The sequence below is a fragment of the Staurois parvus genome, unplaced genomic scaffold (assembly GCF_062004578.1).
Source record: "Staurois parvus isolate SC_StPar_1 unplaced genomic scaffold, SC_StPar_1.0 ptg001462l, whole genome shotgun sequence".
In the NCBI taxonomy this organism is placed as follows: domain Eukaryota; kingdom Metazoa; phylum Chordata; class Amphibia; order Anura; family Ranidae; genus Staurois; species Staurois parvus.
Genome location: NW_028319258.1, coordinates 821,000 through 892,681, shown reverse-complemented (window position 1 = coordinate 892,681; position 71,682 = coordinate 821,000). Strand labels below are relative to the sequence as shown.

The window sequence follows — 71,682 nt, the reverse complement described above, 5'->3', positions numbered from 1 at the left end:
GAGTAGTCAGGTCACGAGCCGGGTACAGCAACTAACGGGCAGGTAGGTACAGGGGGTCAGGAAGAGAATGGTCGGGTCCACAAGCCAGGGATCAAACAGGAGAAGTCAGCAGAGGTCAGGATCAAGCAGGGTCGGCAACAAGTCAGTCAGGCGGGACCAGGAACAGGCACAGGAATGCAGGTAACAAGATACAGGGGCCCATGGAAAAACACACACCAAGGCACAGACTGCAGGTCTGGCCATCCCTTAAATACACCTGCAATCAGCCTCAGGTGTTTGGCTGACTGCAGGGTTGAGTCTCTGATTGCTGAGAGCACCCGCTGGCCAGCCCTGGTACTGCAACCCACAAGGCAGGTGAGTCCCACCATTATTGGCAAGTCCATTCCTGACACCACATCTGCTGTATGAGTACGCTGACTTTCCATGCGCTCTCATTTATAGTCATTCGCCGATGACGCATATTTGTGCGCGATTGTCGTAAAGTGTATATATATGCGTGAAAGCGGTCCATCCTCGTGCATGTACATGGTTGTCGAGATGGCGGATGAGATGTTGAACCAGGATGTGAATGATGCATATGAGGATACAGCTTTCATAGTTTTCCTGCAACTGTTGTGTAATACAGCTGCAAGTTGAACCTCCTGCTCTGGATCCTGCTGCAAATTAGGAACCTGCTCCGATTCCTGCTCCTTTGATGCGCTTACGTCAGCCATGGCTCTTTGTCGAACGCACAAATCTTGAAAATTTGCGGGACTCCGATATCCGGCGTCGGTTTTGTTTAGGACGAGATGCAATTATGCACCTCTATCAGCTCATAGAGGAAACGATTGTGCCCACCACACGGTGCAGTCATGCTCTACCTGGGATGGTCAAGTTGCTGACGACCCTCTATATTTTGGGTCACAGGAGCTTCCAAACCACCTCTGGACTTATTGTTGGGATAAGTCAACCAACTGTGTCCAGGGTTTTTATGCAGGTCATAGATACCATTCTTGACCTGGTGCCCCAATTTATTCACTGGCCACAAAATGAAGATTTGGAATGGCATGAAGGTGGGTTTTTACCTGCGTGCCCAAATGCCACAAATCCTAGGGGCAATCGATTGCACCCATGTAGCAATCCGTGCCCCCAAGAGAGATAAAGTGGACTTTCGGAACTGCTAGCAGTACCACTCACTCAACATCCGGGTTGTCTGTGATGCCAGACAGCGTATCATGAGTGTCCACTCAGGTTTTCCAGGGTCGCGCCATGATGCCTTTATACAGTTGCAAGAAAAAGTATGTGAACCCCTTGGGATTACGTGGAGTTTTGCATGAATTGGGCATAAAATGTGCTCTGAACATCATCTAAATCACAACAATAGAAGAACACAGTCTGCTGAACATAATCCCACACAAACATTAGATGTTGCCATGGTTTAATTGCACATAACATGTAAATATTCACAGTGCAGGGAGGAAAAAGTATGTGAGGCCCTAGCTTAATGACTTCTCCCAGAGCTAATTGGAGCCAGGAGTGAGCCAACCTTGACTCCAATCAGTGTGATGATATTGGATGTGTTGCTGACAGCTGTCCTGCCCTTAAAAAACACACACCTGTTTTGGGTTTACTGGTTTCAAGAAGCACTGTCTGATGTGAACCATGCCTCGCAGAAAAGAGCTCTCAGAAGACCTACGATCAAGAATTGTAGACTTGCATGAAGCTGGAAAGGGTTACAAAAGTATCTCCAAAAGCTTTGATGTTCATGTGTCCACGGTAAGACAGACTGTCTACAAATGGAGAAAGTTTAGCACTGTTGCTACTCTCCCTAGGCGTGGTCGTCCTGTAAAAATGACTGCATGAGCACAGCGCAGAATGCTGCATGAGGTAAAGAAGAATCCCAGAGTGTCAGCTAAAGACCTACAGAAATCTCTGGCACATGCTAACATTTTTGTTGACACATCTACATTAAGGAAAACATTAAAGAAGAATGGAGTACATGGGAGGACACCACGGAGGAAGCCATTGCTGTCCAAAAAGAAGATTGCAGCACGTTTGAAGTTTGCAAAAGAGCACCTGGATGTTCCACAGCACTACTGGCAAAATATACTGTGGACAGATGAAACCAAGATTGAGTTGTTTGGGAAGAACACACAACACTATGTGTGGAGAAAAAAAGGCACAGCACACCAACATCAAAACCTCATCCCCACTGTAAAACATGGCGGAGGGAGCATCATGGTTTGGGGCTGCTTTCCTGCCTCAGGGCCTGGACGGATTGTTGTCATTGATGGGAAAATGAATTCCAGAGTTTATCAAGACATTTTGCAGGAAAACGTACAACCATCTGTCCGCCAACTGAAGCTCCGCAGAGGATGGGTGATGCAACAGGACAATAACCCAAAGCATACAAGTAATTCAACAAAACAATGGCTGCAACAGCACAGAATATGCCTTCTGGAGTGGCCCAGTCAGAGTCCTGACCTCAACCCCATTGAAATGCTGTGGCATGACCTTAAGAGAGCGATTCACACCAGACATCCCAAGAATATTGCTACACTGAAACAGTTTTGTGAAGAGGAGTGGTCCAAAATGACTCCAGATCATTGTGCAGGTCTGATCTGCAACTACAGGAAACGTTTGGTTGAGGTTATTGCTGCCAAAGGAGGCTCAACCAGTTATTAAGTCCAAAGGTTCACATACTTATTCCTCCCTGCACTGTGAATGTTTACATGTTATGTGCAATTAAACCATGGCAACATCTAATGTTTGTGTAGTATTATGTTCAGCAGACTGTGTTCTTCTATTGTTGTGACTTAGATGATGTTCAGAGCACATTTTATGCCCAATTCATGCAAAACTCCACGTAATCCCAAGGGGTTCACATACTTTTTCTTGCAACTGTACTCCAGCAGTCGGATGTGTACCAAGTTCCAGAGTGGGCAAATGCCAGACGGCTGGCTTCTTGGTAAAGTATTGTGTGTGTTTGTGGCTTCACATGAATTATAATATTGCATGCATGTTACCATAGATGACATAGGGCCAGGCCCTGCGGTTATGAGGCCACTGTGCTTGTCAATCACAGCAATAACATGATCATAAAGCTAACCTTTGCACTCATACATCCAGCCCTTTCTCTGCCCACACTGAGGACTGTGCTGGGAACACCCTCTCAGCCAAGCAAAAGGTTCACCTTACGCCACATAGATGTGGACTCTAGCCCTAATCAAAAACAAGAGGATGTATATATGAACCAATCAGCAGATAATGTGGAAAAGAGATACAGTTGCAAGAAAAAGTATGTGAACCCCTTGGGATTACGTGGAGTTTTGCATGAATTGGGCATGAAATGTGCTCTGAACGTCATCTAAGTCACAACAATAAAAGAACACAGTCTGCTGAACATAATACTACACAAACATTAGATGTTGCCATGGTTTAATTGCACATAACATGTAAACATTCACAGTGCAGGGAGGAAAAAGTATGTGAACCTTTGGACTTAATAACTGGTTGACCCTCCTTTGACAGCAATAACCTCAACCAAACGTTTCCTGTAGTTGCAGATCAGACCTGCACAACGATCTGGAGTCATTTTGGACCACTCCTCTTCACAAAACTGTTTCAGTGTAGCAATATTCTTGGGATGTCTGGTGTGAATCGCTCTCTTAAGGTCATGCCACAGCATTTCAATGGGGTTGAGGTCAGGACTCTGACTGGGCCACTCCAGAAGGCGTATTCTGTGCTGTTGCAGCCATTGTTTTGTTGAATTACTTGTATGCTTTGGGTCATTGTCCTGTTGCATCACTCATCCTCTGCGGAGCTTCAGTTGGCGGACAGATGGTCGTACGTTTTCCTGCAAAATGTCTTGATAAACTCTGGAATTCATTTTCCCATCAATGACAACAATCCATCCAGGCCCTGAGGCAGCAAAGCAGCCCCAAACCATGATGCTCCCTCCGCCATGTTTCACAGTGGGGATGAGGTTTTGATGTTGGTGTACTGTGCCTTTTTTTCTCCACACATAGTGTTGTGTGTTCTTCCCAAACAACTCAATCTTGGTTTCATCTGTCCACAGTATATTCTGCCAGTAGTGCTGTGGAACATCCAGGTGCTCTTTTGCAAACTTCAAACGTGCTGCAATCTTCTTTTTGGACAGCAATGGCTTCCTCCGTGGTGTCCTCCCATGTACTCCATTCTTGTTTCATGTTTTCCTTATTGTAGATGTGTCAACAAAAATGGTAGCATGTGCCAGAGATTTCTGTAGGTCTTTAGCTGACACTCTGGGATTCTTCTTTACCTCATGCAGCATTCTGCGCTGTGCTCTTGCAGTCATTTTTACAGGACGACCACGCCTAGGGAGAGTAGCAACAGTGCTAAACTTTCTCCATTTGTAGACAGTCTATCTTACCGTGGACACATGAACATCAAGGCTTTTGGAGATACTTTTGTAACCCTTTCCAGCTTCATGCAAGTCAACAATTCTTGATCGTAGGTCTTCTGAGAGCTCTTTTCTGCGAGGCATGGTTCACATCAGACAGTGCTTCTTGAAACCAGTAAACCCAAAACAGGTGTGTGTTTTTTAAGGGCAGGACAGCTGTCAGCAACACATCCAATATCATCACACTGATTGGAGTCAAGGTTGGCTCACTCCTGGCTCCAATTAGCTCTGGGAGAAGTCATTAAGCTAGGGCCTCACATACTTTTTCCTCCCTGCACTGTGAATGTTGCAATTAAACCATGGCAACATCTAATGTTTGTGTAGTATTATGTTCAGCAGACTGTGTTCTTCTATTGTTGTGACTTAGATGACGTTCAGAGCACATTTTATGCCCAATTCATGCAAAACTCCACGTAATCCCAAGGGGTTCACATACTTTTTCTTGCAACTGTAAGTAAGGTCCATGTATTCCAACACTGACTTCATGCCCTAAAGTGCTTTGACATTCACATTGTACAAAACCTGGTCACTGTAAAATGGAGAAAGGCTATCAATTGTGTCTAGGTAGAAAGCAACCTTAGAAATAGTGGACGGTTTGAACTTCTATATGATGTATAACCATACTAATGCAATGACTTGACCACATTTGTTCTTTTTTTCACAGGGGATGCCGGATATCCGCAGCTGACATGGCTGATGGTTTCAGTCAGGTACCCCCAGAGCCTGGCCGAAACAAATTATAACAAGGCTCATTCTAAAAGCTGAGCTATTGTGGAGCAGACAATAGGACTTCTTAAGTCACATTTTTTGTGATTGGCCAGGGCTGGGGGTGAGTTACTATACTCTCCTCAGAAGTCCTCCAGGATCATCCTTGCCTGTTGCCTCCTACACACCATCTGCCAGGTGAGGAATGATTCCTGGGAGATGACTGAGGAGAGGGAGCCTGAAGTCCGTCAGCTGTGGATCTCCCAAAGGCAGAATACCGAGGATGGGATGGCCACCTGATCTGACCTTATCACCCGTTACTTCACATGTACGTATTCTACCATAGGTAGAAATTAAATTTGTTGCAGTTTACATCAATTGGGTCCTTGTTTTGGCCTTTACCAATCGTTATCTTAAATAAAGTTATATCTTTTCGATCCATAGAATTGGCTAGTATATCTAAGGTGGGACAATATTAATGTTAGTAACAGACTACAATATTACCAAGAATAATCCCCACAAGGATCCCCAAATCCAGGTCTTATTTATTGAACAAGAAAGTAACAGAGTTTGACAGAGCATATAGAAATCTTAGAGCAAAGATTAGACCTAATGTAAGTTCGCCCTCCAAGTTAGAGGATTTCCATTTGATTTGTTAAACAATCAAACTCAGCAGATACCAAAACTGTAGCTTCTGACTTGTCAAATACAGACACTCAATGGTCCCTCCATCCAGCAGGGTCCTCACCATGACTGGTTTTAGCAGCCATCTTCTCTCCCTGGCGCCAGCATCTTCAGTGTGTGCCCCTGGCTGTGACAGCTTGTGGCTTCCCAGCCAGGTGACCGCTACACATTCTTGAGTAGCACTGTGCTTTGGGAATGGTCCCGTAGTCTTCAGGGACCGTTCACATGTGCAAGAAGACTACGGTGAGGGGGAGGGCAATTTCCAATTGCCAACAACAATCACAGCGCAAGTGGGAGCAGGTACCTGTTACATTCAGAGACTTGATCCACTAAGGTGACAAATCCTTAACCAGGCGCGGGGGACATGTATTAAAATTGAAATTTCCCTTTTGGGTGGAGCTCAGCTTGAAGTATCTGTTTTGTCTCTGGCTCGAAAATGGTAAGAGGGGCCAAATCTGCCAATGAGATTTATAGTACTCTAAATCCAACACCCATTCAATGCTCGTGAACCGGCCCATATTGTTCTCTGGCCAAAGAGTTTCAATTTGGAAATTAGAAGGGGGCATCACTTTCAAACCCCAGGAAGTACTGTGCTACCTTGAACCCTCCAGGAAGTAGGTCATTGGCTCCACCAGGGGGGTCCACTCTATTGGCAGGAATCTTCATGTCGCAGGGCAGCATCACAGCCCACATGGGCCACCCTTTTGCTGGCAGGAAATCAGCCATTTTGCACATTCACACCACCCGGAGGTTTGGGCTTCTGCTCTTTGACCTCTATAAATCAAAGGGGTGACCTATGCAAGAACATCCTTTGTGAGATGACTTACTTGACCCCTTGTAGCAAACACCCTGCTGTATCAACTGATTTGCTTGTTGCCTTGCAACAGCAAAAAATGGCAAGTTTGCGGACTCTCCCTCACATGGACACAGATGTTACCCACATGCCCTCCTGAGGATTTCACCCCTTCCTGACCAGGCCATTTATAGCATTAAAGCCATGCGTTACTTTAACTGACAATTGTGTGGTCATGCAACGCTGCCCCCAAATGAAATGTACATCCTTTGTATCCCAGAATTTGAGCTTTCTTTTGGAGTTATTTGGTCACCTCTGTGTTTTTTAATTACTTGCTCTAGATCACCCAAGCCACTTTTGTGACCCAAGCAATATTTCTCCCTTTTTGCGATTAAACATATCCATTTCTGTAGTGCAAAATGTATTCTGCTCCATATCTTTGCTCCCAAAAATCCCAATATATATCCTGTTTTAATTGGGTTATTTGTATTAGTAATGGTGGGGAACAGCAATGTTTAGCGTGACTGTGGCGGACATTCTTGCCACTGGGGGGAATTAACTTGGTGTCCCTGACAGCGATCACTGCTCCCCAAAAAGCACTGGCACTGTACTAATGGCACTGGGCAGGAAGGGGTTAACATGTGGGGCGAGGCAAGGGTTACCTGTGTGCTGTTTTACTCTGTGCTGTGTCTGTGTGCTTCACTGTAAGGACACTGCTTGGGATGGCTGTGCTGGGCACATCCATCCAAAGCAGTGTGCACAAGCTGATAGGGAGGAGAACTGTCTTGTTTACATGCAGTTATCCTCCCTATCAGAGATGCTGAATCAGCGGGCGAAGGCGAGTCATCGGCAGCAAGGATCCAGGGATTGACAGCCAAGGAAAAAAAGGCAACGTGGCTAAGGTGGGCACACCCATGATGCCCTGTAGCAGGATATTGGGTAGAGGGTGGGTGCCAAGCATTGGTTGCCATTTTAACCAATGTGTAGTCAACATGAAAACAAGTTGTCCTGGCCACCTAAACATTACATGAATAAATGCTGTGGCTTTGGGCAAGAGAGTAAAGAAGTAGAACAGCTGGCCAGTTTGGCCCATTGTCTGTGCCACCTGTAGATTTCTGAAGAAAAAAACCTCTGCTATGTATCTGAATGTTTTTATTTTTCTTTCAGCTGATTAACTGCTGGAGGAGAAGGCACATGGAGACCCTTGGAAGCCTGTTGGGATTGGCTGTCTGGCATCACAGGTGGGTGTAGAAAAGTGATCTTAACAATTGTTCCAAAATACAATAATAAACATGTAAGACTTACCTGCCCTGCACAGTAGTTTGCCACAGAGCAGCCCAGATCATTCATGTAGTTGCTCCGCCGCCAGCATTCCTTGGCCCCTCTCTCCTGTCCAGTGCCCCCAGAACAAGCACCTTGCTCTGGTGTGAGCCCAAGAAGACTCCTTCATGAGCCACAGAGCCCAGAGAGCCAAGATTTTCAAGCTCATCATGAAATCAGGATGGGGCTCCACTTCAAGTAAGCATTAGTGTGCCTGGGGGAGGGGGGACCTTGTGCCTTTCCAAGCACAGTAATTGCTCCAAGAATGTTTACTTCAACTCCTTTAATGGTAAAAAAATGAAAAAGACACTCTAGATCAGCGTTTTTCAACCACTGTGCCGCGGCACACTAGTGTGCCGTGAGATATTGTCTGGTGTGCCGTGGGAAAAATTGCCTCGGCTCACAAATAGACCAATCATTAGAACAGCAATGGGCAAACTACGGCCCGCGGGCCGTATACGGCCCGGCGGACCTTTTAATCCGGCCCGTGGAGCGTGATACTGTCAGGATGATCTGTCCCCCTCGACGTATCTGCGCATGTGCCGGAGATTGCCGATCGGCTGCTAATGCCTGAATCTGGCACATGCGCAGATACGTCGAGGGGGACAGATCCTCATAGGAGACAGATTTTCATGCTACACCGGAACGGCGAGAGGAACGCGCGGAGCAAAGGTAAGTGAATTGACACAGGGGGGCTTGGGGACTTAATATGGGGGATGAATTAATATGGGGGATGAATTACTATGGGGGATGAATTACTATATGGGGGATGAATTACTATGGGGGATGAATTACTATGGGGGGATGAATTACTATGGGGGATGAATTACTACATGGGGGATGAATTACTATATGGGGGATGAATTACTATGGGGGATTAATTACTATATGGGGGATGAATTACTATGGGGGGATGAATTACTATATGGGGGATGAATTACTATAGGGGGGATGAATTACTATTTGGGGGATGAATTACTATGGGGGATTAATTACTATATGGGGGATGAATTACTATAGGGGGGATGAATTACTATATGGGGGGTGAATTGCTATGGGGGATGAATTACTATGGGGGATGAATTACTATATGGGGGATGAATTACTATGGGGGATGAATTACTATATGGGGGATTAATTACTATGGGGGATGAATTACTATATGGGGGATGAATTACTATGGGGGATGAATTACTATATGGGGGATTAATTATTCGATTCCTGCCAGAATATCAGCTTTGTGTTCAGCCAAACAGGCCCAGGTTTCGCACTGAGTAAGTAAACAGAAATATGAACAATTATAAAATACTTTATTATTTCATAATAAAGTAATTATAAAATAATTTCTTTGTGTTTGATTCCTATTCAAGAGAATTACTTTATATATAGTCAATATAGGCACAGAGGTAAATTTTTTTAACATTTTCTAATGGTGGTGTGCCTCGTGATTTTTTTCATGAAAAAAGTGTGCCTTTGCACAAAAAAGGTTGAAAAACACTGCTCTAGATAACCTGCACTGAGAAGTGATTGTCAGGATGAAATGTTAATGATTCTTTGCTGTCATTTTACAGGAGTGGTACTGCTTGCGGGTCAAGTTTGGAGAAATCCACCTTCATGTCCTCCACTCTCCTTCATTTGTGGCCAGTGGAGATTTTGTGGCACCAGGCAAGAACTGGCATCAAGGACCTGCATAGAGAACCTGGCATGCCAGAGGTGGTTTGGAAGCAGCACAGCAACTTGACCACCCCTTTCCTCTATGCTGCTTTTGGGGGTACACAATGAGTTATCGTTCCTGAACGAACTTTCACCGGATATCAGAGTCCTCATATTTTCCAGATATGTTTGAGCCGTGTGCTGGCAAACAGTGGAAGCAATTTGTGTTTTGGCCAAAAATTGGGAGCTGGCAGCCATATCTTATCTTACCATCAGGCCATGTATTTGCCTTTTTTTGTTTTTTTTCTAATAAAGACTAATTTTTGGTTCCTTAAAACAGTGTCATATCCTCTTGATTCTATTTCTGAGACTTAAGATGGCAAGATAATATGCAATGTGATGAAAAGTAAGTGCAATTTCCTCCACATGTAGCTAAAGTCTGTAATAGGAGGACCTACCAGAACAATGCATTCATTTAGAGTGGGCCAGGTCCATATAGTACATAATGGAGGTTTGCTATGAAGGAACATTCTCGTTTCGATACCTGAGCTCATGTGGTTTGGGTCCAAATATTTATGCCCATTGCAACGTATTGACTAATGCAGCTCAACATAGATCAGGCAGGCCTAGATACATTAAGGTACATAGCAGAGGTTCAAGATATTCCATAGAAGAAGTTGTTGTTCTTCCGAACTATACAGGTGGCACAGACACAAGCATACACCCAGGGCCACTGTTAGATATCACGGGGCCCCGTACAGCATACCTGACACGCTACACACCACCAGCGAAAATATCCAAATTATATTTATAATAAAAATACAATAAAACATTATTAATGGACACAATCCCAACCATATTCCTGTTAAATCTAAATGATAAAACTGTACTGAGTTAATAAATAAATCTGTGTGTGTAATTGAGGTCTTGGGGATCATTCCATGGGTGCTGTAGCCTGTAGAGTGGGAATCAGTGGTTTGTTTTTGTGGCTGTCGCTGTTCACAGGCAACCTGTGTTACACTATGAAAATGCTGCAGGTCCTAATTGGACAAGCATATGGGTGCAGGTGTACAGCCCTGAACACAGACAGTGAGCATTCAGGGCCACTTCCCCACGCCTGCACACCTGTCAGACGACAACCTTTATTATTATTATTATTATACAGGATTTTTATAGTGCCAATAGTTTGCTCAGCGATTTACAATATAACGGGAGACAATACAGCAACAATACAGTTCCATACAAGAGGGAAAGGAGGGCCCTGTTTCTTGGAGCTTACAATCTAGGAGGGAGGGGCTAGTGGTACAAAAGGTAATAACTGTGGGGGATGGACTGATTGGAAGAGTAGAAGATTCCATTATTAGCTGAGGGAGCTGAGGGCAGGATAGGCTTCCTTGAAGAGATAGGTTTTCTGAGATCGCCTAAAAGTGAACCTGTGTTCATACAGCTGCTGTGTCCCCATAGTGTAACAGGTGGCTCCAGCCACATGAACAACCCACTCATTCATGCTGTACAGGCCAGAGGACCCGTGTGAATGGGGCATTTTTTACTTTTTTTTTCCTCAGCTCATTAATTTCAATGGGCTGCCTAATGTGTGGGAACATGCAAAATACTGCAGGCATATTATTTTCAAAGTGTGTTGCACCTAACCGCACAGTAGTGTGGTGCCATGCGTTTTGGTGGCTGTGAATGCGTCTGTGTTTACTAGACATGTGTAGGTGCAATTAAGTTTTCATCATGGTACCTGCGCAAATCTGCAGAGGGCATTGCGTTTCTTTGCTGTGCTGGAAAATGTGTGTTCTTGCATGATTTTCTGCACCACCAATGGTGTGAACAAGTCCTAAGGGCCAGTTCACACTATAGAAACAGTCTAGATGTGTTCCTGATGCGTTTTTGCATGCACTTTTTGCATACATGTTTAGTGTGTTCCAGTACATTTTGGATGCGTTTTGGACACGTTCCAGTGCATTTTTATATCCATTCCAGTTAGTTTTTTCTACTTTTTATTCAATTTAATTAGGGACATGTGCGTTTTAGTGTGCTCAAGGGCGTTTTACCGCGTTCCAGTACAGTTCTATGCAGAAACAATGCAGCGTGGTAAACTTTTTTGACAGCACCTGCAACGCACTGGAAATGCAAGCGCTGATGTGGATTATGACATTGAGAACCATATAACCTTCTTTCTGTGCGTTTGTGATGCCGAAAAAAGCAACTGAAACACATGTAGTGTGAACTGGCCCTAAAGGTTATTATAGGTCAGGGAACGGGACTGACCAGGAATTGTGAATTCAATCAGACTAGTGGTGAGATACAAACAGGAATCATATAATAATGTGAGATCTGAGCTGGAGGTGATAGGAAATGAGACACATTAACAAGATCAGCAAATAAATAGGTAAATAGAGTGGGGCGGGGATCTACAGACTTGCAGATGGAACAGGTGATGAGGTGTGGGGGAGGGGAACAGGTGATGAAAGGGGGGGGTGGGTGGAGAGGGTCAAGTTGTATAAGCAGAGAGGTTTAAAAGAAGAGAAACAAACTTGTAATGAAATATAAACAGCATGAAACTTGCAAATTTCAAACTTGTCAGAAGAACAGGACGCAGGTAAGATTCACTCCCTTTCCACTTTCTAGTCAGTAGTGAAAATCTTAATTGATTGATCAATATTCCTGGCACAACCCACAAAACTGTTCTCCATATTTTGTACATTCACAAATGTCAAAGAGCTTACAATCTAAGGGCAGAAACTCAGATATATACTAGGCCCAATTAACCTAGCAACATGTCTTTGAAGTGTTGGCAGAAACACACCCGTGTAGAGAAAGCATGCAGATGGGTGCAGTCATCACTGGGGTTAGAACCCATAACCCAAGTGATGTAAGTTCTGAACACTAACCACCAAGCCACTGTAGGAGACAGAGTTTGAACTGCAATGTAGAATAGTTACATGATTAAAGAGAAGGAAGATATATAATTATATTGAGAACTTAGAACTAGACATTCCCAATTATTTGAGATATAAGTGTGAAAATGTTTGACATCTTAAAATAGAATGTATGACATTCATTAGGAAATGCATTAGTTGTCTGATCATTTTTGGAGAAACAGCAATCAAAAAAAAAAATAATAATATAGGTGTACTTTTTATTTTAAATAAGTATTCTCATATGCAAACAGATAAGTGGCAACAGGACAAAGCCCGCGGTTGTGTGCCACCTAGCGAACATATCCGGCATTGCATCTAGAAATGTTCCTGACGTGATTCCGGATTTACGAACAGGAAAGAGTCTACAAAGTAAACTCCTTTCAATGAGCTTGCTAGACGCCTTTCTGAAGACTGACAGGTCTTGATTGAATTGAGTCTGCCTGAATGTTCAGCGTCTGCTGGTAAACTCAATTCTTAGTAAATCAGGGCCCAAGTGTCTATCTGCATAAATCCAAAAAGCAAACAAAATGGCATTTATCAATGTATAACCTAGGAAAAGTAAGGTGCACATGGACAGGGCAGTTCAGAGAACAATGTAACATAAAAAATCCCCCCAGCACATTTACCAGTCTAGTCAGAACAAAACAAGTCTAAGCTGTTTCAGCAATTCACTTGGAATACTCCGGCTTTGTATGGGGGTATCTAAAGCTTGAACATTGGGTCCACCACCAACTTTGGGTTTGAACATATAGAGGTAAACACTTGAAGTCCAAAAGGAAAAAAAACATTTATTCCAGCCATTATACAAGAAAACATTATAGGTGACTAAATATTTTTTTTGTAGGAGAATTCACTATTTTAACAAGTCTTCTGCTGAATAAAAATATTTTTTTTTAATAAAAATCCATCCTTGCTTTTTTTCAAAGATTACATATAAATCAGTGTAGAGAGTATAGATCAAAAACAATACATCATGGTATACATTATATTAATTCATAAGCATTTTTCAAATATACAATGCCTTATAGTTTAATACATTACTCAAGATGACATCAACTATGATTCTTCTCACCAAGACAAAACCTATTTAATGTCATTGATTGTGTAAATATGGGGCTCGTATGGCACCAATTTTGGTTGGAGTTAAACTTTTTCTATGGCCAATCTAAGTGCACAAGATCTTCTCCTGAAGGTTCATGCATCTCTGGATTACCAGAAATGAATACTCTGATCATCAGTAGTTGCCAGTTGAGATGGGTAATATGTTGCTGCCTCTACTAGTAAAACGCTGTCTCTGCCAGCACAGGAAAGTGCAAAAATTGGAGCCAGTTAGGCTACATAGTGTGTATATACAGTGTATATATATATATATTTCTAGGGGGAATGGTGGCAGGTAGGGGGGCTTATATAGAAATATATAAGATGGGACTGAGCAATATAAAACTCTGGCATTTCACCTTGGGTGCTAATGGGCCTTGGCCGGGCACTCTGTGCTATCAGTATTATCCACCTTCATATCTCTAACTTTATATACAGTAGATTAAGTGAGATGATTGTGCTAAAAAAAATAGTAATAATTCCTCAATAAATGTTTGATGATAGTAGCATTCCTTTAAATTGACCTGTGAGAAGAGAAATAGAGAATCTGCATATGCTGGCTATTATTTACAAGTGCAGGTTCCAGGGTTATCATTTTGATCCTCCCTTTGTTACCAAGAAATATATTGGTCTGACACTAACATCCAGCTTGGCAAAAAGTCGAAAACGGCCACCCTGCTTGTTCCAGGGCAAGCAGATGACACCTATGGAGGCTTTACCAGAAATGGCTGCTCATATATCCCTGTGCTCACCTGTACACTCTAAGGCTGGACAATAAAAGTGGTTGTAAAGGCTGAAGATTCTATGCATGAAGGTAAAAAACCTTCTGTGCGCTGCTCCCTGCACAGCCCAACTAATACTCACCTGAACCCCCTCTCAATCCAGGAGCCTCGGTTGTCCTGGGTTTCTCTCTCCTCATTAGCTGAGACAGCAGTGAGAGCCATTGGCTACCGCTACTGTCAATAACAGCCAGTAAGCCAATGAGGAGAAAGCCGAGCAGCAGCACTATGTTTCTTATGGATGCATAGAGCGGGGCTCAGGAGCAAGCACGCACCAGTGCCCCCATAGCAAATGGTTTGCTATTGAGGGCACTGGTTAAGGGGGAAGAGCCAGGAGCTCCAGTGGGGTATTGGAGAAGAGGATCGGGGATGCTCTGTGCAAAACCATTGCACAGGGTAGGTAACTTTGACATTTTTTTTAACTATCCAAACCTTTAATATCACTTTATTGATTAGTCTGTACTGTATTTGATTATATAATGATCTATTCTTGGCTCACTGGGTTTTCTTCAGGTTCATGAGGGCTTGTTTCTTTGTCAGTTTGTACCAGTGTTCTGGAAGTTTGGCTGGGTTAGCATTATACAGTTGCGCAAAAGATTTATTGAACTCCTTCAGAACAATCTTCCAGTAGTCGGAGCCATCGGCAGCTGTATCGGGGGAGATCGCCCAGTCTGGGTAATATCTTCGGTAATCTTTGTAAGGGTGGGGTTCCCCTTCTGCATTCCTAAAAGTCTTATTAGAAATGACATTGGAAGAGCATATGGAATGGTCAAGAGCATTTGTTTCTTCATTGACATGTTTGGCTAACCCTCTCGGTCTATGGACAGATGCAAAATGTTCCTTATGATCCCCTCCTCCAGCTTCACAGGGGGCTTTACAGAAAGGACACTGCTTGCCACACCCCATCACCTTACTAAACAATTCATCCTGAGGTTTCAGTGTCAACTGGGAAAATGTTGTTTCTATGTTTCGTGAGCTTATGTCTCGCATAACCAGTTTTTCTACGTCAGAAAGGTACAATTCAATGTCTTCTGCAAACTGCTTAATAGTTCTCAAACTGCTTTCAAAAGTGACAACTTTTATACTGTTCTGTGGAATGACCAGTTCTTTCTTCAAAACATTACAAAACTCAACCAAGAAGTCAAATATAGTCTCGGCCTGGAGAGTTTTTTTATCACGAAGAGCTTCTTTTATTTTTACCAAAAGACTCTGCAAAATATTTCTTTGCAGTACATGAACGGTATCCCGACAGTTATAATGCTCAGTAACGTATTGTGAGATCCATCTTTTCATAAAACTCTCATAGCTGTTAACATATTCTGCATATTGGTCAGAAGAGCCTTTTTTAAGTAATATTTTGAGCACCTCTTGTTGCAAGATTTTCCGACTCTTGAATTCCTGAGGGCCGTTTTTCTGGAGAATGTCATCCACTATCTCTTTACCAAGGCACCTGTTGATGTGATCCAGGATGGCTGGTAATAAAGACACAATACAGAATTGTTTGGCCCTTCTTTGGCATTCATTCTTTTTTTCAAACATGCTGATGAATGTGGAGAAGTATTGAGGTTTCATCTCCTCTAGGTAGCTTCGAGGATCATTGTTCTGAACAAACTCTGTATTCATTCTCCGAAACGTCACGGCTGCATTTCCTAAAACACACAGCTTAAGGTCCAGCTCAAACAATTTGGTTGTCCGAAGATTTTCACCATTATGTCGGTTCAGGTCATTATTTATCATCTTCAGCAGCTCCTGAGAATACATTTCTTTAAAGTCCGTCTTGGAACTTGCAATTTCTGTTACCTTTTCATTACATTTTTTCATTATAGAGGTGGCAAGATCCTTTGCACAGTCATCTTCTCCCTGTGAATAAACTTGGAGATATTTATTTTTCATGGAGAAGTCTTTTTGGCTAAGACCTTTAAGTTTATCTAGTGTTAGAATAACACTACTGTCATCACACCTCATGTCATTTTTCAGCTGGTGAATGATTTCCAGGTCAATGTTATGTTTTTTTAACTTGGTCGGTGGTAAAGTAGATGTTGCATCTTTCCATATCGTCCCAAATTCTATCTCTAACTGTTCTGCATTTACTGAATACTCATTCTTTCTTATTTTGTCCATGAGGTCTGACATTCTTTCTTCTATCATTCTGATATATCTCTCTTGTACAGCTTGGATCTGGAATTTCTCTTTTTGAATGCTGATTGTCAGATCACATTTGCTAAGAAGACCATTTTCAAGGTTTTTCCTGAGATATTTGATGCTTTGGAAGAAATCACCTTTAAACATCTCCAAAAGATGGGCATTGTCAAAATCATCAGTAAAGTACTTTTCTAGAGATCTAACCATGACACGCTCTTCTTCATCCAATAAACAGTTAATCTCTTTGTGTATATTGTCCCAAGTTTTAGACCCCAATTGATCAGATGATAGGTTAAAGATCAGAGTTTCTGTCTTAATCATCCAGTCGTGACTTTTTTTCTGGAATCTCCATTCCCAGTCTGAGTACTGGATGCAAAGTTGGTTGTAGGCCTCAGTGACCAAGCAGTTTCTGAAACTGAAGACAAATTTTTCATGTTTTACTGCTTCCCACAAGCTTCTCATCCACTCTGTGAACTGTCTGATATCTTGTGGCTTTCCCGGCATAGACATTAGATACCTAGTTATAGACTTTTTTAGCTCCTGAACATTTTCACTGTAACCATAATTAATGGAAGCCATAGGGGGTACACCATGCCACAATCCAGGAATATACCAGGAGTTACTCTCAATGTCACAGTGTATGATGTCAGTGAAGGTTTTGACTCCACCTTTGTTCTCCATTCTTGCAGATACTTTGGTCATTTCATTCAGCTGTTCGAGAAATTTTCCTCTGGCTTTGCGGTTTTTCACATGAGTGTACACGTCGCTTACATTCTGATGCACAAACTGGCAGCTGGACTTTTTTCCTACTTCCTTCCTCCGAAGAAAGGCATGGATCACAATCTGTAGTATGTCTTTCATTTCTTCTGTATTTTCCATGGCCATGTTTACTATGGTAATGTCGCTCAACCCAACTGCTACTGTGGCCAGTTCATTGTCATGCTCATAACTGCCCTCAAGAGAGGCTAATTCCATGGATTTTAATCCTTCAGTATCAATCACCATAACATAGTCACAGCCCAGATCCTCCTGAAAGTTTTTCTTTGCATCAAGGAGAGTCATAAAGGCTCCTCGTGTGCATCGTCCACTTGATGTAGGTAAATGCAAGCCAAACATGGTGTTCAGAAGGGTGGACTTCCCTGTACTTTGACCTCCTAGGACAGTAATTACTCTAATTGTGCAGTTTTTTAGCTTTGGCTCGTTCATTATATCAGTTATCCACTGCATAGGTATGTTGGAAGCATCTCCATCTATCAGCTCCAGTGGGAACCCATCCAATAACAGATTAGCAGCTATTTCTGGAAGACCCAGCATTTTTTGTTTCCCTATAGAATGTTCTACTTCATAAAACTGCCCCAATTCACGTATAAAATGTTCAACACCTAGAGAACCATCAGCTATTTTCTGATCAATTTCCACGAAGTCATGGACATTTGATGCCACATCTGTCAATAGCTCTCGGAATTCATCATTTAATTTTGCAAGCTGATGTCTTCCACATTTGTCTAGTTGTATTTTTAGCCACTTCAGGAATACTTTTCGTTCTGCTGGAGTAAACCATATCAGGGCACCCAGAAATTGCTTCACACCATTCGCCATCTGTTGGTTTCTTTGCTGCTTACGGAGCTGGAAATGGTCTTCCCGAAGCTGTGACTGATATTCTTCCACATCTCTATCCTCTAGTTTTCTCATTCTACACAATTCCTTTTCAATCTTAGCAAGCTGTTTCCAAAGATCACCTTGTAGGTTCATTGTTTCCTTTTTATAATCCAGTACATTCTTTATTTCACTGGTGATTCTCATTGCAGCTTTCTTTGCTTTCCAACATTCCCTAAAATTCTCATCAATATCGAAGTTTAATTCAGAAGCTCTATGAGCAATTTGCTCTAGAGTAATGTTTTCCATGGTATTTGCTATCAGTGCTTTTATCTTTGACTGTAAAGTCTTCACTACTTGTGTGTCGTGGACCCTTTTGGTTTTAACAATAAATTTCTCTTTGTTTAGGTTATGTGTTGTTGATAAACTTTTAAGAAATTCAAGAATATCACTGTTTTCGGCTCCCAAGTTCACAATAAAGAAGAACTTTGGATTATGGCTCACCAGTTTTGATAAAAGGTCATATTGTTGATCATTAATGCTCTCAATAAACACAAACACAGCTGATGATACCTCTGATAATAATTCAAACTGTTCCAAGTGACACTCAAGATCCCCTCTCAGGTTAATGAAGCCTACAGGATCTCCAAAAATATCTGAGTGTCCACGTCCTGCTGGAAAATAGCAAGACAATTCCACCAGCCCATCTGAACATAGGCGTTGGGCATTTCCACCAGGTATGTCCCTATGGACAAAATAATTGTGAGTGAACTGGGGAGGGCTTAAGACTTGATTTAAAAGTTTTGACTTTGATAAGCTGCATTTCCCCAGTCTGAAGAACGAGAACATGGACATTGGAATGTTAACTAGGTTGTCTTCTGCAAACCCTGTGCTGTTCACTAATGACTGTGGTTTCCACTTCTTGACAATATCCCTCATTGCCCACAACATGAAGGTGTAGGGTGATCCGTCATCATGAGGGAGCAGCAAAGGTACGGCAAACTGGCACATGGACATTTTAGTGATGATTTCTTGTTGTAAGAAGGTATCTGAGCTATGCAGAACATCACATAAGACATCCAGGGGGTTGTAGGCATCAGAATCCATGGAATCATCAGCATCCTCATAGTTAAGATCAAAGTTTGTATCCATGTCTATGTCTGGAGAACAAATGTTTCTTGCAGTGACATTTAAAGCATCAAGCTTCTCGACAAACATCTTCTTTATCATATCTTGAAAAGAAAGAATACAAAGCTGATGTAAATAATGATAGCTAAGAATGGAGCATGTGTACTTGCAAAGTGATATGTCTTGTGGCTTTCCTAATAGGTTTACAAGCTTCTGTGCAGGCTTTACCTAGGATTCTTTTTGACCTGTTGGCTGGACCTTTACTGATTGCACAGATCAGAGGTCATAGAATTGCCATACCTCTCCTACATTTGCATAGGTGTAAGGGTGTGGGGCTTGGATAAATACTGATGTGCAATGTTAAACTGTAATATGCTTGCAATATGCTCTTTGGTCAGTAGATGGCAGCAAAGAATCAATTTTGCATTGAAGTTTACTAAGACAAAACTAATGCTTTTTACCTTATAAAGTTTAATGAATGCTAATTTCAGGGGGCCGATTAGGACCCTCAGAAGGGTCATAGTGAACTGTAAATGCAGGTTTGAGGCTGCAATTAGGAAATTACTTACTGCATCTCAAACTCTCTGGGAAGGGGAGGGGTTCCGGTGCAGAGCAGGAAGTGACAGAGAGTCTGTGTCTGGCTGGAGTATGCTGAGGACGTCTGGAGAATCTGTGTGGAGCCTGGAAGAGGATTTATGGCTCACAGTGGAGTCTGGCGACGGCACATAGGGAAGATTCACCGCGACGAGACCGGGAAACAAGTGACTGTATGGTCCGGTTCTGGAGTGGACTAGTGGATCAGGAAAAAGCACTAAGAGCCTGCCAAGGAACTGTAAGTGCGGCTTTGCTGCAGCACATCGCACCACACGTGTTCAGTGACGTTTTGGATATACCAGAAAGCTACAAGAGACATACTCCACTTTCCTTTGGATTACAAATAGTATTGCGCAATACTTAGGGTGCACCCCAACATTATATTTTGCTCAGCAACATTCAGGCGCAGCCAGGCTGCTTTCTGGACATTGGGGAAAAGTCCGCAAGTATGGGGTTAGTGTTAGACAGTATTATTCTTACTGTATGGTTATGCGCTGTTATCATTCTGTTTACGTATGCTCAACTACATGATCACTATAACTGTTCAGTAAACGTAATTGTTGTAAAAGAACCGCTGTCTGTGTCTGTGTGGCATCATGTACCCTCTGAATCTGTGGGCCCAGCCCTCGGTTTTCCTTCATAGGGTTGACAGACCTCAAAACAAGAGTCCAGTTCTGTGTTTTCCCTTCTCATCTGATTGACAGCTGCACTCAAAAAAATAAGAAGAAGCTGATAAAAGAGCATTAAAGTGGACGCAACGGGGTCCACTCAGGTAAAAAAATGTAATTCTTGCAGAAAACGTCATTTAGATGGTAGCACCACCTTCATCACCACCTTCATCCACTAATACTGAGAAGAGGTAATGGAAGAGACAGCATGTGGATAACATAAAACATGGATAAAGCAGAAAAAACACAGATTTGCTAGCATGCATGCACTGTTTTAAACTTGAACGTCTAGAGTAGTGGTTCCCAACATTATTGAGACCAGGGCTCAGTAATGTCTTCCAAAACCTTCCATACCTCAACAGTAACAAATAAAGTCTAAACTCACACAATAAAAGTATGGGAATGCAAAACATGTATTGAAATGCTTGAAGGCTCAGGGTGTTGATGGGTGTCAATGTGGTGGGGGATGGGGGTTATGGAGTGGGTTGGGGGACTCAGCAGTAGATTTGGTGACCCAGCAGTGATGCAGTTTTTGGAGGGGGCTGGGGGCACTGGGAGATTGGGGGGAGATACTGTTGGAAACTGTTGGGGGTGGGGGGCACTATGGAGGGATGGAATCTCTCATCATGTTCATTGATGACAATTCTGGAAGCTGAGGGCTCTCAGTGAGCCTGGGGGCACTGTGGGCAATATGGAAGATTGGGTGGCACTATGGACTCTGGGAAACACTGTAGGAGGTTACGGTATCCACAGCTGGCTGGAGACCCAGGAGAAGGAAGGGGGGCAGGTTGAGAACCACTGATCAAACGTGTGTGCATGAATAGGTTCTACATTAAAGCTAATACCTGGAAAACTCAAAGTACACTCTTGAAGTGGAGACCTGCCACCTGCTGCCGATAGGCTACCCCAGTTTGAATATCTATCCTTTAAGATATGTGAAGATCATGTGATCGGTATGTTACCATTGGTCATGTGACCAACTTCCCACATCCCGCTAATACAACAACAGGTTTTTAGACATTTCTTTAATGTAATGGTACCTAATATTATAATGTAAAAGCCAGGCAGCTCAGTGGAGTAGTGGTTAGCTCTTCTGGGTGGCAGCACTAAGGTCATTGGTACCAATCACAACCAAGACACTACCTACCTGGAGTGTGCGTGTTCTCCTTGTACTTGCGTGGCTTTCCTTCAGGTTCTTCGGTTTTCCACAACACTGCAAAGACATGCTGGTAGGTTAATGGTCTCCTGTCTAAATTGGCCCTAGTGTGTGTATGTACACTCTCTGGCCACTTTGTTAGGTGCACCTTGCTAGTATCGGGTTGGACCCTCTTTTGCCTTCAAAACTGACTTAAAGTGGTTGTACAGGCTGAAGGTTTTTTACCTTCATGCATTCTATGTATGAAGGTAAAAAACTTTCTCTGTGCATTATTCCTCCCCAGCCCCCTCCTAATACTCACCTAAGCCCCCTCTTGATCCTGCAATGTGCACTGGAGTCTCGGCTATCTCGGGACTACCTCTTCTCATTGGCTGAGACAGAAGCAGGAGCCATTGCTGTTCAATCACAGCAAGTGAGCCAATGAGAAGAGAGAGAGTGCAGGGCTGAGCCGCAGCTCCATTTCCAGTCTGAGTACTGGATGCAGAGTTGGTTGTAGGCCTCAGTGACCAAGCGGTTTCTGAAACTGAAGACAAATTTTTCATGTTTTACTGCTTCCCTCAAACTTCTCATCCACTCTGTGAACTGTCTGATATCTTGTGGCTTTCCCGGCATAGACTTTAGATACCTAGTTATAGACTTTTTTAGCTCCTGAACATTTTCACTGTAACCATAATTAATGGAAGCCATAGGGGGTACACCATGCCACAATCCAGGAATGTACCAGGAGTTACTCTCAATGTCACAGTGTATGATGTCAGCGAAGGCTTTGACTCCACCTTTGTTCTCCATTCTTGCAGATACTTTGGTCATTTCATTCAGCAGTTCGAGAAATTTTCCTCTGGCTTTGCGGTTTTTCACATGAGTGGACATGTCGCTTACATTCTGATGCACAAACTGGCAGCTGGACTTTTTTCCTACTTCCTTCATCCGAAGAAAGGCATGGATCACAATCTGTAGAATGTCTTTAATTTCTTCTGTATTTTCCATGGCCATGTTTACTATGGTAATGTCGCTCAACCCAACTGCTACTGTGGCCAGTTCATTGTCATGCTCATAACTGCCCTCAAGAGAGGCTAATTCCATGGATTTTAATCCTTCAGTATCAATCACCATAACATAGTCACAGCCCAGAGCCCAGGAGTTACTCTCAATGTCACAGTGTATGATGTCAGAGAAGGATTCATTCAGCTGTTCGAGAACTTTTCTTCTAGCTTGGCGGTTTTTCACATGAGCGGACATGTCGCTCACATTATCTTGGGACTCCCTCTTCTCATTGGCTGAGACAGCAGCAGGAGCCATTGCTGCCAATCACATAAGAAGAGAGGGCAGGCTTCCGTGAATAGATACACAGAGCATTGGGTTCTCCCATAGCAAGCTGCTTGCTTTGGGGGTACCCAACAGGAGGGAGGGCCAGGAGAGCCTGCGGGGGACCCGAGAAGAGCAGGTAAGTATAGGCATGTTTGTTATTTCAAAAAAAAAACTATGCCTTTAGAATCACTTTAATTCTTTGTGGCGTAGATTCAACAAGGTGTTGGAAACATTCCTCAGAGATGTTGATCCATATTGACATGAGTCAATCATCTATCATCTTGAAATAGTCTGACCATTCTCCTCTGACCTCTGACATCAACAAGGCGTCTCCCTCCACACAACTGCCGCTCACTGGATATTTTCTCTTTTTTCAGACCATTCTCTCTAGGTTATAAGGTAAAATATACAGTAAGCACTCAATACTGGTGGCAGCAGCTGAACATAAAAGGAAAACACATATAAAGTCCCACAATTCATAAATATAAAAATGCAGCGCTAAAAGAGTGATAAAACACAGTCCAGTGAAAGAAGTGCTCCGTGATTCCTAGTGCAAATGGTGGAAATTTACACTAACCAGATAGCGTAAAATTATACGCATGTGTGTATATATCCTGTGGAATCCCCTTCTCCACTCGGATCTGGTCAAAAGAATAGCCGGAAAAGGTAGATATCCTGCGCCCTCATGTGGTGAAAGAGTGGTCCAGCAGGTCAGAGCGATGCCAATCTGGGAAAAGCCTCCCCCTTCTCAGGAGATCCTTAGGGGCTGTGAAAATGGAAGAAGCTCCTCACAGGAGACACAGGGGAGTACTCATAGTGTAGTAGATAAGGCTTTATTGTAAAACATCTGTGCACAATGAACAGGGTATAGGCAGGTATGGATGAAACACACTGACCCCTTGATATCAAAGATGGCCACCGGGCCTCCTCGTGGCACCGGCGGCTTAGTGTCAACGGTGTCCTGGGTCCCACTGACGCGTTTCGTGCGCACGCACTTCTTCAGAGGTGGAACAAAGGAACCAAGCAATTGAACAGGTGGAGCTAATAAAGTGGCCGGTGAGTGTATATGAGCTAGAGACCCAATGCCCTGTACGCATGATAAGAAAATTATACAAAAAATTTTGCGGAACCACTGATCAAACAATTTTCTCTTCACTGATGAGCAGGATGTTTTAATCGATAATGATATTGTGAATATCCGGTTGGACAACAGTGAAAAATTTTGTCATTTAGCATACAAAGGACCGATTTTCTATGTGGTGCTATGACAATCAATATAGGGGACATTCACCATTTTTGTTTAGCTTACTGGAATTAGCATATGGACACGCTGGATGCCTTCATCTGCCACTGTGCTCTGCTCCTAAAATTATTATTTTTTATGATTATTATTATTATACAGTATTTATAAAGCGCCGATAGTTCGCTCAGCGCTGTACATTACAAAGGGGCACAGAACATGTGACAGAACAATACCAATACAATGCAAAACATGAGGGGATCGAGGGCCCTGCTCCTTGGAGCTTACAATCTAGGAGGGAGGGGATAGTGGCACAGGAGGGGATAGCTGTGGGGGATGGAGTGGTAGGAGGAGTGGAGGGGGTCGGCAAGTTAGCAGGGGGTGGGGTAGGCTTCCCTGAAGAGATGGGTTTTCAGGGTGCGCCTAAAGGAGAGGAGTGTAGGTGATAATCTGATGGGTTGGGGCAGGGAGTTCCAGAGGATGGGTGACACCCTGGAGAAGTCCTGGAGGCGGGCATGGGAGGAGGAGACCAGGGAACTAGAGAGAAGGAGGTCTTGAGAGGAGCGGAGTGTGCGTGTTGGGCGGTACTTGGATATTAGGTCAGTGATGTAGTTCGGGGCAGTATGGTGGACAGCTTTGTACGTCAGTGTTAGGATTTTGAATTTGATCCATTGCTCAATCAGAAGCCAGTGGAGGGATTGACAGAGGGGGGTGGTGGACACTGAGTGGAGGCCAGTGGAGGGATTGACAGAGGGGGGTGGTGGACACTGAGTGGAGGCCAGTGGAGGGATTGACAGAGGGGGGTGGTGGACACTGAGTGGAGGCCAGTGGAGGGATTGACAAACTCGGTTTTGGAGAGGTTCAGTTTAAGGAAGTGGAGTGACATCCAGTCAGATATGTCGCTCAGTAGGTGTGTGATTCGGGCGGAGACCGAGGGGGTGAGGTGGGGGGTTGAGAGATAGATTTGTGTGTCGTCGGCATAGAGGTGGTAGTTGAAGCCGTGAGAGTGCATGAGTTGGCCAAGGGAGGAGGTATAGATGGAGAAGAGAAGGGGCCCGAGGACAGAGCCTTGAGGGACCCCAACAGAGAGGGGGAGTGAGGGGGAGGTGGTAGCATTACAGGTAACGCTGAAAGTGATGGATGTCCCCTATATTGATTGTGGTATGGTGGAAAAATAAGAATATTACAGCGCTATATCATCTGAGAAGGATTTCTGGCGCAGGAGCATTTCATCTGTCCATATTGGACAAAAAGCTATTTTAGCCTAAATATCAATTAGGCTAAAAAGAAGATGAGCGCATAAAAAGAGTATTATTGGTCCATTCATTGAAGCAGGTCTTTTTGAACTAATATTCAAGGAGGACTCTATATATATATATATTTATGGACACATTTTTTTATGTGAATTTCCAATTATATTTTATATGAATATCCCATTATATTGATTTTTTCACTATTGATTTATTTTTTCGCTTTTGATGATTTTTGATATATTCTAATGAGTATTTTATCTTGATACATCACGGATTTAAGGACAGAGTTTAATGGTTAATCACATTTATATTTATTTAGTTTAATTATACATGGGTTATGAGTAAATATTATCATTGATCACGGGAGCGCTACACTGCTTTTTGAAAATTTATACTGAGTTATGAGCACTATTTATGAGTTGGTGTTGAGTGTCAGCGAACCAAATGTGTATTCATTTGTTTTAATTGATTGAATTTAGCAAAATTGAAATTCACCATAGTAGGTCACAAGCACTGTAAGCACTTTATTGAATTCACACACTCTCTAGTCTTTAGGTACATAATATTTTCAGTATAGATTTTTCTAGACTAAGGGGTCTATTTATATAAAAGAAACAAAAAAAACCTCACACATCTGTTATGAATAATCCCCATCATTTGTGTAATATGTTTATTTTCTATGACTTTCAGCTCCATCTAGTAGCAGTAATGTGGTATTTTGCTGATTGGAGTATTTTAGAGAAATACCACGTTATGGCCACTAGATGGAACTGATGATCATAGGAAGTAAACATATTACACAAATTATGGAGATTATGTGTGATGGCTGTGCAAACGCCTCAGACAGTCATACAGAACACAGACCCTGTAATATCAGTAAAATGGAGCATAAAGCATTTTTTTTCTGTCAAAGCTCCTAAACTCCATTCCATAAAAGCCTGTGGGAAGTTCTTTTCATTCAACCCAGAGGGCTGAACAAAAAAAAGCTGAGGAGCTTGTGGTACCAACTATGTGATCTTAGTACAGGGATCTCCCCGCTGAGCTATTGTGTTCTGACAAGGGGACGTACCCCCCGCCAAAGCACACCAGCCATTGGCTGCAAGTGCTGATCAGACACCGATTGGCTGCTGGTTTTGCAGCTTGGCCGTTTGACAGAAGTCAGATGATAGGCGGGCTTCTGCTGTATACAAGGGCTGAATGTTGGCTGGTTTCTGATGAACCAGCCAATATACCAGCCGATTTTCAGCCCGTGTGTCCCAGCCTTAAAATGTTACTAAACCCACAACAGTACAATCAGTCTGTAGATGCAGTACAGCATGCTTGTTATACCCAATGTGGAACCTAAGGGGTTAATCCTCTGCGTTGTGTAAAAAAGGCTGTTTGATCCTGTCTTCTCTGATCCTCCCCTTCTTCCAGTGTCCCCCTCTTATCACCTGATAAGACATATCGTGTGGAGTCACTCTGCACATGCTCAGTTTGGTGTGTATTGCTAGAGAGGTTTTTTTTCTTCCTTGGGAGGTTTCATGTGATCAACACAGGGCCAATCAGCACTGTCCAGACAGAGGTCAGGAGTTCTGCATTCTCCTACAGCAGAATGAACACTCCTCCTACAAGCTTTAACCAGTGCTCTGCTGGACAATGATAGAAGTCACAGGACTGCTATATACTGCTGATGAGAAAAGGGATTTAGCAGTTTATATTTACTAAAATAATTGCATTTCCATGTTCTGTGTACTGTGAGATATAGTGAATGCGGGGTCCGGGGTGACCAGATATAGTGAGTGCGGGGTCCGGGGAGAGCGGATATAGTGAGTGCGGGGTCCGGGGAGAGCAGATATAGTGAATGCAGGGTCCGGGGAGAGCGGATATAGTGAATGCGGGGTCGGGGAGAGCAGATATAGTGAATGCGGGGTCCGGGGAGACCAGATATAGTGAATGCGGGGTCCAGGGAGAGCAGATATAGTGAATGCGGGGTCCGGGGAGAGTGGATATAGGGAATGCAGGGTCCGGGGAGAGCAGATATAGTGAATGCAGGGTCCAGGGAGAGCAGATATAGTGAATGCGGGGTCCGGGGACACCGGATATAGTGAATGCAGGGTCCGGGGAGACCGGATATAGTGAATGCAGGGTCCGGGGAGAGCAGATATAGTGAATGCAGGGTCTGGGGAGAGCGGATATAGTGAATGCAGGGTCCGGGGAGAGCGGATATAGTGAATGCGGGGTCCAGGGGAGAGCAGATATAGTGAATGCGGGGTCTGGGGAGAGAGGATATAGTGAATGCAGGGTCCGGGGAGATCAGATATAGTGAATGTGGGGTCTGGGGAGAGCGGATATAGTGAATAAAGGGTCTGGGGAGAGCGGATATAGTGAATGCAGGGTCCGGGGAGACCAGATATAGTGAATGCAGGGTCCGGGGAGACCAGATATAGTGAATGCAGGGTCCGGGGAGACCAGATATAGTGAATGCAGGGTCCAGGGAGACCAGATATAGTGAATGCAGGGTCCGGGGAGACCAGATATAGTGAATGCGGGGTCCGGGGAGACCAGATATAGTGAATGCAGGGTCCGGGGTTTAGTAACACTAAAAGTGGTTGTAAAGACTCAAGATTTTTTTACCTTCATGCATTCTATGTGTGCAGCATCCCCCCAGCCCCCCTAATACTCACCAGAGCACCATCACGATCCATCAATGTGCACGACAGCCTCGGCTATCCCAGGTCTCGGCCTCCTCATTGCCTGACACAGCAAGCTAGAGCCATTGGCTCCCATTGCTGTTAATCACAGCCAGTCAGCCAATGAGGAGGGGACCAAGCCACAGTTCCATGTGTGAATGGACACACAGAGCAGCGACTTGGGAACACGCCTGCTCAGGTGCCCCCATAGGAAGCTGCTTTCTATGGGGGAAACTGACAGAAAGAAAAAGCCAGGAGCGCCAGCAGGGGACCCGAGAAGAGAAGGATCCGGGCTGCTCTGTGAAAAACCATCACACAGAGCAGGTAAGTATAACATTGTTATTTTTCAAAAGAAAAAATGAACCTTTAGTATGACTTTAACGCATTCTCTTTCTGTATTCACCATCTCTTTATATCTACAGCCTAAAGAGATTTATATCTGGATGTAACAAAAGAGTCCAGAGATGGGAATATCAGCCTGGAAGAATAATTCATCTCACCATAACCGACTTCTGATAGATATGATTCCACACTGACAACGGCTTCCAGTTCCATAGGACAACTTATGGAATCCCCTTCATCATCATCTTTTTTCTTGGGCATTTTTACTAGAAGTTGATAAAAAAAAAGAAATAAATTAAGATTGTCTTGTGTATTCCATTGCAGAAAATTGTTTCTGGTCTATGGATTTATTTACTTGTTCCATTATTTAATTGTTAATTAATATGTTTATTAATTTATGTTTTTTTGTAATAACATGAAGATGGAGATATGGCATAGACAAGCTTACATGAGGGAAAAACGGTTTCTTTTGAAATGAGAAAAAAACAAAAACAATAGATCTAGAGTAGAATAGAGAACATAAAAAATGGTTTCGGGACACAGGAAATAAAAAACAAAAACACAGATGAATTTTGCAGGCTGAAGTTGCACGTATTGATTTGTTCATATTTGATATTGCCTAGCAGGACATTGTTCTTTTTGGCTATTTTCATGCACTTGTGTTTGGTGATTCTCTAGGTATGCACTTATATCACCTCAGTTAGGGGCTCTGGCGGGTGTTTACTTTTCGCTTTATGGTTCGGTTTAGTGAGTAGTGCAGCACTGTTTATTTTTTTATGTATTTTTTAGCGTTGTAGAAATGCAGTTGGGTGTTTGCAGACACTCTATGTCCATGCATCATTGGCCTACTATAGCCATGTGTGACTGACCTACTATGGTCATGGGTCACAGGCCTACTATGGTCATGGGTCACAGGCCTACTATGGTCATGGGTCATGGGCCTACCATGGACTTGTGTGCCTGACCTAATATGGCCATGTGTCATTGAGCTACTAAGCCATGTGTCATTGACTTACTATGACCATGCATCATTGACCTACTATGACCATGCATCATTGACCTACTATGACCAAGTATCACTGACCTTCTATGACCAGGTATCATTGACCTACTATGTCCATGCATCATTGACCTTCTATGGCCAGGTGTCATTGGCCTACTATAGCCATGTGTGACTAACCTACTATGGTCATGGGTCACAGGCCTACTATGGTCAAGGGTCATGGTCCTACTATGGACTTGTGTGACTGACCTACTATGGCCATGTGTCATTGAGCTACTAAGCCATGTGTCATTGACTTACTATGACCATGCATCATTGACCTACTATGACCATGCATCATTGACCTACTATGACCATGCGTCATTGACCTACTATGACCATGTGTCATTGACCTACTATGAACATGCGTCATTGACCTACTATGACCATGTGTCATTGACTTACTATGACCATGCGTCATTGACCTACTATGACCATGCGTCATTGACCTACTATGACCATGTGTCATTGACCTACTATGACCATGTGTCATTGACTTACTATGACCATGCATCATTGACCTACTATGACCATGCATCATTGACTTACTATGACCATGCATCATTGACCTACTATGACCATGCATCATTGACCTACTATGACCATGCATCATTGACTTACTATGACCATGCATCATTGACCTACTATGACCATGCGTCATTGACCTACTATGACCATGCGTCATTGACCTACTATGACCATGCATCATTGACCTACTATGACCATGCATCATTGACTTACTATGGCCATGCATCATTGACTTACTATGACCATGCATCATTGACCTACTATGACCATGCGTCATTGACCTACTATGACCATGCATCATTGACCTACTATGACCATGCATCATTGACCTACTATGACCAAGTATCACTGACCTTCTATGACCAGGTATCATTGACCTACTATGACCATGCATCATTGACCTACTATGACCATGCGTCATTGACCTACTATGACCATGCATCATTGACCTACTATGACCATGTGTCGTTGATCTACTATGGCCATGCCTCATTGACCTACTATGACCATGCGTCATTGACCTACTATAACCATGCGTCATTGACCTACTATGACCATGTATCATTGTCCTACTATGACCATGTATCATTGATCTACTATGGCCATGTGTCATTGACCTACTATGACCATGTATCATTGATCTACTATGGCCATGCCTCATTGACCTACTATGACCATGTGTCATTGATCTACTATGGCCATGTGTCATTGACCTACTATGGCCATGCATCATCGGCCTACTATGACCATGTGTCATTGATCTACTATGGCCATGTGTCATTGATCTACTATGACCATGCATCGTTGACCTTCTATAACCAGGTATCATTAACCTACTATGGCCATGCCTCATTGACCTACTATGACCATGCATCATCGACCTACTATGACCATGTGTCATTGATCTACTATGGCCATGTGTCATTGATCTACTATGAACATGCATCATCGACCTACTATGACCATGTGTCATTGATCTACTATGGCCATGTGTCATTGATCTACTATGAACATGCATCATCGACCTACTATGACCATGGGTCACTGACCTACTGTGACAAGGATCAGTGGCAAATGTACAATGCCGTAATGCAAAAAATGGCCTGGTCAGGAAGGGGGGGAATCCTCTGGAGGGCGACATACAGAATTAGTGCCAGCTGGCCAAAAACTTGTAACCTTTTTTCTTTTTAGAAATAGACCCCTCAGTGACCTGAGAAATAAATGTCAGATTGTTTTGGTGGAAATCAGAGTAAAGCTTTTTTTGCGCCCCATAGACTTCTATAGAATTGTCTGTAAATGCCGGAGCAATCGTTGTAGTGCCCCCCCCCCCCCTCATCCCCTCCTAGCCGGGAGCTGGCATACTGATGTAAAATCACCGACTTAAAAAAAACAAAGAAACAGAAAAACACGCATAAGCCGATCTTCAGTTATTTGCTTGTATTCCCTCCCACATAGGCGAGGAGTGTCAGGTTTAAGGACCCCAGAGAGGCCGTCCTATCTCCTGCCTGAGCTCACTGCTGATAACAGACTGATAAAACTGTAACAAAAGTGCTACAAAGGATTACATTGTAGAAATATTAACTAATGTTACAAATGACAGATAAGGAACGGGGTCTGTTCATTGAGGAATTTGCCCAGGAATCACAACACAACCTCGTGCGATTAACATGCAAATGTCTACGCGGTGCAATCTGATGCGCACACTTTGTATGTCTCAAATCACATCCGCACTGAAAAGGTGCAAGACCCTTCTTAAAGTCCGCACCTGAAGTGCATCGCATGGGCGCTCTCACCCGAGCCATGCGATTTCTGGCAATCGTGTTTTTTGATCTGTTTCAGGGTGTCTTTAATTTATCATATAAATCCCGGTGTCTGTGCGGCTCTTGGCCGCGTTCCTAATTGCCTGACACAGATCAGCCCCTGCTGCAGCCTCTCATCTTGTGACTTACTACAAAATACAATGCATAGTCTGATCACTGGGGGAGGGGAAACTGAGGAATTGACTCCTCCTCCTTCTACAAAGTTACAATGTACAGTCTGTTCACTGGGGGAGGGGAAACTGAGGAATTGACTCCTCCTCCTTCTACAAAGTTACAATGTACAGTCTGATCACTGGGGGAGGGGAAACTGAGGAATTGACTCCTCCTCCTTCTACGAAGTTACAATGTACAGTCTGTTCACTGGGGGAGGGGAAACTGAGGAATTGACTCCTCCTCCTTCTACAAAGTTACAATGTACAGTCTGATCACTGGGGGAGGGGAAACTGAGGAAACGCTTCCCCCTCCCAATAATCGGGGGTCTCCAAACGTCCCAATAATTGGGGTCTCCAAACTTCCCAATAATCGGAGCTCCAAACTTCCCAATAATCGGGGGTCTCCAAACTTCCCAATAATCTGGGATCGCCAAACTTCCCAATAATCGGGGGTCTCCAAACTTCCCAATAATCGGGGGGCTCCAAACTTCCCAATAATAGGGGGGCTCCAAACTTCTCAATAATCGGGGGGCTCCAAACCTCCCAATAATCAGGGCTCCAAACTTCCCAATAATCGGGGGGCTCCAAACTTCTCAATAATTGGGGGGCTCCAAACTTCCCAATAATCTGGGATCGCCAAACTTCCCAATAATCGGGGGGCTCCAAACTTCCCAATAATCTGGGATCGCCAAACTTCCCAATAATCGGGGGTCTCCAAACTTCCCAATAATCGGGGGTCTCCAAACTTCCCAATAATAGGGGGGCTCCAAACTTCTCAATAATCGGGGGGCTCCAAACCTCCCAATAATCGGGGGGCTCCAAACTTCCCAATAATCGGGGGGCTCCAAACTTCTCAATAATCGGGGGGCTCCAAACTTCCCAATAATCCGGGATCTCCAAACTTCCCAATAATCGGGGGGCTCCAAATTTCCCAATAATCGGAGGGCTCCAAACTTCCCAATAATCGGGGGTCTCCAAACTTCCCAATAATCGGGGCTCCAAACTTCCCAATAATCAGAGGGTCTCCAAACTTCCCAATAATCGGGGATCTCCAAACTTCCCAATAATCGGAGGTCTCCAAACTTCCCAATAATCGGGGCTCCAAACTTCCCAATAATCGGGGGGCTCCAAACTTCCCAATAATCGGGGGGCTCCAAACCTCCCAATAATCCGGGATCTCCAAACTTCCCAATAATCGGGGGGCTCCAAATTTCCCAATAATCGGAGGGCTCCAAACTTCCCAATAATCGGGGCTCCAAACTTCCCACTAATCGGGGGGCTCCAAACTTCCCAATAATCCGGGATCTCCAAACTTCCCAATAATCGGGGGTCTCCAAACTTCCCAATAATCGGGGGTCTCCAAACTTCTCAATAATCGGGGGGGGGCTCCAAACTTCCCAATAATCGGGGGGCTCCAAACTTCCCAAAAATCAGGGCTCCAAACTTCCCAATAATCGGGGGGCTCCAAACTTCCCAATAATCTGAGGGCTCCAAACTTCCCAATAATCGGGGGGCTTCAAACCTCCCAATAATCGGGGCTCCAAACTTCACAATAATCAGGGGGCTCCAAACTTCCCAATAATCAGGGCTCCAAACTTCTCAATAATCGGGGGGCTCCAAACCTCCCAATAATCGGGGCTCCAAACTTCCCAATAATCGGGGGGCTCCAAACTTCCCAATAATCGGGGGGCTCCAAACTTCCCAATAATCTGGGATCTCCAAACTTCCCAATAATCGGGGCTCCAAACCTCCCAATAATGGGGGGGCTCCAAATTTCACAATAATCGGGGGCTCCAAACTTCCCAATAATCGGGATCTCCAAACTTCCCAATAATCGGGGGGCTCCAAACTTCCCAATAATCGGGGGGCTCCAAATTTCCCAATAATCGGGGGGCTCTAAACTTCCCAATAATCGGGATCTCCAAACTTCCCAATAATCGGGGCTCCAAACTTCCCAATAATCGGGGGTCTCCAAACTTCCCAATAATCGGGGCTCTAAACTTCCCAATAATCGGGGGGCTCCAAACATCCCAATAATCTGGGGGGGCTCCAAACCTCCCAATAATCGGGGCTCTAAACTTCCCAATAATCGGGGGCTCCAAACTTCCCAATAATCGGGGGGGGGGGGCTCCAAACTTCCCAATAAGAGGACCACATCATTTCTCTCACACATATTTAGAGTCTCCATTAAAATCCTCCTTAATTAGGAGTTCCCCTTATATCAGTGTGCCCCTTTACATCAGGGTCCCCATCAGAGCCCCCTAACATCAGAGTCCCCATCAAAGTCCTTTTTTCGGAGTATCTCTTACATCAGAGTCCCCCTTTACATCAGGGTCCCTATCAGAGCCCCCTTATATCAGAGTCCTGATTAAAAACTCTCTTACATCAGAGTCCCCTTTTAAATCAGAGTCCCCTCTTACATCAGAGTCCTCCCCCTTACATCAGAGTCCCCATCAGAGCCCCTTTTTATCACAGGTCTCATTAAAGTCATCCTTACTTTGGAGCCCCCCCCACACATCAGGGCCCCCACAAGAACCCCCTAACACAGGGTCCCCATCAAAATCCCTCTCACTTTGGAGTCCCCTTTACATTAGAGTGTCCATTAACTTAGAGTCCCTATCAGAGCCGCATCATATCAGAGATCCCATTAAAGTCCCCCTTACTTTGGAGTCCTACTTACATCAGAGTGCCCCTTATACATTAGGGTCCCCATTAGAGCCCCTCACATCAGAGAACCCCATTAAAGCCCCCTTATTTTGGAGTCCTTCACACCAGAGTCCCCCTTTACATCAGAGTCTCATATCAAAGCCCCCTTTACTTTGAAGTCCCCACTTTACATCAGAATCTCCATCAGAGCTCCTTATATCAGAGTCCCCATGAAGGTTCCTCTTACTTTAGAGTCCCCTCTTACATTAGCGTCCCTAACATCAGAGCCCCCCCCCCATCAGAAACAAGATAGACCTGTGCTCCAATCCCAATAGCATGTACATGCATTTATCTATCAGGTGCCAGAGGGGTGTGACCACACACTAGAAATTCTGGAAGAACCCTCTGCACACTGTTTGTAGAGGGTTCTTCCAGAGTTCCCCCTTTACATCAGTCTCTCTATCAGAGTCCCCTCTTACATCATAGCCGCTTACATCAGAGCCCCCCCCCCCCTTTTACATCAGTGTCTCTATCAGAGCCCTCCCCTTTACATCAGTGTCTCTATCAGAGCCCTCCCCTTTACATCAGTGTCTCTATCAGAGCTCCCTCTTACATCATAGCCCCTTACATAAGAGCCCCCCCCATGACATCACTCTCTTCATCAGAGTCCCTTCTTACATCAGAGGGCCAGATAAAATCTTGCAGGGGGGCGGGTTTGGCCCCTGGGCTGTAGTTTTGAAATCCCTGGTCTGAATGATCCGTTGACTGTCTGGCTTCCGGTCGGACCCTCTTACCTGCACACCGGGGTACCCCGCAGTCGGTGAGGACTCTAGGCTCGGTGAAAGGTGACCCCGGACAGGGTGGACGGGGCACAGTCCTTGCCGTGTCACAACCAGAAAATCACAACTGATCTGCACACACCGAGATCTCTTTCACTTTTACTTTGTCCCCCCTCCCCCCTCCTCCATTCTGATCACACAGCAGCCTGTGTATAGGGAGAGATATATATATTATATACTCATCCCATTCCATCCATCCATCCCATCCATCCCATCCATCGCAGTGTGTACAAGAAACACATACACTATAATATAGACAGGGGATGGGGGGAGGGGACAAGGGACCCCAAATCCCTCCAGGCCAATCAGAGCAAAGCCTGACTCTTCTCCTCTTGTACTTTATTCCTGTTTTTTTTCTTTTTTTAACTTTGTTTCTTTTTTACTTTCTCTTATAGCCCAGCAGCCAATCACCTCCAGGATTATTCCGTGTTTTCTGTTGGTATCTTTTTCCTGTAATAATAACAAAATGTATCAAAAAACAAAGTGTACTTTATGGGAACACAGATGTGTGACTGGGGCTCTCTGTTACCACCCCCCACTACAATCATTAATCATTATAAATGGTATTCTGAAAGCGGTATTAAACCCAAAAGCAAACATTTATTATACTAGCAGCACAGTGGCTCAGTGGTTAGCACTTCCGCCTGGCAGTACTCGGGTCATTGATTGAAATCCCAACCACAGCACCACCTGCCTGGAGTTTGCATGTTCTCCCTGTGCCTGTGTGGGTTTACTCCAAAGACATGCTGGTAGGTTAATTGGCTCCTGTCTATATTGTCCCTAATATGTGTATGTATGAATGTGAGTTAGGGACCTTAGATTGTACGCTCCTTGAGGGTTAGGGACTGATGTGAATGTACAATATATATGTAAAGTGCTGTGTACATTGATGGCGATATATAAGTACCTGAAATAAATAATAAATTACAGCTTACCGATCATTAGATGTGGCGGCTGCATTTGTTTTCTTTTTTTTTTAGGCTTTTCTCCCCCTTTGTTTTCACCGGGTGATCTGGCCAGTAACACCCCTCCTGTATTAGAGCGTCCCCCACTCAGCACAGGGGCACCTTTGGACAGCAGCATTGTCAGTCTGGGGGAGGGGAGTGTTAGGTGTACTAGCAGATTGAGATACACTAACAAAATTAAGACAAACTCCAGCTAACCCCTGGTTCACATCTCTGCGTTTATGTGGGCTGTGATTTGTGCGGGCACAAGAGCCCATTCATTTGGATGGACTCCTGTGCCCCGGGACACACAGGGAAGAAGTCCCGGCACTATTTGGGAAATCGCAGCCAGCACAGGAACTGAGGTTCTCAGTACGGCTGTGATTTCCAATGCGGGCGGCATGCCGTTAGAATGGCACCCACCCTCACGTCCCCCATTGCTCTGTGTGGGTGGTGCGGCTGCAGGTATTTGTGCAGGTCCCCCATTCCTCTGTGTGGGTGGTGCGGCTGCAGGTATTTGTGCGGGTCCTGCATTCCTCTGTGTGGGTGGTGCGGCTGCAGGTATTTGTGCGGGTCCCCCATTCCTCTGTGTGGGTGGTGCGGCTGCAGGTATTTGTGCAGGTCCCCCATTCCTCTGTGTGGGTGGTGCAAGTATTTGTGGGGTCCCCCATTCCTCTGTGTGGGTGGTGCGGCTGCAGGTATTTGTGGGGTCCCCCATTCTTCTGTGTGGGTGGTGCGGCTGCAGGTATTTGTGCGGGTCCCCCATTCCTCTGTGTGGGTGGTGCAGGTATTTGTGTGGGTCCCGCATTCCTCTGTGTGGGTGGTGCAGGTATTTGTGCGGGTCCCGCATTCCTCTGTGTGGGTGGTGCAGGTGCAGGTATTTCTGTGGGTCCCCCATTCCTCTGTGTGGGTGGTGCAGGTATCTGTGTGGATCCAGTATTTAAATATATATATATCACCTAACCCCAAGAACCCCTCAAAAAGTCACGCTTTCTCCCCAGAAAGCAACAATATTACAACCTTTTTGGAATTAAATAAACAAATTCAAATAAATTAATATAATAAAGTACAAAAAATTGAAAAATAATCATAAAATTCAAAAAAATACAAAATAGAAAATAAATAAAAAAAGTCCAAAGCAAAGTGTCCCAAAATGTCCCAATACAAACACAAATAGTGTCAAACAGAAATGGTGTCCGAAAATTGTCCAAATATCCAAATTTTATCCAGTCAGAAGAAATTCCCTTTCATCCCGTAATACCTAGAAAAAAACAAAATCAGAAATCTAGTGCATTACCTTTTATAAAAATAATATATTCCCTCCGTGCAAAAATACAACACAAAAACACAAAAAGTGTGCAAACACTATATATGTGTATTTTTCCGTGCACTTGTGAATGAATTGTGACCACTCAGTGAACACTGCAACACTGTGTATCCACCAGCACCAATAGTACTAGATACTATTACCCTCTGTATCCATATACCAGCATCCACATGAGATCTTCTAAATGCTCCAATGAAATTATTCCAAGGTCCTCAAAAGACAAGAAGGGTCTCAAGGCTCATATTCAAAGTGTATTAAAAAGATTTAATGAGAACTTACATTAAAATTTCCTTATTTCGGCTTCCAACATGCTTCCTGTGTGAGTCCTAACAAACAGATGCAATATGCCATGTGTTGATAACCCACAAAATGGCCGCGGCGACACTTCCGGTCTGCGTGCGTGCGTCACTACGTCACACCCTTAACGCGTTTCGTCACTTCCGGACTTCGTCTGAAGGGATCTAAGTGATCCCTTCAGACGAAGTCCGGAAGTGACGAAACGCGTTAAGGGTGTGACGTAGTGACGCACGCACGCAGACCGGAAGTGTCGCCGCGGCCATTTTGTGGGTTATCAACACATGGCATATTGCATCTGTTTGTTAGGACTCACACAGGAAGCATGTTGGAAGCCGAAATAAGGAAATTTTAATGTAAGTTCTCATTAAATCTTTTTAATACACTTTGAATATGAGCCTTGAGACCCTTCTTGTCTTTTGAGGACCTTGGAATAATTTCATTGGAGCATTTAGAAGATCTCATGTGGATGCTGGTATATGGATACAGAGGGTAATAGTATCTAGTACTATTGGTGCTGGTGGATACACAGTGTTGCAGTGTTCACTGAGTGGTCACAATTCATTCACAAGTGCACGGAAAAATACACATATATAGTGTTTGCACACTTTTTGTGTTTTTGTGTTGTATTTTTGCACGGAGGGAATATATTATTTTTATAAAAGGTAATGCACTAGATTTCTGATTTTGTTTTTTTCGAGGTATTACGGGATGAAAGGGAATTTCTTCTGACTGGATAAAATTTGGATATTTGGACAATTTTCGGACACCATTTCTGTTTGACACTATTTGTGTTTGTATTGGGACATTTTGGGACACTTTGCTTTGGACTTTTTTTATTTATTTTTTATTTTGTATTTTTTTGAATTTTATGATTATTTTTCAATTTTTTGTACTTTATTATATTCATTTATTTGAATTTGTTTATTTAATTCCAAAAAGGTTGTAATATCTGTGTGGATCCCCCATTCCTCTGTGTGGGTGGTGCGCCTGCAGGTATCTGTGCGGGTCCCGCATTCCTCTGTGTGGGTGGTGCAGGTATCTATGCGGGTCCCCCATTCCTCTGTGTGGGTGGTGCAGGTATTTCTGTGGATCCCGTATCGGCACCCCCCGCACAGATGTGAGCCGGGGGACTTTATAAGCAGTTACAACAAACAGTTTTTTCTCCTTTCGGGATGAAGGGGTTACATATAAAAATATAAAATCTTATCATTAAAGGTTTTACATAAATGAAAGCTGATCATTGTCAGCACCCCTGTCAGTGTTACATGATTTGTCTCATCCCTCTAACTGTTACATCTGCAGGAGAGCTTGTTCTGTTGAGAAGCAACAGACTTACTGGCCGGATCACTGGATGGAAATAAAGGAAAGAAAACCTACAAAAGAAAAGGAATGCAGCCATCAGCTCTGAGAATTGGTAAGCTGCCATATAATAATAATTTGGGTGTAATCCCGCCTTCAAGATCTCATTTATAATGATTGATATCTGTATTCCTGTCTGTAGAGAGAATGGTATCAGAGCCCCCCCATGTACACCTTTGTGCTGTCATTGAACACACTTTGCTTTTTATACATTTAGTTCTCATTACAACAAAAAGATACAAATAAGAAAGATGTGAGAGGAGCAAAGTACACAGCAGGGTAGTGATGTGAAGGGGGGACTCTGACATAACGAGGGGACCTCTGATGTGAAGGGGGGATTCTGACATGATAATGGGACCTCTGATGTGAAGGGGGGGGCTCTGACATGATGGGGGGACCTCTGATGTGATGGGGGAACCTCTGACATGATGAGGAAACCTCTGATGTGATGGGGGGGCTTTGACATGATGAGGGGACCTCTGATGTGATGAGGGGAACTCTGATGTGAAGGTGGTGATCAGGACACTGGTATGGGGTATGGAGGTGATCAGGATGCTGGTATGGGGTTTGGAGGTGATCAGGACACTGGTATGGGGTATGGAGGTGATCACAATGCTGGTATGGGGTATGGAGGTGATCAGGATGTTGGTATGGGGTATGGAGGTGATCACAATGCTGGTATGGGGTATGGAGGTGATCAGGACACTGGTATGGGGTATGGCGGTGATCAGGACATTGGTATGGGGTATGGCGGTGATCAGGATGCTGGTATGGGGTATGGAGGTGATCAGGACACTGGTATGGGGTATGGAGGTGATCAGGACATTGGTATGGGGTATGGCGGTGATCAGTGTGCTGGTATGGGGTATGGAGGTGATCAGGACACTGGTATGGGGTATGGAGGTGATCAGGACACTGGTATGGGGTATGGGGGTGATCAGGATGCTGGTATGGGGTATGGCGGTGATCAGGATGCTGGTATGGGGTATGGAGGTGATCAGGATGTTGGTATGGGGTATGGAGGTTATCAGGACACTGGTATGGGGTATGGAGGTGATCAGGATGTTGGTATGGGGTTTGGAGGTGATCAGGATGTTGGTATGGGGTTTGGAGGTGATCAGGATGCTGTTATGGGGTATGGAGGTGATCACAATGCTGGTATGGGGTATGGAGGTGATCAGGATGCTGGTATGGAGTATGGAGGTGATCACAATGCTGGTATGGGGTTTGGAGGTGATCAGGACACTGGTATGGGGTATGGAGGTGATCAGGACACTGGTATGGGGTATGGAGGTGATCACAATGCTGGTATGGGGTATGGAGGTGATCAGGACACTGGTATGGGGTATGGAGGTGATCAGGATGTTGGTATGGGGTATGGAGGTTATCAGGACACTGGTATGGGGTATGGAGGTGATCACAATGCTGGTATGGGGTATGGAGGTGATCAGGACACTGGTATGGGGTATGGAGGTGATCAGGATGCTGGTATGGGGTATGATGGTGATCAGGACACTGGTATGGGGTATGGCGGTGATCAGGATGCTGGTATGGGGTATGGAGGTGATCAGGACACTAGTATGGGGTATGGAGGTGATCAGGATACTGGTATGGGGTATGACGGTGATCAGGATGCTGGTATGGGGTATGGAGGTGATCAGGATGCTGGTATGGTGTGTGGGGGTGATCAGGACCCTGGTATGGGGTATGGGGGTGATCAGGACACTGGTATGGGGTATGGTGGTGATCAGGACGCTGGTATGGTGTATGGTGGTGATCAGGACGCTGGTATGGGGTATGGCAGTGATCAGGATGCTGGTATGGGGTATGGCGGTGATCAGGACCCTGGTATGGGGTATGGCGGTGATCAGGATCCTGGTATGGGGTATGGAGGTGATCAGGACGCTGGTATGGGGTATGGCGGTGATCAGGATGCTGGTATGGGGTATGGCGGTGATCAGGATGTTGGTATGGGGTGTGGAGGTGATCAGGACACTAGTATGGGGTATGGCGGTGATCAGTGTGCTCGTATGGGGTATGGAGGTGATCAGGATGTTGGTATGGGGTGTGGAGGTGATCAGGACACTGGTATGGGGTATGGAGGTGATCAGGACACTGGTATGGGGTATGGCAATGATCAGGACGCTGGCATGGGGTATGGCGGTGATCAGGACACTAGTATGGGGTATGACGGTGATCAGGATGCTGGTATGGCGGTGATCAGGATGCTTGTATGGGGTATGGCGGTGATCAGGATCCTGGTATGGGGTATGGAGGTGATCAGGATCCTGGTATGGTGTATGGCGGTGATCAGGATCCTGGTATGGTGTATGGCGGTGATCAGGATCCTGGTATGGGGTATGGCGGTGATCAGGATCCTGGTATGGGGTATGGCGGTGATCAGGATCCTGGTATGGTGTATGGCGGTGATCAGGATCCTGGTATGGGGTATGGAGGTGATCAGGATGCTGGTATGGGGTATGGTGGTGATCAGGATGCTGGTATGGGGTATGGAGGTGATCAGGACGCTGGTATGGGGTATGGAGGTGATCAGGACGCTGGTATGGGGTATGGCGGTGATCAGGACATTGGTATGGGGTATGGAGGTGATCAGGACGCTGGTATGGGGTATGGAGGTGATCAGGATGCTGGTATGGGGTATGGGGGTGATCAGGACACTGGTATGGGGTATGGAGGTGATCAGGACGCTGGTATGGGGTATGGCTGTGATCAGGACATTGGTATGGGGTATGGTGGTGATCAGGACGCTGGTATGGGGTATGGTGGTGATCAGGACATTGGTATGGGGTATGGAGGTGATCAGGACATTGGTATGGGGTATGGTGGTGATCAGGACATTGGTATGGAGTATGGAGGTGATCCGAACACTGGTATGGGGGTGTTTTTGTGAACACCGGGACAGGTGACAGGTGCTGGCAGTATTATTTATTATGATGACACGGGGTAGTGATCAGGGACTCTGGGGTGGCTGGTGCAGCAATCTGAGTGTACAAGTTGGCTGCTCTACACTCCGAGGTGCAGCATCGCTTCTCTCTTCTCTCACAGTGACTACTTTATAATGTGATCTGCTGTGTCCGGGTGACACATGGATCTTCGGGCTCCTGGGTCTGAGCCACGCAGGAGCCTCCGATGCAGGTACAGGTACATTAGCCTGCATCGGAGATGCTTCCTGTCCGCTGTCTAGAGGCAATGGGTGGTGAGGAAGTGGTTAAGGGAGCCACTGGATCCTAAACAGTCCCCTTCCCTGCAGATCCCCTCAATCACTGGGCCAGGGGTGTGGGGAAGAGGCCCTTATTCTCATCAATATGGACTTTGCTGCCCTTTTTTTTTAATGGGGTAACCTCTTGAAATCCATACCATACTGAAGAGTGTAGTATGTTTTTTTTTTAAGGGGGGGGGCTGCTTGCTGTTATTTTGTGGATGTGCTTTCCCCTTACAGGACAAGTGTGGGATTAAGAGAAATCCTCTTCTATGTGGATGAAGCATTGATCCGATGCAAAGCAGGGAGAAAAAACAGCCAGAGGGTAAAGTAAAGGCAAACATAACACATAGCTAGGCACACAGTTAACCCCCTGATTGCTGTGAGATGTTAACCCCTTCCCAGCCAGTGTCTGTACAGTGTCAATGTATAGTATGATCACTGTATTCGTGTCACTAGTGTTGTCATTGTCTGTTAGGGGCCCTCCCAGATAGTGTCTTTTAGTGCCGGATTTCCCGCCACCCTATCATATCGCTGATCACCTCCATTACCATTATATTACTCACTGAACTGCAACTCAATTTCTAACATTTGTATTGTGTGTTTTTTCTGGATTTTTGGTTGATCTTCTGTCTCTGTCATCCAAAATGCACCTATGAAATAAAGATAGACCCTTCATTTCTTTGTAGGTGGGCAAACGTACAAAATCTGCTGGGATCGAATCATTATTTTCCCCCACTGTACAAAGGTATTGGGGTTGATATGGACCCACATGGCATCTCAACTGGCTGAATGTTCTTCCTGGCTTCATGGTTAATATTAACCAATACACCTGAACCCAGGTAATCATCAATGCTTTATTTCAATTCATGACACAAAACTGAACATTTCTTGGAACATCTAAAATAAAAATACAATATATAGTTGTCTTTGTGATAACACGCAGAACAACAGCAACATCATTTTGTGGAAAACAAGAGGGAACGTCATTTCCTCTGATACATGTACATTATTTATCTTATTCTGTTGTACTTTTCTCTGTCATTTGTATTATTTAAACAAATTTAATAAAAAATATATATATATCTTTTGATCCTGTACCTGGCGACACGGCAAATAAATTGGAAACTTCAGCCAGAGCGGCACCAACTAAGAGGCACCAACAATTTGCCCTCTTTGAAGCTCAGTAAGCTCTGACATGACTCCATATTACTAGCAGCGCACGCAGTGAATGAGGAAAGTGCAGCTTACCACCTGTTAGCTACAGCAGGTGTCTCATCAGACAGCAGAAGCAAAAAATTGTTACATCACTTTTACACCTACAAATTATTATTATACAGTATTTATAAAGCGCCAATAGTTCGCTCAGCGCTGTACATTACAAAGGGGGAGAGAACATGTGACAGAACAATACCAATACAATGCAAAACATGAGGGGATCAAGGGCCCTGCTCTTTCGAGCTTACAATCTAGGAGGGAGGGGGTGGTGGCACAGGAGGAGATAGCTGTGGGGGATGGAGTGGTAGGAAGAGTGGAGGAGGTTTGCAAGTTAGCAGGGGGTGGGGTAGGCTTCCCTGAAGAGATGGGTTTTCAGGGTGCGCCTAAAGGAGAGGAGAGTAGGTAATAATCTGATGGGTTGGGGCAGGGAGTTCCAGAGGATGGGTGACACCCTGGAGAAGTCCTGGAGGCGGGCATGGGAGGAGGAGACCAGGGAACTAGAGAGAAGGAGGTCTTGTGAGGAGCGGAGTGTGTGTGTTGGGCGTTACTTGGATATTAGGTCAGTGATGTAGTTCGGGGCAGTATGGTGGAATCATGTAGTGTTTCCATTTTGTTGTCCAACCCCTGTAATTACACTCACCGGCCACTTTATAAGGTACACCTGCTCAATTGCTTGGTAACACAAACTGCTAGTCAACCAGTCACATGGCAGCAACTTCTGTGCATTTAGGCACCTAGACGTGGTGAAGACGACATCAAACCAAGCATAAGAATGGGGAAGAAAGAGAATTTACGTGACTTTGAACATGGCATGGTTGTTGATGCCAAGATGGGCTGGTCTGAGTATTTCAAAAACTGCTGATCGACTGGGATTTTCACACACAACCACCTCTAGGGTTTACAGAGAATGGTCTGAAAAAGAGAAAATATCCAGTGAGCGGCAGTTGTGTGGAGGAAAATGCCTTGTTGGTGTCAGAGGAGAATGGGCAGACTGCTTCCAGATGATAGAAAGGCAACAGTAACTCAAACAACCACTCATTACACCCAAGGTATGCAGAATACCATCTCTTAACACACAACATGTCGAACCTTGAAGCAGATGGTCTACAGCAGCAGAAGACCACTCCGGGTAGCAAGGTGCACCTTATAAAGTGGCCGATGAGTGTATATGTGCTTTATTCATAGATGTAGCATCCAGTATGAACAATGGCCATCCTGTGTAATTACTACCTCTCTACATGCTGAATTAACCTATTGGGAAGTATACATTTTGTAAAAATTCTGTGTATTCTCATTTTTCCCTAATGGGAAGCAGTTTGGAATGATCTCTATTGGGCGGTCAGTTCACATTAAAGGCTTTTTTCAAGCTTCTAAGCGCTTGTTCTTCGGTGATTTCCATCCAGGTATCCGGCAGCTCAGCGGGTAATGCCTGATACTCTTTGGCAAACTCTTGATTAAACTTTACAAAGATGAACTTCCAGTAATCTGAGCACTCAATGCTGGGGTCAGGCTGAATGGCCCAGTCTGGATAATATGTACGATACTCTTTATAGGGATGCCATTTCCCTTCAGTGTCTGTATTTTTAAAGCTTGAGCTAGATACAACAAGAGTAGAACAGATATCAACGACCAGCTTCTGATCTGTCTCAAAACGGTACTTTCCCAATCCTTGTGGTCTATGGATGGAAGCTGCGTGATTCCTATGATCACCCCCCCCAGCCTCACAAGGGACACCACAGAAAGGGCACTGCTTGCCACATCCAACCACCTTCTTGAACAATTCATGCAGAGGCTTCACCATCACCCTGGAAAGAATATACTGTATATCTATAGATTGCAGGTTGGAATGGATTTGTTGTTGTGTCTCGGGGAGAAAACGTTCAATTTCCGATGAGAACTGCACAACATTCCCCATGTTACAAAATGTGATGACTTTCATCTCTTTCTGTGAAATCACCAATTCTGTTTTTAGCAATCCACAGAACTTCTCCAAAAAATTTGACACAGAATTTTCCTTTATGCAGCTTTCATTTTTAAGAGCGTTTTTAATTTTCTGAATAATGGACGACAGAATATGCTCCTGTGAGGTTTCTAAAGCGGGTCCTCTGCCATATTTGTCTGTGATGTAAGTTGAAATCCATTTTTTTAGACAGCTCTCATACGAAGTGATGTATTCAACATACTTTTTGAATGACGTGTCTTCTAGAAGCTTCTCTAAAACCGTACACTGGAAAAAACTTCTGCTGCGGAATGTGATATTTTCACTTAAAATCTCATCCACAAATTTTTGTCCAAGATGTTTGAAAACATAATCCATTATTGCTGGTTTCAAGCAAAGCTCACAAAACTGGATAGCTCTGCTTCGACATTCATCTTTTTTGTGGAAAAGCGTGAGAAATGTAGACCAGTATTGAGGCTTTAGCTTTTCTAGACAAAGTTTCGGGTCATTCTCATGGATGAACTTGTCATGCAACTTCTGGAAGGCTTGAGAGGCTTTTCCAAAAATGAAAAGTTTGATATCCAGTTCAAACTGTTTATTAAAGTTGAGCTTTTTCACATCTTTCTTGTTTAGTATTTCATTGATCTTGTATAGCAATTCCTTAGAATACATTTCATTGTAATCATCATGGGAAGACGTCTTCTCTTTTATATACTCATTGCTGGTCTGAATTATGGAAGCAGCAAGATCGCTAACCTTCTTCACCTGTTCTTGTTTACATATTAGATTTCTTAAAACGAATTTCATGGAGTGATCAAGGTGCTTTTGATCATCTATACAAAACCTGTCACCTTTCTTTGCATATTGATGTAAAACATTAACCTTAATTAATGCTTTATTTATCTCAGGTCCTTTACTGCTCATGTCATTTGTAAGAAGATGAAGAAGAGAATTATCCACATCGCATCTCCTAAGTTCTTCCAAGTTCAAGCCTGATAACGACTTCCTACACATCAACTCAAATTCTTGTTGAATTTCTGGTTCGCTTACTTTACTATTACTCTGTCTATATCTTTGCAGAAGATTAGTTATTCTATCCTCAATCAACGTCTGGGATTTTCTCTGAATGTCCTGGATTTTTATTTTTCCTTTGTGGATAGAAACAGCCTCATGACACTTACTAAGAGCATTTATTTCAAGTTCTTTTCTCAGACCCTTTATACTTAATTTGAATTCTCTGTGTCGTTCTATGAGATTAGCAGTTTCTGAGTTTTCAAAATATTTTTCTACTAATTCAGTCATCTTGTTTTCTTCCTCCAGAAGAATATTCTGCAGCTCATGTTTATTGATTTCATGTTTCTCCAGATTGATTCCTAATGTAATTATCTGTGCTGATCACCCAGTTGAGAACCTTTTTACAGAAATCCCATTCCCACAAGGAATACTGCGAAGACAGTTTATTGTAGGCTTTGGCCACCAGGCTGTTTCTAAAACTGAAGATGAATTTCTCGTGTTTTACAGACTGCCATAAACTTTCTATCCAAGTAATAAAGGCAGAGATGCTGGATGGTTTGTTATCAAAGTTCTCACTTTTCATAAATTCAAACAAATACATTTTGAGATCATGCACATTTGAGCTGTAGCCAAGATTAACTGGAGCCATTGGTGGGTCTCCCTGCCACAGACCAGGAAAGTACCAATTGTCCTTCTTAATATCATACTTCATTACATCAGTGAAAGCTGAAATATCATTTTTCTTCTCCATTTTGGCAGCCACCTTTGTCATTGCATTCAGCTGTTCCAGGAGTTTCTTCCTGTCTCTCATATTCTTATCAGGAGCTGATACATCACTCACATTCTGGTGTACAAACTGGCAGTTGGGCTTCTTTCCAATTTCTTTCATTCTAAGAAAAGCATGGACCACAATCTGTAAAATATCCTTCATTTCTGCTGCATTTTCCATGGCCATATTGATTATGGTGATATCACTCAGCCCAACCACTATAGTGGCCAGTTCATTGTCATGTTCATAACTATCCTCCAGAGAGGCCAACTCTGGAGCTTTTAACCCTTCAGTGTCAATCACCAGAATAATGTGACAGCCCAGTTCCTTCTGGAAGTTCTCCTCCACTTTTAGAAGAGTCATGAAGGCTCCTCGTGTGCATCGTCCACTGGCCACTGGAAACTGCAGACCAAACATGGTGTTGAGAAGGGTGGATTTACCTGTACTCTGAACTCCCAGCACTGTTATCACTCTAATTTTGCATTTTCCTTTTGTCTTGAAATCCAGTTCCTTTAGGACATCGGTTATCCATTGCAGAGGGATGTTGGAGGCATCTCCATCAATAAGCTCCAAAGGAAATCCATCCAACAGAAGATCTGCTGCTATTCCTGGAAGTTTAGAAAACTTTTTATCTCTTACACTATGTTTTTGTTTTATCATAGAACTTTCAGCTTCATAGAACTGACCCAGTTCCCGTATAAAATGTTCTATCCCTAAAGAGCTATCCGAGAGTTTCTGATCTAAGTCCTGAAGTTCTTTTCTACGTGCACTGTTGGTACATTTCTCCTTGTATGTACTTTGATGTTTCATCAGATTGTTTCTTGCAATTGCATCAAGCTTAAATTTGATCCATTTTAGAAAATATTGTCTTTCTTTCCGAGACAAGTCAGTAAGAGCATCCATAAACATCTTTATACCTTTTGGAGTTTGATGTTTATATTGCTCTGAATGCAGGTTATTGCATTTATTTAGGAGGCGTGACTGATATTTTTCTGCATTCTCCTCTCCTTGATTTTTCATTCTGCAAAGTTCTTTTTCTATTTTGGACAACTGTTTCCAGAGATCCCCTTGTAATTTCAATGTTTGCTTTTTATACTGTTCTACATTATGGATTTCTCGAGTGATTTTATTGGCAAAGTCTCTTGCCCTCTGGCATTCTTTTGTATCTTCGTCCACCACAAAATTATGTTTACCAAAGTATTTAGAGAGATCTTCTAGTACTACATTTTTGGTGCACGTCTTTAAAATATTTAGAACTTTTGGTTGGATTTTTTTCATGATATTTGCATCATTCTCTGACTTGCTTTTCAAGACAACATGTTCCTTCTCACTTCTTAATACTGGCAATAGACGCTGAAGAATACTCAACGTCTCTTTCTCTATATTTTTGCCTGGACTTGGAGTAACAACGAAGTAAAATGTGGTGTCACTCTGACTGCATTTTGATAACAGTTGGAATTCTCGCTCATTGATTGTCTCCATAAATATAAACACAGCTGATGAGATTTTACTCAGAAATGTGAACTGGTCCCAGTTGGACTCCAGGTCACCACGTAGGTTGGTCACTGCAAAGGGTTCTGGAAAAACATCAGATCTACTGGAGGGAAAATACCAGGACACTTCCACAAGTCCCTCAGATATTTTCCTTTCAAGGTTTCCTCCTTCCATGTCATTATGAATGAAGAAGTTGTGATGCTGCTGGGCTGGATTAAGAACTTGATTCAGAGTTTTAGATTTGGACAGCTTGGTTTTCCCCAATCTTACAAAGGAAATGATTGGCATGGAAATATTCACCACATTTTCCTCTCTGAACCCTTTACTATCAGCTAGTGACTGAGGTCTCCACTTTTTCACAATGTCTCTCATTGCCCACAGCATGAAGGTACAATGTGACCCATCACCAGCAGGGAGCAATAGAGGGACAGCAAACTGACACATGGCCATTTTGCTCACCATCTCCTGTTGCAGAATACTGTCTGAACAATGCAGGAGAACACAGAGAACATCAAGGGGGTGCATTGAACTTGCACTTTGTGGAATCTCAGATAGAGTTGCAAATGGATCATCTTCTTTTTCAGCATCTGCGTCAAATAGAGTGTTCCTTGCAGTACTGTCCAGAGCCATGATCTTCCTCAGAGTTGACCTGGGTACATCTTCAATCTTCTGGGGTATATTGCCTTGACTGTTCTCTGCAGAGATTTCTAGAATATTCCCCAAAGTCAGCTTATTAGAAATATACTTCTCCATCTTCAACAGTGCAAGGAGATTAGTAAAAGCCTCTGATTCTGTAAAAAGATATAAGTAACAGGTACAATCAATAAGTCAGATTTATATTAAATTTGATTTCGTCCTAAAATCAGTGTGGTTAGGGCTAGGATAAGATCTGAATTCGCCCAACCATGGATTTGAGGTTCGAAATTCAGAATTCCTGGCAGGCTTTTGTCCAAATTCACCATTGCATTTTAGAATCAAAATTGATCATAAATAAACCATGGTCAGCAGGCTTAGAGCAGTCAATAATGGGGGGAATGTGATAACCCAGCCACTTCACTATAAAAGGGGGGCTTATGGCAGCCACAAGGTCACTGGATTGATGCTGCTGTGGGGAAAGGATACGGAGAGAATAGGTGTCAGTTAGCAAACTGGACTTTACTATCGAAAATTTTAGTGGAGGGTTCTAGTTAATATCTCCTCTTCATTGATTTTGTATTTCCATTGGCAGCTACAGCTGTCGATCAATGGGTCCCGGCTGGAGATTACCTACCGGCACCTGGCGATCGCCAAGTATCACTGACTGGGGAGTGACCTGTATGTAAACAACACAGATCTCTCCCCTGTCAGCTCCAACATGCTGCTTTGTATTTCTCTGCACAGCATGCCTCCCTAGTGAAACAGCACACAGGTAACCCTTTGATTGCCCCAGTTGTTAACCACTTCCTGCCATTAGTACAGTGTCAGTGCTTTTTATTAGCACTGATTACTGTATTGGTGTCACTGGGGATGTCAGTGACACCTAGTCTGTTCTCCCCCAGTGTCAGAATGCCCACCGCAGTCCTGCTATAAGTCGCTGATTTCTGCCATTACTAGTATTAATTTTTTTTTAATCCCAGTATATATAATGACATTTGTAAACGCTATAACTTTCACGTAAACCAATTTTCTTAAACGTATTGAGATTTTTTTTTTTTAGCAAATGGAGCAGAATACATTTTGGCCTAAATTTATGACAAAATTAGATTTAAAATTTTTTTTACTGGATATGTTTAAAAGCAAAAAGTAAAAAATATTGTTTTTTTTTTTTTTTTAAATTATCGGTCTTTTTTTTTTTATATAGCGCAAAAATAAAAACCACAGAGGTGATCAAATACCAACAAAAGAAAGCTCTATGTTTTGGGAAAAATACATAAATTTCATTTGGGTTCAGCGTTGCACAACCGCACAATTGTCAGTTAAAGTAACGCAGCGCCGTATCGCAAAAAATGGCCTGGTCAGGAAGGGGGGAGGGGGGATCCTCTGGAGGGCGAGGGGTTAACAAAAATATCTTATAGGAGCTGCTATCTATTTCAGTTTGATCGCTAGCTCTTGGACAATAACCCCCTTAGCTGTTAGCTTTTAGGTGTTCCTATTTTAGGAGCTTCTTGAATTTCAGAGTGTGGCTGTTTTGAGGGCTGCAGTCACTTTTTGCTGCTGTCCCATCCATAGCAAACCACTTTTTTCACTGTTTTCTGATTAAGTTTTAAAAAACATTACAAAAAGATAGAATTTTAAAGCTCTTAATATTTAAATATAGAATACAGGAGTCAGACGGTGAAAAAGCCATAAATACCATTTGGATTGCAAGTTGTAGAGAATGTATGGTAATAAAATGCTAGATTAGGACGTTAGGCATGATAAAAAATAAAAGGAGAGAACCAGGGGCGGACTAACCATTTGGAAACTTGGGCACTGCTCGAGGGCCCGGGGTCAGTAGGGTGCCCCATGAGATGTCCCTGGTACCTTTTTCATAGGCTTTTTTGAGTTTGGGCAAGGACACAGGGGCCCCATGATCCCCTATTGCCCGGGGGCCCCATGAGTTGTCAGTCCACCCCTGGAGAGAACCCTACCACAACATGTGCTAGTCCCTGGCAATGACCTGAAGGTGCTTGAAAATAATATTGGTCATGTAAACTTAATAGAAGGGAATAAAAGGAGCAGTTGGGAATGGGAAAGGGGATCAGAGGTCAGTTTATGCTGGGATTTGGTGAGAGATAAGTTAGTAGGTGGATGAGTAGTGTTGGACTGAATGTTTGAGTGGACACCAATGAGGGGGCACTTTTCCTCCCACTGACACCAATGATGGGACACGATTCCTCCCACTTATACCAATGATGGGGCACTATTCCTCCCATTGATACCAATGATGGGGCACTATTCCTCCCCCTGACACCAATGATGGGGCACTATTCCTCCCCCTGACACCAATGATGGGACATGATTCCTCTCACTGACGCCAATGATGGGGCACTATTCCTCCCACTGACACTAATGATGGAGCACGATTCCTCCCACTGACACCAATGATGGAGCACGATTCCTCACACACTGACACTAATGATGGGGCACCAAAAGAGGGAAGGCTAAGGTCCAGGGGGTTTTGGTTTGTTCCCGCTCTAAGGAATGAAGTTATTTCTGCAGAGGAGGACTGCTGTGCCTTGCAGTCTTGTTGGAGGCACCAGAAGTCTGGAGATCTACCAATTCTGGGGAATGCCTTACATAGACTACTACCTTATAGAGGTATGCCTGGGCTGTCTGCTAGTGATAGTAAAGGACATTCTACGGTTATTGTTCCTGTTTGATCCTACTATGCAGATAATCCACGTAAAATTAGCATCAATTGTTCTAAACCTGGTCTTTAAAGGGGTGCATGATGTTCCTGGCATATGAAAGAACTAAGGTCAGTAAAGCACATATGGGGTATGAAGCAAAGCCTCTACAAAATGTCTACTCGGCAGGACAGGCAAGATGAGTAATTCAGTAGCTATGGGTAACCAAGGACTAGTGCAAGGTACACAGTGGCTGGTCATAAAGCATGGTACCTGACATGGCGAGGGGTCCTCCAGTAGCTAGGGCATCAGTATTCTGGCTCCCTCTTTAGTGGCCTGTCTCCTGCAGCAAGTGGTACTGAACACAAGGCCTGGCCAAATGGTATGGCAAGGGAAAAGTTAACAAGTGCATGCATGAGGTCTGAGCTAAGTGAACTCCTGGACTCTATTTTGCTATTGGGAGGGAGATAACAGAGGTACACTGAACTGGTGGAGAGGGCATTGACTCAGCAGTGTCCCTCCTAAATGAAACATACATCAAACAACAGTGTGTAGTGACATGGAACAACACTTTTTAAGAGAAGCTCTGTAGTTTAATACTGCACACAGTGGTGTGGCTCAATCCCTAAACTGGGGAACTGCCTTAATATTTGATTCTCACAAGACTGCAGTCCCCGCCTGGTCCTAGGCATTGATGAGAGCATTCACTGTGAAAGGTACCCAGGCATTTGGCCCCACCCACAACTTGGCATAGTCGGCAGGATATGTCCACCTAATGCACCTGAAGACTACCACTAAAGAGACCATGGCTGTATTTAGTTAGTTAGAACTTGTCCAGGCTTGCCCAGATGCTTGGTGACTGCCATGCTGTGCTTCAGATTGACTCCTACTACTTCAGGCACTGTCCCCAGACTGGTTGAAATACTTATAACAAATGAAATCCGGAAGCATGCCAGAACTGCACATGGTATGCTGACCTCTTGAAACTTCCGTGGCTCGAGAAATCCTGCCTTGGAATCAGCCACCTATCGCATTTTTGGGGCTATCTTCACCCCCTGGGCACAGAGCCAGACATGTGGCGCCCTCCTTTTCAAGAGGTTGGAAGGGTCCGAAGAGCCATGTGACCTCAGTTCGAACAGGTTGCTCATGCCTCAGGAAGTTCTAGTTGCATCCGGTCCTGCTGCAGCCCTGAAAGACTGAGCCCCAGCCTGATCTTAGCTATCCAGGAAAGATTATGTCACAAGACATAATAAGACATTAATAAATCTTCAGGTTTTCCAATAGTAGAAATATAATTGGCTCAGTATAAAGAATTGTGGTCAGGAGATATTTTAATCCCCAGACAATCTGAAGAGATATCTCACTACACATACAAGTTAGACTGGAGGACAGAGACAATTACTAGTGGTAAGATGACCATAAGAGTAGAACATTTCTCCTCACTGACTATTAAACTAGATATGTGGGTGAAGGCTTGTAGAGTAGAGAACAAGTAAATGTGTTGTTGTGTTAGAATGAGGGATAAGTTGTCAGCAGGGGCGGACTGACCATTTGAAAACTCGGGCACTGCCCGAGGGCCCGGGGTCAGTAGGGGGTCCCATTAGATGCCCCTGGTACCTTTTTCATAGGCTTTTTTTGGGTTTGGGCAAGGACCAGGGGCCCCATGATCCCCTATTGCCTGGGGGCCCCATGAGTTGTCAGTCTGCCCCTGGTTGTCAGCATAGACACTGAGTTCGTAAATCTCAGTTTCCGATAGAAATATTGTTATTAGGGGTTTGGTACTTTTCCATAGTGCCGGAATACAAGCCTTCGCTGCTGTGAGCAAATGTTTTAGTAAGGAATATTACTAGATAATGAGTGTCATTCAGGAGGTAAGCAGCTGGATTTATATTAATGGTCACTCTCATTAGGGTCTTGATCATGTTTTCCACTTCATCCCAGAAGGCTTTCAATTTCGGGTACACCCAGAAAATATAAATAAGAGTTTCTGCCGATTCCCTACAGTGCTAGCAGGTATTAGGTACCTGAGGGAACCTACTATCCAACATGGCTGGAGTACTTTACCACCATGTTAGGATCTTATAGGCTCCTTTCTGGTAACTGTTGGCTAAAGAGTCTTTGTGGGAGAAGTAAAGGATCTTTTCCCTCTGGGCTAGTAAAAAAAAGATGTTAAGGCCCCTTTCCCAGTGCTGTAAGAAGGAGAGAACTGGCGTGCCACCCAAGTCAATTAGTAAGGCATAAAAATGAGATAAGGAGTGAGAGATCAGCCGCCCATCTAGGCAGGTCTGTTCAAAGGGAGTGAGCTGGCGTAATGTATGGTGGTCTGCTGGCAGGGGCTGAAGATGTGCATTCAATTTAGCGCAGTGGAGAAAGTCAAGTGTAGAATGGAATAGGAGTCGCTGTCACAACAGGACATGAGTCTGTGGTTAGAAGTAAAATGAAGGAGTCTATAAACGTTCTGCCATAATAGCTAATTGAATTAGGGGTCTTCCATGCCCAGAAGAAATGCTAGGGTGCCAAGTATTGGAATCAAAGGACTCAGATGTGGAGAAAGAGTAGGGGTCATAAACAGGGAAGTAGTAACCCACAATGTGACACCTATCATCGGGTGCTGCATGATCGATGAAAGCCAGGAGCGAGTAGGAATCCAAGGGTGTCCCGCCAGAAATGGGCCTATCGTTGCTTGTTCCAGGTCTATCCATAATTAAGGATTCTGTGTGGCGCACCATCCACCACTCTGGTGAGGAGGAAGGCCTCATAGTATTTAATTGGGTTAGGGAAAGAAATTCCCCCCTTTTCTTAAGTAGAGATAATATGGAACTATGAAGTCTTGCAGGCTTGTCTGCCCATATGAAGCAGAGAAATTGTGCCTGTAAATCCCTGTGGGAGTTTGATCAGCAGTGGTTGGAATAAATAGAGGATACGTGGCATCACATTCATTTTTAAGAGGTTAATCGGATTTAAGTTTGCAGAGGTGAGGAATTGAGTTAAAAAATCCTGGTGAGATAACAAGGAATGTTGATCTCCAGGAATCCTATGTGGGAGTCTGTCCATTTAAAATTGAAGTTAGAGCTTAGTTGGAGTCACGCTGTGGGGGTATCGTGATGCCTAGAGATGAGCGAATCGAAGTAGGCGAAGTGGAATTCGTTTCGAATATTAGGAAAATTCGTTGAATCCGAAAATAAGCATACTTCGGATGCGCGAATCGAAATTTTTCCTAAAATGGCGGCGACATGTGCGGCGACGGAGCGGGGATGTCTGGGAAGGCGCGCAGACAAGGCGCGCTGACCCATAATGCATTCATTCATGACATGTGATCGCATTAGCCAATCAGCAGCCAGCCAGCCAGCACAGTGTAATGGTCGAGCTATAAATGGCGGCCATTTTAGAATTCTCCATTTGCCTCCAGTCATTCAACAGAGGCAGACCTGGCTGTATTCAGGGAGAGAGTTAGGGACAGAGAAACGTTAGTTAGGGACACAGAATCGTTACTTAGGGCCATAGAAACGTTACATAGGGCCACAGAAACGTTTATTTAGGGCCACAGAATCGTTAGTTAGGGCCACAGAAACGTTACTTAGGGACACAGAATTGTTACTCAGGGACAGACAGAATTGTTACTGAGGGATACAGAATTGTTACTGAGGGCCACAGAATCGTTACTTAGGGCCACAGAAACGTTACTTAGGGCCACAGAATTGTTACTTAGGGACAGACACAGAATTGTTACTGAGAGACACAGATTTGTTACTGAGGGCCACAGAATCGTTACTTAGGGCCACAGAAACGTTACTTAGGGCCACAGAATTGTTACTTAGGGACAGACACAGAATCGTTACTTAGGGCCACAGAAACGTTACTTAGGGCCACAGAATTGTTACTTAGGGACAGACACAGAATTGTTATTGAGGGACACAGAATTGTTACTGAGGGCCACAGAACCGTTACTTAGGGCCACAGAAACGTTACTTAGGGCCACAGAATTGTTACTTAGGGACAGACACAGAATTGTTACTGAGGGACACAGATTTGTTACTGAGGGCCACAGAATCGTTACTTAGGGCCACAGAATTGTTACTTAGGGACAGACACAGAATTGTTATTGAGGGACACAGAATTGTTACTGAGGGCCACAGAAACGTTACTTAGGGCCACAGAAACGTTACTTAGGGCCACAGAATTGTTACTTAGGGACAGAAACAGAATTGTTATTGAGGGACACAGAATTGTTACTAAGGACCACAGAAACGTTACTTAGGGCCACAGAAACGTTACTTAGGGCCACAGAATCGTTACTTAGGGCCACAGAAACGTTACTTAGGGCCACAGAAACGTTACTTAGGGACACAGAATTGTTACTCAGGGACAGACAGAATTGTTACTGAGGGATACAGAATTGTTACTGAGGGCCACAGAATCGTTACTTAGGGCCACAGAAACGTTACTTAGGGCCACAGAATTGTTACTTAGGGACAGACACAGAATTGTTACTGAGGGACACAGATTTGTTACTGAGGGCCACAGAAAAGTTACTTAGGGCCACAGAAACGTTACTTAGGGCCACAGAATCGTTACTTAGGGCCACAGAAACGTTACTTAGGGCCACAGAAACTTTACTTAGGGCCACAGAATTGTTACTTAGGGACACAGAATTGTTACTCAGGGACAGACACAGAATTGTTACTGAGGGATACAGAATTGTTACTGAGGGCCACAGAAACGTTACTTAGGGCCACAGAAACGTTACTTAGGGCCACAGAATTGTTACTTAGGGACAGACACAGAATTGTTACTGAGGGACACAGAATTGTTACTGAGGGCCACAGAACCGTTACTTAGGGCCAAAGAAACGTTACTTAGGGACACAGAAATGTTACTCAGGGACAGACACAGAATTGTTACTGAGGGACACAGAATTGTTACTGAGAGCCACAGAACTGTTACTGAGGGCCACAGAACTGTTACTTAGGGTCACAGAAACGTTACTTAGGGCCACAGAATCGTTACTTAGGGCCACAGAAACGTTACTTAGGGCCACAGAAACATTACTTAGGGACACAGAAACGTTACTTAGGGACACAGAATTGTTACTCAGGGACAGACACAGAATTGTTACTCAGGGACACAGAATTGTTACTCAGGGACAGACACAGAATTGTTACTCAGGGACAGACACAGAATTGTTACTGAGGGACACAGATTTGTTACTGAGGGACACAGAACCGTTACTTAGGGCCACAGAAACGTTACTTAGGGACACAGAATTGTTACTCAGGGACAGACACAGAATTGTTACTCAGGGACACAGAATTGTTACTGAGGGACACAGAATTGTTACTCAGGGACACAGAATTGTTACTCAGGGACACAGAATTGTTACTGAGGGACACAGAATTGTTACTCAGGGACACAGAATTGTTACTCAGGGACACAGAATTGTTACTCAGGGACAGACACAGAATTGTTACTAAGGGACACAGAATTGTTACTGAGGGACACAGAATTGTTACTGAGGGCCACAGAACTGTTACTTAGGGCCACAGAAACGTTACTCAGGGACACAGAATTGTTACTCAGGGACAGACACAGAATTGTTACTCAGGGACACAGAATCGTTTAATTAAAGAGTATGTCAGACAACATGCAGAGGAGTGGCAGAGGAGGCAATGTTTTAGGAGCGAGCAGACGTGGCAGCAGAGGAAGGGGTCAAGGCAGCACTATTCGCAGCCAGAGGCCAGTGCTCCCGGTGTCATCCAGCGGTCGTGTCTCCACCGACAACCCTGCCGTCATTGATTGGTTGGCTCGGTCGTCTTCCTCTTCCCAGGTCACCTCTGACACCTACAGCCAACGGTCGGTGGGTACGTCAGACACAACCGTTAGTTGGCATGGCCCGGGACCAAGCCCACTGAAATCACGTGTCCTCTACCTGCCCCTGTCCTTTGGTGTTCCCTCACCAAGCGAAGTATCGCATGCTGTGGGCTCAGCCCCACTGTACAGTGAGGAAGAGCTAACAGAGGGCGGTCAGGAACGGGGGGAGACATCCGCCTCTTCAGCAGCCAGGCGAAGAAGTACTGGCGAGGAGAGTGGCTCGGTAGCCGGTCTAGAGACAGGTCTGTCTCCTGACCCACACGCAGCCGAGGGGGCTAGTAGTGAGGCGGAGACCCTAATTGATGATGAGGAGGCTGATCGCACTTGGCAGCCTCGTCGTCATCAGGCTATTGCTTCCGCATCATCAGGAGAAGAGGGTGGCAGCTTGGCAGCGAGCAAAACAGTCGGTGGGTTGCCCAGGAGGCAGCAGGGTCGCAGCAGTGTCAGTGGAGGCAAACGGCCACGGAGTAGAGCACCAGCTCCACTGCAGCCTACCACCACGGCCAGTAGTGGTTCCGGTGTGCACGGAGGAAGCAGCAGTCAGCCAGTGAGGAGTATCGGGGGCAAAGTTTCCTACTCGGCGGTGTGGCAATTTTTTGTCAAGCCGCCCGAGGAAGTAAACGTAGCCGTATGTCGACTATGTGGCCAGAAAGTCAAGCGTGGCCAGGGGGCCCATGTTGGGACTACAGCGTTGCGGCAGCATATGCAGCGTCGCCATTTGGTGGCCTGGGAAAACCGTGATAAAGATACGGCGGTTCTGCCCGCCCCAGCCCCCGCTCCATCACCCGCTCCGTTACTTGCTCCGTCACCCGACGTCAATCGCCCTCTATCAGCTAGTCAAGGCTCCAACACCTCTGCTGAGGGGAGTTCTCGCTCGTTGCCATCTTCCGCTCGTTCAGATGCTCCTTCTCCTGCTACTCCTCTTCACGGATTCCGTCAGCAGTCTTTCTTGGAATCCGTTTCTAAGAGACAACAGTTTGCGAGCACGCACCCGACGGTGCAAAAGCTGAACGTCCTCCTGTCCAAGTTGCTGGTGCTGCAGTCCCTCCCTTTCCAAGCGGTGGACTCAGCACCTTTCCGAGAAATGATGGCTTGTGCCGCGCCGCGGTGGAGAGTGCCAAGCCGTCATTTCTTCACCAAAAAGGCAGTGCCAGCCCTGCATTCACATGTAGAAGAGATGGTGGGCCAGTCTTTAAGCATGTCGGTCTCTGCCAAAGTGCACGGCAGCGCCGACGTGTGGAGCTGTAACTACGGTCAGGGACAGTACATGTCATTTACGGCCCACTGGGTGAACGTGGTGCCGTCACAGCCGCACCAGCAACTTGGACAGGTCACGCCGCTTTTGCCTCCACGTTTGCACGTCCTTGGTCCACAAAACATGTCCGCCTCTACCACCTCTTCTTCCGCCGTGTCCTCAGCCGCCACCCCCGTGCCAAGTCCCATTATCCGACCGGCATATCACATGTGCAGGGCGCAACGGTGTCACGCTGTGCTGCACCTGGTATGCCTTGGCGAACGTAGTCACACAGGGGAGGAACTTCTCAGTGTAATGAACAGAGAAATCGACAGATGGCTGTCTCCGCGCAAACTGAAAATCGGAACCATGTTGACCGACAACGGAAAGAACATGGTGTCTGCTCTGCGTCAAGGAAGGTTGTGCCATGCGCCATGCATGGCTCACGTGTTCAATCTGGTTGTCAAGCGGTTCCTAAAATCCACCATCCCACTGCAAGACATCCTTAAAATGTCACGTAAACTTTGCATGCATTTCAGCCATTCCTACACCGCAAAGCACACCCTCCTTGAGCTGCAGCGGCAGAACGGAATTCCACAGCATCGCCTGATCTGCGACGTTGCAACAAGGTGGAATTCAACCCTACATATGTTAGACCGCCTTTGCGAAAGGCCATCACCGATTTCCTGATGTTACAAGCGGATAAAGGTACTCCCCTGTGTAACTTCGATGTCAGCCATTGGCAGCTCATGCGTGACACCTGCCGCTTGCTCAGGCCCTTTGAGGAGGCCACGCTATTCGTGAGTCGCCAGGACTATGGGATGAACGACGTCATTCCTCTGTTGCACGTCCTGGAACAAATGCTGTTAACAATGGCTGGTCAGGGTGCGGTAGACGTGGCGCACAGATCTCAACGCCACATGACCCCTGTGGGGGCAGGACAGGAAGAAGAGGAGGAGGTAGAGGAGGACATTTGTGCTCAGGAATTATTGAGTGAAATGGGTGGTTTTTCCACTCAGCAGACAGGAGTGGAGGAGCAGGAGCATGTGGTAGAGGAGGAGGAGGAGGAGACAGAGGACCCAGACGCACCGTGGCAGTATGCTGTGGAGATGGAGGCAGGGAGTCCCTCGCATTCCTTGGCACAAATGGCCCATAGCATGCTCGGTTGCTTGCGTAGCGACAGCCGAATAATAACCATCAGACAGAGGGATGACTTTTGGCTGTCCACGTTGTTGGACCCTCGCTACCGTTCAAAAATGGTGGCCTTTTTCACACCTGCTGAGAGGGAGGCCAAAATAACGTACTATAAAAACCACCTATGTAGTCAGTTGGTCTCTGCCTTTGTGCGCCAACGTCCATCCTCAGACACTGTGGGCCCTGTGCGCTCGCGTTCCACTGCCATGGCAGCAGGGGAGGGGTGGGGTGGTAGGAGCAGTGGTAGCTCCACCAGCAGCGGCTGCCTCAGTCTGCAGTCGATGATGAGTAGCTTTCTTCACCAGCGCAGTGAGGAAACTACTAACCAGCCGCAGCAGCAGCAGCATCAGGTGGACCTGGAGCAGGACCTCAAACAACAGGATTGGGCCTACTTGGACAGCACCCTGCCAACCGAGGTAGACAATCCCCTTGACTACTGGGCAACGAAACTTGACCTTTGGCCCCAACTAGCTGAATTTGCCCTTGAAAGGCTGTCATGCCCGGCCAGTAGCGTGGCATCGGAGCGCGTGTTTAGTGCGGCAGGAGGTATTGCAACTCCGCGGAGGACACGACTGTCCACCCAAAGTGTGGAGAGACTCACGTTTGTGAAAATGAATCAGGCGTGGATTAGTCTGGATTTCAAACCACCAGTTCCTGACACAACTGACTAAATCCGCCATGAATCATGCCCCAAACATGTGCCACTTTCAGGTCTCCTCACACTGCTGGTGTGTTCCATTTTTTGTCATAGGGTGCTGGCAGATTACAGGCCTCCCATAGCTGCTGCCAGGCCCCTAATCTGCCATGGGCCCCTATACCGCCTCCTCATGCTGCTGCCAGGTCCAGAGTCTCTCATGGGTCCCTGTACGGCCTCCCATTGCTGCTGTCTCCATCGCCACACTCTGCCATGTGCCACTTTCAGGTCTCCTCACACTGCTGGTGTGTTCCATTTTTTGTCATAGGGTGCTGGCAGATTACGGGCCTCCTATAGCTGCTGCCAGGCCCCTAATCTGCCATGGGCCCCTGTACCGCCTCCTCATGCTGCTGCCAGGTCCACAGTGTCTCATGCCATGTGCCACTTTCAGGTCTCCTCACACTGCTGGTGTGTTTAAATTTTTTGTCATAGGGTGCTGGCAGATTACGGGCCTCCCATAGCTGCTGCCAGGCCCCTAATCTGCCATGGGCCCCTGTACCGCCTCCTCATGCTGCTGCCAGGTCCAGAGTGTCTCATGGGTCCCTGTACGGCCTCCCATTGCTGCTGTCTCCATCGCCACACTCTGCCATGTGCCACTTTCAGGTCTCCTCACACACTGCTGGTGTGTTCAATTTTTTGACATAGGGTGCTGGCAGATTACGGGCCTCCCATAGCTGCTGCCAGGCCCCTAATCTGCCATGGGCCCCTGTACCGCCTCCTCATGCTGCTGCCAGGTCCACAGTGTCTCATGCCATGTGCCACTTTTAGGTCTCCTCACACTGCTGGTGTGTTCCATTTTTTGTCATAGGGTGCTGGCAGAATACGGGCCTCCCATAGCTGCTGCCAGGCCCCTAATCTGCCATGGGCCCCTGTACCGCCTCCTCATGCTGCTGCCAGGTCCAGAGTCTCTCATGGGTCCCTGTACGGCCTCCCATTGCTGCTGTCTCCATCGCCACACTCTGCCATGTGCCACTTTCAGGTCTCCTCACACACTGCTGGTGTGTTGAATTTTTTGACATAGGGTGCTGGCAGATTACGGGCCTCCCATAGCTGCTGCCAGGCCCCTAATCTGCCATGGGCCCCTATAACGCCTCCTCATGCTGCTGCCAGGTCCAGAGTCTCTCATGGGTCCCTGTACGGCCTCCCATTGCTGCTGTCTCCATCGCCACACTCTGCCATGTGCCACTTTCAGGTCTCCTCACACTGCTGGTGTGTTCCATTTTTTGTCATAGGGTGCTGGCAGATTACGGGCCTCCTATAGCTGCTGCCAGGCCCCTAATCTGCCATGGGCCCCTGTACCGCCTCCTCATGCTGCTGCCAGGTCCACAGTGTCTCATGCTATGTGCCACTTTCAGGTCTCCTCACACTGCTGGTGTGTTGAATTTTTTGACATAGGGTGCTGGCAGATTACGGGCCTCCCATAGCTGCTGTCAGGCCCCTAATCTGCCATGGGCCCCTATACCGCCTCCTCATGCTGCTGCCAGGTCCACAGTGTCTCATGCCATGTGCCACTTTCAGGTCTCCTCACACTGCTGGAGTGTTCCATTTTTTGTCATAGGGTGCTGGCAGAATACGGGTCTCCCATAGCTGCTGCCAGGCCCCTAATCTGCCATGGGCCCCTGTACCGCCTCCTCATGCTGCTGCCAGGTCCAGAGTGTCTCATGGGTCCCTGTACGGCCTCCCATTGCTGCTGTCTCCATCGCCACACTCTGCCATGTGCCACTTTCAGGTCTCCTCACACACTGCTGGTGTGTTCAATTTTTTGACATAGGGTGCTGGCAGATTACGGGCCTCCCATAGCTGCTGCCAGGCCCCTAATCTGCCATGGGCCCCTGTACCGCCTCCTCATGCTGCTGCCAGGTCCACAGTGTCTCATGCCATGTGCCACTTTTAGGTCTCCTCACACTGCTGGTGTGTTCCATTTTTTGTCATAGGGTGCTGGCAGAATACGGGCCTCCCATAGCTGCTGCCAGGCCCCTAATCTGCCATGGGCCCCTGTACCGCCTCCTCATGCTGCTGCCAGGTCCAGAGTCTCTCATGGGTCCCTGTACGGCCTCCCATTGCTGCTGTCTCCATCGCCACACTCTGCCATGTGCCACTTTCAGGTCTCCTCACACACTGCTGGTGTGTTGAATTTTTTGACATAGGGTGCTGGCAGATTACAGGCCTCCCATAGCTGCTGCCAGGCCCCTAATCTGCCATGGGCCCCTATACCGCCTCCTCATGCTGCTGCCAGGTCCAGAGTCTCTCATGGGTCCCTGTACGGCCTCCCATTGCTGCTGTCTCCATCGCCACACTCTGCCATGTGGCACTTTCAGGTCTCCTCACACTGCTGGTGTGTTCCATTTTTTGTCATAGGGTGCTGGCAGATTACGGGCCTCCTATAGCTGCTTCCAGGCCCCTAATCTGCCATGGGCCCCTGTACCGCCTCCTCATGCTGCTGCCAGGTCCACAGTGTCTCATGCCATGTGCAACTTTCAGGTCTCCTCACACTGCTGGTGTGTTGAATTTTTTGACATAGGGTGCTGGCAGATTACGGGCCTCCCATAGCTGCTGTCAGGCCCCTAATCTGCCATGGGCCCCTATACCGCCTCCTCATGCTGCTGACAGGTCCAGAGTCTCTCATGGGTCCCTGTACGGCCTCCCATTGCTGCTGTCTCCATCGCCACACTCTGCTATGTGCCACTTTCAGGTCTCCTCACACACTGCTGGTGTGTTCAATTTTTTGACATAGGGTGCTGGCAGATTACAGGCCTCCCATAGCTGCTGCCAGGCCCCTAATCTGCCATGGGCCCCTGTACCGCCTCCTCATGCTGCTGCCAGGTCCACAGTGTCTCATGCCATGTGCCACTTTCAGGTCTCCTCACACTGCTGGTGTGTTCCATTTTTTGTCATAGGGTGCTGGCAGAATACGGGCCTCCCATAGCTGCTGCCAGGCCCCTAATCTGCCATGGGCCCCTGTACCGCCTCCTCATGCTGCTGCCAGGTCCAGAGTGTCTCATGGGTCCCTGTACGGCCTCCCATTGCTGCTGTCTCCATCGCCACACTCTGCCATGTGCCACTTTCAGGTCTCCTCACACACTGCTGGTGTGTTCAATTTTTTGACATAGGGTGCTGGCAGATTACGGGCCTCCCATAGCTGCTGCCAGGCCCCTAATCTGCCATGGGCCCCTGTACCGCCTCCTCATGCTGCTGCCAGGTCCACAGTGTCTCATGCCATGTGCCACTTTCAGGTCTCCTCACACTGCTGGTGTGTTCCATTTTTTGTCATAGGGTGCTGGCAGAATACGGGCCTCCCATAGCTGCTGCCAGGCCCCTAATCTGCCATGGGCCCCTGTACCACCTCCTCATGCTGCTGCCAGGTCCAGAGTGTCTCATGGGTCCCTGTACGGCCTCCCATTGCTGCTGTCTCCATCGCCACACTCTGCCATGTGCCACTTTTAGGTCTCCTCACACACTGCTGGTGTGTTGAATTTTTTGACATAGGGTGCTGGCAGATTACGGGCCTCCCATAGCTGCTGCCAGGCCCCTAATCTGCCATGGGCCCCTATACCGCCTCCTCATGCTGCTGCCAGGTCCAGAGTCTCTCATGGGTCCCTGTACGGCCTCCCATTGCTGCTGTCTCCATCGCCACACTCTGCCATGTGCCACTTTCAGGTCTCACACACTGCTGTTGTGTTCCATTTTTTGTCATAGGGTGCTGGCAGATTACGGGCCTCCCATAGCTGCTGCCAGGCCCCTAATCTGCCATGGGCCCCTATACTGCCTCCTCATGCTGCTGCCAGGTCCAGAGTCTCTCATGGGTCCCTGTACGGCCTCCCATTGCTGCTGTCTCCATCGCCACACTCTGCCATGTGCCACTTTCAGGTCTCCTCACACTGCTGGTGTGTTCCATTTTTTGTCATAGGGTGCTGGCAGATTACGGGCCTCCTATAGCTGCTGCAAGGCCCCTAATCTGCCATGGGCCCCTGTACCGCCTCCTCATGCTGCTGCCAGGTCCACAGTGTCTCATGGGTCCCTGTACGGCCTCCCATTGCTGCTGTCTCCATCGCCACACTCTACCATGTGCCACTTTCAGGTCTCCTCACACACTGCTGGTGTGTTCAATTTTTTGACATAGGGTGCTGGCAGATTACGGGCCTCCCATAGCTGCTGCCAGGCCCCTAATCTGCCATGGGCCCCTATACCGCCTCCTCATGCTGCTGCCAGGTCCAGAGTCTCTCATGGGTCCCTGTACGGCCTCCCATTGCTGCTATCTCCATCGCCACACTCTGCCATGTGCCACTTTCAGGTCTCCTCACACACTGCTGGTGTGTTCCATTTTTTGTCATAGGGTGCTGGCAGATTACGGGCCTCCCATAGCTGCTGCCAGTCCCCTAATCTGCCATGGGCCCCTATACCGCCTCCTCATTCTGCTGCCAGGTCCAGAGTCTCTCATGGGTCCCTGTACGGCCTCCCATTGCTGCTGTCTCCATCGCCACACTCTGCCATGTGCCACTTTCAGGTCTCCTCACACTGCTGGTGTGTTCCATTTTTTGTCATAGGGTGCTGGCAGATTACGGGCCTCCTATAGCTGCTGCAAGGCCCCTAATCTGCCATGGGCCCCTGTACCGCCTCCTCCTGCTGCTGCCAGGTCCACAGTGTCTCATGCCATGTGCCACTTTCAGGTCTCCTCACACTGCTGGTGTGTTCCATTTTTTGTCATAGGGTGCTGGCAGATTACGGGCCTCCCATAGCTGCTGTCAGGCCCCTAATCTGCCATGGGCCCCTATACCGCCTTCTCATGCTGCTGCCAAGTCCATAGTCTCTCATGGGTCCCTGTACGGCCTCCCATTGCTGCTGTCTCCATCGCCACACTCTGCCATGTGCCACTTTCAGGTCTCCTCACACTGCTGGTGGGTTCCATTTTTTGTCATAGGGTGCTGGCAGATTACGGGCCTCCCATAGCTGCTGCCAGGCCCCTAATCTGCCATGGGCCCCTATATACCGCCTCCTCATGCTGCTGCCAGGTCCAGAGTCTCTCATGGGTCCCTGTACGGCCTCCCATTGCTGCTGTCTCCATCGCCACACTCTGCCATGTGCCACTTTCAGGTCTCCTCACACTGCTGGTGGGTTCCATTTTTTGTCATAGGGTGCTGGCAGATTACGGGCCTCCCATAGCTGCTGCCAGGCCCCTAATCTGCCATGGGCCCCCGTACCGACTCCTCATGCTGCTGCCAGGCCCGTAATCTGTCATGGGCCCCTGTTGTCGCTTGTTGGCATATTCCGCTCGTTCAGATGCTCCTTCTCCTGCTACTCCTCTTCACGGATTCCGTCAGCAGTCTTTCTTGGAATCCGTTTCCAAGAGACAACAGTTTGCGAGCACGCACCCGACGGTGCAGAAGCTGAACGTCCTCCTGTCCAAGTTGCTGCTGCCAGGCTCATAATCTGTCATGCGCCCCTGTACCGCCTCCTCATGCTGCTGCCAGGTCCAGAGTGTGTCATGGGCCGCCGTACCGACTCCTCATGCTGCTGCCAGGCCCATAATCTGTCATGGGCCCCTGTACCGCCTCCCCATGCTGCTGCCAGGTCCAGAGTGTGTCATGGGTCCCTGTACGGCCTCCCATTGCTGCTGCCAGGCCCGTAATCTGCCATGGGCCCCCGTACCGACTCCTCATGCTGCTGCCAGGCCCGTAATCTGTCATGGGCCCCTGTACCGCCTCCTCATGCTGCTGCCAGGTCCAGAGTGTGTCATGGGTCCCTGTACGGCCTCCCATTGCTGCTGTCTCCATCGCCACACTCTGCCATGTGCCACTTTCAGGTCTCCTCACACTGCTGGTGGTTTCCATTTTTGTCATAGGGTGCTGTATGGCCTCCCATTGCTGCTGCCTCCACCGCCACACTGTGGCTCCACACTCTGGTTTTGGCCCCGTGACTGCCCAAATGAGTGAAGTGTGCGGTGATTCTAAGATCGACGGCACTCATCTGCATGTCATACTGACTGTCAGAATTATTTCTCTTCCCCAGCAGACTCCAAGGGCATTTAAATTAAAGGTACAGTGTTCTGCACTAATATAAAGTCTCTCTGAAGCCTAGAAACACCCTTTTATAAGTTAAATTCGCAGCGAATATATTCGACTCGAATCGAAATTTTTCCACGAATTCGCCGAATCAGTCGAATCGAATTTTTGAATACTTCGCTCATCTCTAGTGATGCCCATTGCCTTGGTTTTAGTATAATTCATTTTAAAATTAGACAGTTGACCATATCTATGCAATTCTGACAAAAGGAACGGGAGAGTAATGAATGGAGAGTTGCATTCAGCAACGATCCTTCAACATGCTGGATTAGCATCCAATCATTGGTAGACCCGAACCTCATCCCTAACCGTGAACAAAACATACCTCGTGTTGTAGCCATCTGGAAGGTGGGAGGTTATCTTCCGTGATCCACAGACTAAAAGATTCAAAACAGAAAATATGTATTTATAGATCTTTATATACCTCTCTACATGTATTGTATATAAAAAAAGGGGAACAGAGTAAAGTAGGGGGAAGCAAAAGGAAAAAAAAGAGGGGTAGTATTTGGGGAGGGTGGGTGATGGTCCTTCCGAGAGCCACCACATCTCTGCTTCCACAAGACTAGGCGCAAGGAGCTCCACTTATCTCTCAGAGAAGTCAATTGAGTCCAATAGAACCTGATCTTGCGGAAGAGAGGTCCACATCAAAAAGACATGTCCCCTCTAACCTACCTTTATAAATTTAGGAGCAGGCAAAGAAAAAAATTTGCCCAAATGTATTCTCCAGAAACACAGGAAGGGCAAAAAGACTTAAGCAGCGGCATGGTTGGTCATTGTGAACATAAGGGTCGTTTTCTGCCACATCCTGAAAATAAATGAAAATATAACTTTATAAGTAATATTCCTAAATGCACATTGCTTGTATACACTTGGAAAGGACTATTAATATTAGGCAAAAATTATACAAATTATATTATAAAACATTGGTATACCAACAGTGTATGATGTAATAATATCATACTTACAGCACAGTTCTAGTCTCCTGGCCAAAATGATACCAATCATAGCATGGGGAGCATTGCAATTCACCATAACTGCCATGGATATTGCTGGCCATGTGCACATTATAATTACTTACAAATGGTCTTTTCTTTTTTCACCCTCAATTCTGTCTATGGAGGATGTGGCCAGCTGAAGGCTTCATTTCCTGAATTTCATGGATATCATATCCCCCTTATGTATTATACATGGAGATCATATCCCCCTTATGTATTATACATGGAGATCATATCCCCCTTATGTATTATACATGGAGATCATATCCCCCCTTATGTATTATAAATGGAGATCATATCCCCCTTATGTATTATACATGGAGATCATATCCCCCCTTATGTATTATACATGGAGATCATATCCCCCTTATGTATTATACATGGAGATCATATCCCCCTTATGTATTATACATGGAGATCATATCCCCCCTTATGTATTATAAATGGAGATCATATCCCCCCTTATGTATTATACATGGAGATCATATCCCCCTTATGTATAATACATGGAGATCATATCCCCCCTTATGTATTATACATGGAGATCATATCCCCCTTATGTATTATACATGGAGATCATATCCCCCCTTATGTATTATACATGGAGATCATATCCCCCTTATATATTATACATGGAGATCATACCCCCCTTATGTATTATACATGGAGATCATATCCCCCTTATGTATTATACATGGAGATCATATCCCCCCCTTATGTATTATACATGGAGATCATATCCCCCCTTATGTATTATACATGGAGATCATATCCCCCATTATGTATTATACATGGAGATCATATCCCCCCTTATGTATTATACATGGAGATGATATCCCCCCTTATGTATTATACATGGAGATGATATCCCCCCTTATGTATTATACATGGAGATCATATCCCCCCTTATGTATTATACATGGAGATCATATCCCCCCTTATGTATTATACATGGAGATGATATCCCCCCTTATGTATTATACATGGAGATCATATCCACCCCCCTTATGTATTATACATGGAGATCATATCCCCCTTATGTATTATACATGGAGATCATATCCCCCCTTATGTATTATACATGGAGATCATATCCTCCCCTTATGTATTATACATGGTGATCATATCCCCCCTTATGTATTATACATGGAGATCATATCCCCCCTTATGTATTAAACATGGAGATCATATCCCCCCTTATGTATTATACATGGTGATCATATCCCTCTTATGTATTATACATGGAGATCATATCCCCCCTTATGTATTAAACATGGAGATCATATCCCCCCTTATGTATTATACATGGAGATCATATCCCCCCTTATGTATTATACATGGAGATCATATCCCCCCTTATGTATTATACATGGAGATCATATCCCCCTTATGTATTATACATGGAGATTAGAGATAAGCGAAGTATTCAAAAATTCGATTCGACTGATTCGGCGAATTCGTGAAAAAAATTTGATTCGAGTCGAATATATTCGCTGCGAATTTAACTTATAAAAAGGGTGTTTCTAGGCTTCAGAGAGCCTTTATATTAGTGCAGAACACTGTACCTTTAATTTAAATGCCCTTGGAGTCTGCTGGGGAAGAGAAATAATACTGTCAGTCAGTATGACATGCAGATGAGTGCCGTCGATCTTAGAATCACCGCACACTTCACTCATTTGGGCAGTCACGGGGCCAAAACCAGAGTGTGGAGCCACAGTGTGGTGGTGGAGGCAGCAGCAATGGGAGGCCATACAGCACCCTATGACAAAATGGAACCCACCAGCAGTGTGAGGAGACCTGAAAGTGGCACATGGCAGAGTGTGGCGATGGAGACAGCAGCAATGGGAGGCCGTACAGGGACCCATGACACACTGTGGACCTGGCAGCAGCGTGAGGAGGCGGTACGGGGGCCCATGGCAGATTAGGGGCCTGGCAGCAGCAATGGGAGGCCCGTAATCTGCCAGCACCCTATGACAAAATGGAACCCACCAGCAGTGTGAGGAGACCTGAAAGTGGCACATAGCAGAGTGTGGCGATGGAGACAGCAGCAATGGGAGGCCGTACAGGGACCCATGACACACTGTGGACCTGGCAGCAGCGTGAGGAGGCGGTATGGGGGCCCATGGCAGATTAGGGGCCTGGAAGCAGCAATGGGAGGCCCGTAATCTGCCAGCACCCTATGACAAAATGGAACCCACCAGCAGTGTGAGGAGACCTGAAAGTGGCACATGTTTGGGGCATGATTCATGGCGGATTTAGTCAGTTGTGTCAGGAACTGGTGGTTTGAAATCCAGACTAATCCACGCCTGATTCATTTTCACAAATGTGAGTCTCTCCACACTTTGGGTGGACAGTCGTGTCCTCCGCAGAGTTACAATACCTCCTGCCGCACTAAACACGCGCTCCGATGCCACGCTACTGGCCGGGCATGACAGCCTTTCAAGGGCAAATTCAGCTAGTTGGGGTCAAAGGTCAAGTTTCGTTGCCCAGTAGTCAAGGGGATTGTCTACCTCAGTTGGCAGGGTGCTGTCCAAGTAGGCCCAAGCCTGTTGTTTGAGGACCTGCTCCAGGTCCACCTGATGCTGCTGCTGCTGCTGCGGCTGGTTAGTAGTTTCCTCAATGCGCTGGTGAAGAAAGCTACTCATCATCGACTGCAGACTGAGGCAGCCGCTGCTGGTGGAGCTGCCACTGCTCCTACCACCCCACCCCTCCCCTGCTGCCATGGCAGCGGAACGCGAGCGCACAGGGCCCACAGTGTCTGAGGAGGGACGTTGGCGCAGAAAGGCAGAGACCAACTGACTACATAGGTGGTTTTTATAGTACTTTATTTTGGCCTCCCTCTCAGCAGGTGTGAAAAAGGCCACCATTTTTGAACGGTAGCGAGGGTCCAACAAGGTGGACAGCCAAAAGTCATCCCTCTGTCTGATGGTTATTATTCGGCTGTCGCTACACAAGCAACCGAGCATGCTATGGGCCATTTGTGCCAAGGAATGCGAGGGACTCCCTGCCTCCATCTCCACAGCATACTGCCACGGTGCGTCTGGGTCCTCTGTCTCCTCCTCCTCCTCCTCTACCAGATGCTCCTGAGTGGAAAAACCACCCATTTCACTCAATAATTCCTGAGCACCAATGTCCTCCTCTACCTCCTCCTCTTCTTCCTGTCCTGCCCCCACAGGGGTCATGTGACGTTGAGATCTGTGCGCCACGTCTACCGCACCCTGACCAGCCATTGTTAACAGCATTT

At 45.7% G+C, this 71,682-nt stretch overlaps 1 protein-coding gene and 1 pseudogene across 1 annotated transcript; both read right to left on the bottom strand.

Moving 5' to 3' along the window:
* Nucleotides 1–13,270: 13,270 nt before the first annotated feature.
* On the bottom strand, nucleotides 13,271–28,739 carry LOC149435844 (up-regulator of cell proliferation-like). Its single transcript, XM_089662382.1, has 3 exons — nucleotides 28,637–28,739; nucleotides 21,655–21,720; nucleotides 13,271–19,349 (listed from the first exon to the last, which is right to left on the bottom strand). The coding sequence occupies exons 1-3, from the start codon at nucleotides 28,737–28,739 to the stop codon at nucleotides 14,875–14,877; spliced, it is 4,644 nt and encodes a 1,547-aa protein (XP_089518508.1). The 3' UTR covers nucleotides 13,271–14,874.
* Nucleotides 28,740–43,489: 14,750 nt separating this feature from the next.
* LOC149435843 (up-regulator of cell proliferation pseudogene) lies at nucleotides 43,490–49,873 on the bottom strand (annotated as a pseudogene).
* Nucleotides 49,874–71,682: the final 21,809 nt, after the last annotated feature.

Bases quoted from the DNA above. Each gene is read 5' to 3' on its own strand.
- LOC149435844 (XM_089662382.1), bottom strand. From the start codon at position 28,739: ATGCCCAAGAAAAAAGATGATGATGAAGGGGATTCCATAAGTTGTCCT. The intron at 21,721-28,636 runs GTGAGATGAATT...ATGTCTTTGCAG, and splicing joins TCTATCAGAAGTCGGTTATG to TGTTGTGGAAAACCGAAGAA. The intron at 19,350-21,654 runs GTAGGTAGTGTC...TTTCTTTTCAAG, and splicing joins GGAGAACACGCACACTCCAG to ATATGATAAAGAAGATGTTT.